We start from the raw sequence: 64,530 nt of genomic DNA, 5'->3' as shown, positions 1-64,530 counted from the left end.
AGGCTGTGTCGTATGTGTCATTCAATGCCATTTTCAGCTGAATCTAGCTGAGGTCAAGTCACTTTCAGGTCAGAAAAGGTCAACTTTTGAAGTTTAAGTTTTCATTTAAAAAAATGTGTCTATCAGATGCCGTTTTAGCTGAGGAACACGATGGTGCTATTCATTCTGTGGTACGATATTTTCGAAAAGTCAAAAACGTATAGTACAAAGGTTTAATAATATAATTTTTTATTTTTGATGCTATCAGTTTTCTAAAGTTTATTTTTTTATATTAAATATGAGATGTTAGTTTAAGAGTCCTGTGTATTTTGAGTTCTCCAATGCAAAAAAAGGATCCAGCTTTAAAACTGAGCTCATAACCCTCGCCGGCACAGGCCATTTGGCGTCCTTCGACGGCACAGGGGGGGGGGGCTACGACCCCCCTCGCGTTTGACCCCTGATCGAGCTAGAGCTTCGCGGAAAAGACAAGCGTGTTGCCCGTGACGAGAGGAAGCCGATGATACCCGATTTCAAGGTCCTAGGTCATCGGTTGACCTTCCAGGTCAGGTCAATGACCCAAAAGTCGGGAAAATCGGGACCTGTTAGAACGTCGTTAAGTGTGGCTGCTATGGGGTCTTTCGGGGTGCTGTTCACGAATATCATATTAGTTTTGATCACAGGCGATACCTTTATGCATTTAGACCAGGTTGGGTCAGGTCAGGTCAGGTCAACCGGTAGGGGTCCTGCCGGGTATTCGTAGTACGTGTCAACCGCCTCTGACAGCTTCGTACGAAGGCACCAAAACTACTTCGTAAATGTTCAGATGGTTGCTAAATTCGAATTCAGCTCCAAAAACTACCCTGGAAACATGTACCTAAAACTCAAAAAGAGAACCGAGGTCATCAAAGGTCAATGACCTGACCTGACCTTCAAGTGACCTTGACACCCACCATAATGCATACGACCAGCATCATATCACAAGTTGGAACGCTTGAAACCATGAAAAGACTGCAAACGCGAGCCGACATACGCCGAATCGCGACTCCGGCCAAACATGGTCTCGAGAAACAGGTCATAGGTGAAAGGTCGTTTGGGTCAGGGTCATGAAATTTTTAGGGTAGATGTAAGGTTGATTGACTCGAGAGTACTGAAAGTTTCGTTGCGATCGGTCGACTTTTACGCGAGTTATTTGCGAAAAACCGAGGGGAGGGGGTCTGTTCGACCCCCTCCCCCCTATAGGGGGAGGGTTAAGTGCTGTGGTCACAACGCACTCGTCAACTGTACAGTGCATTTAAATACAATTTCCTGGTGATAAAAAGCCCGAAAGTTCAATAAATCATAGAATGGGCGCGCTCCGTTTTTGCCATATTTATGCAACATTTCATGCAGCCCATGCACATTGCAAAAGCTTATGACATGGCCAAGTTGATCCGTCCACGTTCTCTAATGAATTTGCTACAGATTGGTGTGTCATTTGTAGGCGTAGGTCGCCTAGATTCAAATCTATGAGGACTGAAAGGTGGTGAGAGGCTAGACCCACTGAAACGCCCACTGTGCGCCGGTTGCTGTTGGCAGAGTCCGGGGAGCGCCGGCGGACGGCGCGGCCAGGTGTGCCAGGTGTGTGTTCTGCCGGCCGCTGTCGTCGCTGCGCGCCGCTGCCGACCGGTGACCGGGCCATGCCGCTGCGCCTAGTGCTGCGCTACCTGGCCAGTGATCGCGTGGTGGAGCGGCTGAGCCACTGGTGGCCGGTACGCTGGGCGGCGCGGCGCGTCGCCGACGGCCTGGTCCGCTCTGTGCGCGCCGCAGAACAGGTGGCGCGCTCCGAGGCCGCCCAAAGCGCCCGGCGCAGGTCGGCCAGCTTCCGGGCCACGTTCAGTGAGGAGCTGCGCAGGGGTTTCGAAGAGATGAACAGGCGGAATAAGACATAGTGCTCGCGATTGAGGACAGAATGTATGTTGTGTCCGGCGATAGAGCTGCCTATATTTTTGGCTGCGCAGTATAGACTCGCCGCAGAATAGCCTCGCCGCAGTATAGCCTCGCCGCAGTATAGACTCACCGCAGTATAGACTCTCCGCTGTCGAGACTCGCTGGTGGTGTGAACTAGGTCGGCAACGTGTTTCCTGTGGTAAACTTCCCTACAGGTATTGCCAATGAAAGTGAGGGTAGCTCAAACCCCTGAGTCATTCAGGGGTTTAGATGTTAAACACTATAAAAGATAGAAAGATTGATCGGCCCATGGTCAGTGGAGCGATTGTTGACCTGCTGCTGCCTCCGTCAGGCCTGCTGTGCGTCTGCTGGCTGCAAGTGTATAGTGACCGTATGGAATAAAATTGAGGAATGTTGACGCGGCTCTCGTACCGTCAGCACCATCGTCCTCCCCCTCGGATATAAATATCGCCCACGGGCTGCCAGTATCCTCCGAGACTGTCAGTACGGCCCCTCGGGACTGTCAGTCCCCCGGACTGCTAGTTTCTCCTCCCCGAGCTGACAGTATCTTCCCCCCGGAGTGTCGGTACCGCCCCGAGCCGTCAGTATCCCCTTAGGCTTATTGTCATTATCGTCCCTAACGGTCAGCATCCCTCCCAGGATACTGACATAATCGCAACTCGGGAATGTCGGCATCACCTCCTCCCGGCACTGTCACTTGTCAGTTGCTTCCCCGTACCGTCAGTGCTTCCGCGGCCTGTCGGTATCGCCCTGGGTCTCCGGGTCGCCCTGGGTTAAATCGCCTCCTGGGCTTATTGGCTCCCCGGGGCCTGTCAGTATCGACCCACCTGAGTCGCCCCCTGGGATTCTGTATCGACCCCAGATTGTCAGTATCGCCCCTCGACGGTCAGTATTTTTCCTCGTACTATCGGTATCGTCCCTCGGCACTGTTAGTACCCCCCCCCCCCCCCGGACTGTAAGCTTGGCCTCCTGGACCGGCAGTGTCGCCGCTCACCCGCGCCCCGTAGGGCTACCGGCGGACCCTACCCTCCGTAGGGGAGGCGTTTGTCCCCCCCCCCCCTAAGATCTGGGAAAGTTACTGGCTGATTTTCAAAATTCAAACGGTGTTCGATAGCCTCACCGGGGAACTACCTTGCGACCCAATTTCATTGACCTCGGTCCAACTGATGACGTCACAGGTCTGGTCAAAGGTCGCATTATCACCGTTTACAGGCATTTCAAGAAATGTGTTTTAAAATTCGAGGAAAAAGGCATGTTATTGAATATCACCGTTGAAAAATGGTTCTTCAAACACATATTTTGCTATATGAGACTGTAAAGTCATATTTAAACTCAGGTTTATTAATGTTGCGACGTTAATATTAATATTGACATGGCCTCCGACTCTACTGCCAAGCGGAGATACTGTCAGCTGATGGATGCCTTCGCCCTGCGGCAGCATATCACCGGACCCACCTTCCGCAGCTCTGGCTCCACCATCGACGTCATCTGCAGCAACGGCACGCTGCAGCGGCAGGGCACGCTGCACTGTGACTACAGCGATCACAACTGGGCCCGCGCTACATTCAGTCTGACCGGACTCCGACCTAAACCGACCGTGGTGACAGCTCGCAGCTGGCGCCGTACTAACGCCGAGGAGCTGAACCGGCGGCTACAGACCATTGACTGGAGCCCGGTATTCCACAGCACGGATCCCGCCCAGCAGTGGGAGTACTTCCTCGGCGTGACACGGCCCGTGCTGGACGAGTTGGCACCCCTGAAACGGACCAAAGTGCGCAACCCGACCGCCCCGCCCGTGACCGAGGCCACCAAACAGCTGATGGCGGAGCGGCGCGCGGCGCTGCGGGATGGTGACCGCGACCACTACCGGCAGCTGAACCGGCGCTTGCAGGCTGCCATACGGCGGGACACCAGGGACGCTGTGCAGCGGCACATTCAAGAGCGCGGACGGGCCTCCCTGTGGAGGGGAGTGCAGCCTGTCATAGCTTCTAAGAGCGCTGGGAAGCCGCCCATCACAGCCGAGCAGGTGGACGCCGACGCACTGAATCGGTATTTTGTCAATATCGGTGTGAACACGGCACGCACGGTAGACGACTCCGGACCCGATCTGCCGGTTCGCCTGCCCCGAGTGTCGACTGGCTCGTTTACGGTTGCACCCATCACGCCTGAGTACCTGTTCTCCATTGTCGGGCGGATGAACGGTTCGTCTGCCTGCGGCGCCGATGGCTTGTGCATTCGTTTTATTAAAATGTGCCTTTTCTCACTGTACCATGTCTTGACTCACATTGTGAACACTAGCCTGGCTTCACATACTGTACCTGACTCGTGGAAACTTACGCTGGTCCATCCTATTCCCAAGGCATCAAAATCCGACGACTTTAGCAGCTACCGGCCTATCTCCATTCTCACCACTATTGGTAAAATCACCGAGCGCGTCGTCTCTGAACAGCTTTATTCCTATTTCTCTTCTCATCACCTGTTTTCTCCAAACCAGCACGGCTTCAGAACCAACCACTCCACGGACACTGCTCTACTCACCCTGACCGATCATGTTTTCCGGAGCATGGACCAGCGTGAAGTCACCGTTCTCTGTCTGTTGGACTGCTCGCGCTGCTTCGACTGCATCCCACACAGCTCGCTTCTGCGTAAGCTCGAGCTCTACGGTGTAGATACCCGCTGGTTCCGGAGTTACCTTGCCAATCATTATCAGCGTGTGCAGCTTCACTCTACCGGACCGTCTCGTGCTCACACGCTCTCACAGCCGCTACTAAACCCTATCGGTACCTACCAGGGTTCATCGCTCGGGCCATTGTTGCACAATGTGTATGCTAATGACCTGCCGCTCTACACCGACAACTCCACCGGCATCATCGCCTACGCGGACGACGCACAGTGGGCCAGGCGCTTCAAAAAAGCGGAATTAAATCATTGAGCACAGCTGCGGTGCCAAAAACGATTCGTTACAGGGTAAAATATCATGCTAAAGCCGATTCCGATATCCATTTTCAATTTTGATTGGTTACGCTAGGTCACTGACCTATGACGTCATTATTTAATTTCTGCGCTGCACATATGCCTGGGACAGGCGGACACTATGCCGCATTGGCCGCGCGTTTGCAGTCTTTTCGTGGTTTCAAGCCTTCAAACATGTGATATGATGTTGGTCCCATGCATTAGGGTGGATGTCAAGGTCACCTGAAGGTCAGGTCAGGTCATTGACCTTCGATGACCTCGGCTCACTTTTTCGAGTTTTACATGTTTCTGGGCTAGTTTTTGGAGCTGAATTCGAATTTAGGAACCATTTGAACATTTACGAAGTAGTTTTGGTGCCTTCGTAACATGTTACGAAGCTGTCAGAGGCGGGTTTACACCTACTACGAATACCCGGCAGGACCCATACTGGTTGACCTGACCTGAGCTGACCCGACCTGGCCTAAATGCATGAAGACATCATCTGTGATCAAAACTAACATGATATTCGTGATCAGCATCCCGAAAACCCCCTTAGCAGCCACACTATACGACGTTCTAATAGGTTCCGACTTTCGGCCATTGACCTGACCTCAGAGGTCACCATTTAACATATGACCTTAAAACCGGGTACCGTTGGCTTCGTCTCGTGACGACCTACACGATGGTTTTTTCCGCGAGGCTCTAGCTCAATTAGGGGCCAAACGCGAGGAGGGTCGCATCCCCCTGTGCCGTCGAGGGATGCAAAACGGCCTATGCCGGCGAGGGTTAAACCCTTATTTGTCCATTTCGCGCAAAAATGCGCAAAATATTTGCATTGGGCAGCAAGCTATACACCTTGAGGAAAGTCAGGCAGCAAATATTTTCGTGTTGTTCGGTGACGTTTTCTTTATATCCTTATATAAATTCATTGCGTCGTTGCACTACCACGGTTCCGAACAGGCACTGTAAACCCCACCGCTACTAGTAAGCATGAAATAGTTCCGGGGAACTTGAGTACGAGAAACATGCGCAGAAATACCGGCTGTTTTTTTAAAGCTATTTTGTACGGAATAACTTTAATGATTTTACGCTGAGAGCTTTTGAATCAGGGGAACGGAATATGGTACACAGCAGTCATTTCCATCTCCAGTCGGTAAGTCCTACTTTGCGACGTTATAGCATTATCTGCCTTGACATTGGGGAAAGGAAACTTGCTTATTCGGAAACTTTGGACATTTTTACAATACTCTATCCCATAATTACAGGAATTTCACCGAAGTTGATTTTCGACTTAATTCCGCTTTTTTGATGCGCCTGGCCCACTGTGCGACGTCCAACTGTACATTTCCGGACAGCCGAGAGACATCGTTCAGCTGAAACGGTCACTGGAAGGCAGTCTATCAGTTCTGTCGAACTGGTATGGCGAGAACGGCCTCAAGTTAAACGCTGCCAAAACTCAGCTGATCGTCCTTGGCACGCCGGAGATGACTCGTCGTCTGCCTCCCATTACCATCAACTTCTGCGGCTCCACCATCACCAGCTCTGACACTGTCAAGAACCTGGGAGTATGGTTTGACAGTGACATGTCGTTTGTGACGCATACCAGTGACGTGGTGCGGCGGTGCACCGGTACCTTGTGTGGCCTGAGTCACAGTAGACACAGTCTCCCAGCGACAGTCATGGTAACGTTGGTGCAGGGGCTCGTCTTGTCGATTATTAGGTATTGTCTGTCCGTTTACGGTGCCAGCAATGTAACCCAGCGCAAACGACTTCAAAAGCTGGTTAGGTTTGCTGCACGAGTCGTCTCAGGCCGTAGGAAGTATGATCGGGTGAGCGATGTTATTAACGAACTCGGCTGGCTTAACACCGAGAGCTTGTTCAGGTACCAATCCATCGTGCTGGTGAACAAAATGCTGGCCACGTCAGAGCCGCAGCAGTTCGCCACCTGTCTAGTCACCCGGCAGAGTGTACACGGGCGGGATACCAGGTACAATGACATGCTTGTGACCCCCACTGTCAGGTCAGAGTCCGGACGTCGCCGTTTTCTGTACTCTGCGGTGTCAGGGTACAACGAGCTGCCGGCGGACCTGCGCGCTCTCAGTCAGGCTCGATTCAAGCCGGCACTGAGGGAGCATTTGTTTGACCGCGAGCGAGCCACTTAGCTGTCCTAGTTAGCACACGTGATGAGGATGAATGTGTGAATGATTGCGGTGACTGTTGTCATATCCCATTCGATTTGAATATGCACAACGACTTGGACATAGAATAGCCGTGTTTCCACGGACATGTCTGTAGTGTGAAATAAATAAATAAATAAATAAATGATAATAAATCGTTTAGCGGACTGATTCTGGGTGTAAAGAAGCTATTTTTCCCCTGTACTTCGACCATTATTGACGGGTCTTCAAAGGGGCAATGATTGCCCTTCTCCCATCTCATTGCCCATCTCATTGCCCCTTTGAAGACCTGTCAATAAAGGTCGAAGTACAGGGAAAAATAGCTTCTTTACACCCAAAGTCAGTCCGCTAAACGATTTATCACATATTTTGCTATTTGAGGTCACTGATACCAGGCCAGGTCACAGAGGTCAAGTCACTGAGGGTCACAATATGAAAGTGTCGTGTGATACAGGGTGACACAAAAAAACGGTCATCACCAAAATTCGAATAACTTCGGAAGTTTTATTCAGATCATCACCAAACTTCGGCCACTTTAGGTCACACCTATGTAGCAGACATCCACCAAGTTTCAAGTCTTCACTACGAATACTTTTAGTACAGTGTGTGTTTTACGGACGCTCCACAATGTGCTCCAGGTGAGCGCCACGGCGCTGCAGGGCGTAGGCACACCTGCATCCGGCGGGCAAAGTTGTCGATAACCCGCTAAGAATAACGTTTCAGGGGTAGCACACCCCCTGAGCACTGTCTCCAGAGGCCATTGCACTCTGTAAAGTGCACAGCCATCGGGTTATCGACAACTTTGCCCGCCGGATGCAAGTGTGCCTACGCCCTGCAGCGCCGTGGCGCTCACCTGGAGCACATTGTGGAGCGTCAGTAAAACACACACTGTGCTAAAAGTATTCGTAGTGAAGACTTGAAACTTGGTGGATGTATGCTACATAGGTGTGACCTTAAGTGGCCGAAGTTTGGTGATGATCTGAATACAACTTCCGAAGTTATTCGAAATTTGGTGATGACCGTTTTTTTGTGTCACCCTGTACATGTTTTACGGTCCATTTTACATGACAATGCGATTATGTGGGTCAGGCAGCCTTTGGTCAGATTAACTAAGTTATGGTCTGTTGAAGTTCAGGTGAAATTAGGTCAAATTTCGGAAGTTTATATTTTCCAAGAATGGGTGTAGATTCGATGCAGCTCGTCACGGGCAGTCTAATGGTGGTCTTTGTTTTGCTCTACGTACCTAATCTAGAATTGCTACATATTGAGTGTAAAAATTTGACGTCATCAATTTTAAAGTTCTTCGCTATAGCTTGGGCAAAGAAGAGATATCTGTAAAAGCACGGAACAAAAATGATAGACGAACGCGTTTACCTATGGTCAGGCCAGTGGCGTGACCTTTCCATTGTAAGTCAATGGGAAAAAATGAAAATGCCTCTAGATCCGTGTGTACGCATAGGAACAGTCCAAATATTTCAGAATCACTATGATTTGGACCACCCGTGACGACCAAGGTGTCTTTTTTGCTGATAGCCTTTAGAGAGGTCATCCGAGGTCATTTGCGGCTACAAGCAGATTTTTACCAATAACTCTCGATTGGAAAGAGATAGAACGCTGGGGATGGCTTCATTGTGTTTGTCTTGTCAAGACGCATCGAATGATATGCAACATGACTTATTTGGGTCACCACGTGACCTTGACCTGAGGTCAAAGTTTGGCCCTTACCTTTCCAGGTAAAAAATATATGATTAATATATGATCCCAGTGATTTCCGATAAAGTTTTATATCTACAAACATAAACCTGGGAAAAAATATGACTCTAAAACAAAAAATATATTTTTCGAAGCGACTGAAGGAGAGAAACACGACAGTGCCAGTGCCAATTATTCGTCTTTGCATGTTCAAAAGTCATTCGTGAAAAAAGTTTTATCCAAAAACAGCTATTTTCACAATGTTTGACGACCTATGGAGGCTAAACCGTTGACCTGAGGTCAGTCAGTTTTGATGACTTATCAAAAGAAGAGTTCAAAAGATATCGATTACTTTTCCATGCATTTTTCTAGCTATCATAGTTCCTGAGATAACGGCATGTTTTCTGAAAAATATGCCAATTTTGACTTTTGATGACCTCTGGTGACCCCAAGATGAAAAATGACCGAAATATTTTCAACCGTACGCATTGAGAGCTGGGGCATTCCACGATAGATCGTACCAGGCCCGTCACCCTCATCTCTCAGATTTTAATGAAAATCGGTCGTAGGGGTAATCATACGCCTCAAAGACGCCGGGCAAAATATCTGACTTCTCAGATCAAAACTTTTTGAATTATATTGCATTACATTTGTTTTAAACTTCGGTTTGTAACGGTGAGTTTGATGGCCTATAACTCAAGAACGGGTTAGGCAACCAACAAATGGTAAACAACACTAAGCTTGCGATGAAGCAAAAATTAATATTAGGTACTTTTTAAAACTTCCAAAGAAAAATTTTCATTGTTGAACAAAACCCTAATCTTTTTTCATTTGCCTCTAATGACTTTTGGGACCAAATCTTTTTCACATTTTTATTTTTCAAAATAAACTTCAAGTCATTGCAAATCGACATGCAAAAAATTAGAAAGGTGTTCTTTCTATAAGTTCTTTATTTTCCCGCAAACAAAATGGGTTTCGGAGGGGTTGATACGACCCCAGCACGCGTTTCGCTTCTAATAGAACTAGAGCCTCGCGAAAAAAACGTATGTGCCGTTACAAGTCGCAGCGATTGGTACCCGATTTTAAGGTCTCAGGTTAACCGGTAGCGTCTGAGGTCAGGTCAAAAGACTGAGTTACGAGTTCGGTTTTAAGTCAATAACTTCGCAAAAAAATAACCGCAGAGCCGCGATTTTGGCATCATTTTGTTCGCCTAGCTCAGGTGCGTCGAATGGTAGGTATACTTTTTGTTAGGGTGAGGTCAACTTAAGTAGTTGACCTCGGGTCAAGGTCAGGTCAGAGCCCATCAGGTCACGAAGCTGGGCAAAGGGTATCATATGGTATATCATTCGATTCGGAAGGTCTTCCCGTGTCCATTGGTGGCTTTCCCGACTCTCTAGCTCAATTTGATCGGGAGTTATTGACGAAAAACGCGTATCACCCTAATGACGTCTTAAATGACGTCACGCAAGGTTAATTAACAATGCAAAAGTGAAGCATTGGACTTTGCAAGGAGTGCATGAAATCACGATACCATGTACGTGAGATAGTTTTAGATCATTCTCGGCGCCAAAATAACAGTATTTACATTTCCCAATTGACTTATAACAGTGATGTCACGGGACCGACCTGACCTCATGTGACCTTAAAAAATTCCCAGATATACAAGTTGCAAGACCTCTGGAGGACACCATGTATGCGTCCTGTAACTTTCATCTTGGACAGCTATGGTCATTGGCGTCCAAAACAATGTCAGAACCAAACAGCCTTTTTCACTCTCGCGCTTATAGGAAAGAGGGTTGGATGAACCCTCTTTTCATGTTTTCAGATGACTCAATTGAAATTTCAGTAACCCGTGATGTCACTAGGCAGCTTTACCACGCCATTTGTAAGCTCCCCCTCCCGAAATCACTATTCGAAACCGTTATCGTGACGTATTATAGATTCATTTATAGAAAGAACACCTTCCTACTTTTTTGCATACTTCTTAACAATGAGCCAAATATTTTTTAAAGAAATAAAAATTCAAAAAAAAATTGGTGCCAAGGTCCAAAAATACAAATGAAAGAAAACTCGATATGTCTTATATAAAAAATAGCGTATTTTTCGAAATTTCAAAAGTACATATTAGTTTCTGTTTCATTGCAAGCTCAATGTTATATAACATTTGGCATTTTAATAATACGTCTTAGAGTTATAGCCCGCCAAACTGCGCTGCAAAGCAAGATCCAAAAATGTTATACACCATAGGATCCAAAAATGTTATACACCATAGTTAAAAAAAATACTTATCTGATAAGCCTGAAATTGTTACAGGTGGATTCAGAGCCCCTGATTGCCCCTGAGACCAATTCTCGTCAAATTCCGAGAGATGAGGGTGTCAAATTGGAAAAAGTGGTACGATCTATCATGGAATGCCCCAGCTATCGACTGCTTTTTACCGTGTCTTTCTAGCCCTCTTAGTTTTTAAGCTACAGGTGGGTGGTAACATATGCCCCCCCCCCCCTATGGCGAAGTTGGGTGAGACCGCCACTGGGGCGCGGGTTAACCCGCGCCCTGCTGGGGGGGGTGTTTGAACACCCCCCCTTGTGGTTTTTCGCGAATATCTCAAAAACGGCGGCGCGGAGCGCCGCCGTTTTTGGTATACCTTATCATGCATCAATTCTACACATGTTGTGAAAATTTCAGACCAAGGTCATTCAAGGTCAGGTCACCAGGTCACTTGAAGTGACCTCACCTCATAAAAAGTTTCAATGTCTGTCATAGCTACACCGAGTGACCGATCGCTTTGAAACTTTCAGCGATTGCTAAGAGCAATAGCATGTACAAAATGTATATCTCAGAATTTTGATATCGATGACCTAAGGTCAGGTCAATTTTGCGACCTCCCCATTATAAGTCAATGGGAGAAAATTGAAATGCGCCTCTTTTGGACGAAAGACATTATAAACACTCCCAAACACTGAATTACAAGTGGTTTAGACACACTGAACATGAAAATGGTGTCCGTGACCCCTGTTTATGCCCTGAGGTCATCTTAGGTCACGAATGGCATCTAACAGTTTTTCGCAAATAACTTTTGATAGAGGCATGCTAGAGCGATGAAAACGCCTTAGATGTGTTCAGCTCGACGATACGGATCGACTGATATGCAACATGACCCTTTCCGGTCAGGTCATGATCTTGACCTGAGGTCAAATTTTCAAGTTGACCTTTCAAGGTCAAGTTATAGTTCATTCGATGCGTCTTGACGAGAGGAACACGATGCCGGTAAAAGTAAGCTCGTACAAGGCTTGGGTCAAAAGTTATTGCAGAAAAACGGTTTCCGAAAAAATCGGCTATTTTTGCAGTTTTTGCCCCCTGCAGGCAAAACCGTTGACGTTAGGTCAAATCTGAGAGAATTACTCAGAAAGGGCGCTAATAGGGCTATCGAATGCGCTTTTCCGCGGCGCTGTAGCTCTATTGGTTCCCGAGTTATGCGTTGGCTTCTTGGAAATTGTCGACATTCGACCTGGAAATCGGCGAAATTTTGCCTTCAATGACCTCTGGTGACCTGACCTTTGACCTGACCCAAAAATTGACCGAAGTGATTTCCTCATTATTTTTTACGCTCTTTCGAACGCCGCCTTCCGCGTATCGCTACGTGGCCCAGAAGCCGAGTTAGAAGGGGGGGGGTGTTCAAACACCCCCCCCCCCCCAGCAGGGCGTGGAAATCCAGGACCCCCAGCCGGGCGCGGGTTAATGTCTAAAACATTTTTATGTATCTTTTAAGCTGGCGGATCTGGATTTAAGCTAAGGAGGCGGATCACTTGGACGTATTCGGGAGCCGAAAACGTTGTTTACCTCGTTGCCAATACCTCGGAGACCCTATCCGCCCAATGCGAGTTTTAACCCTCGCCCATGTAGGGGGGGGGGTTAGTGCAACCCCCCCCCCCCTGAGGTTTTTCTTAGCTACACGCCGAACCGTTTCAGATAGCCTGCTCAAATTTTCAGTACCCTTTGGGGCATCCTTTGCGCAACTTTTGGTAAATTTTTTTTGTCAAGGTCATGTCAGGTCACGGAGTTATGACGTCGTAAAGGGAACAGCCTCCGGCCAGATTTACGCTAAATTGGAGATTGCTTCACACTGGTATAAATGCCGACTGACCTGACACACTGATGGATTGTTTTAGAATCACAACTGGCTGATTTGACATTGGCACAATGTCCGTTGACATTTTGAAGGTTACTAAAGGTCAAGGTAAGGTCAGTGACCTCGGTTGACCTGTAATGACTTCTTGCACTTGTATGCCTTTTCGGGGTATTTTGATGCCCTGAATTCGAATTTGCTATCCATTTCAGGCATCGTCGGTTGTTTCTTGTAGTTCATTTTGGGTCAGGGTCAGGTCAGTGACGTCACACGCCTGACGTGACCCAATGCACAAATGACCTTGCAGACTTCCGATGCTCCCAACGCATCATTTTTAGAGTTACGACATCGAAATATACACCAAACGATAGAGAATTGATCAAGGATCACGATAGTGAAGGTTTCAAGTCGATATCTCTTACCGTTTTGGCGCAATCGGCGCGGAAATCTGAAAAAGTTAGATTTTTCCGAAAATTTGACCTTTGACCGGTCATAAGTAGGTCAAATGTTGACCTAGGACCAAAAAATATACCACCAATCGCGAGATCTCGTTGAGAGCAATCCGTTGGTCTTTTCCGCTAAGCTCTACAACGCTCCGTTTTCAAACGCCAGGGGGGGGGGTCGCACCAACCCCGCCCCCTGCATGGGCGAAGGTGGCAAAACACCGTTTACGGGCGAGGGTTAAGAGTACATGCCCAAATTAACGTTGAGGTCGGTTTTCTTCGACCATTTGGCGAAATCGCCTGATTTATTCGACCAGGGTGGACTAATTCGCTCAACTAGGCATAAGGCGTTGAGAATTATTCAAGGAATAGGGCTGTGCAAAAATATTTCTTGTATTGTTACATTACAACTGTATCCGCCCTTGAACGATAAATATTGTTGACTCATCAGAAACACATCCCGTGGAATGCGTTGGGACTTGGCTGGATCTAATGTTAGCGAGTATCTGCTAATGCAGCTTCTTGGCTTGCACAGTATGCACACAAACATACATGCTTCCTGTCCTTGGATTATTCCTCACTTGAATAAAATTTTGCTATAATAACTATTCCAAGCAGTTGACAGGTTTTAGTGCCCTGCAAAGTCGAAACCGTCCCGCGCCGGTGGTCTCCCAGGCGGTGCGTAACGGCCGCCGCGCCGCCGCTCTCGCAGGGTGTTTGACTTTATACCCCTGTTGTTAGAAAAGTTGTGGACCGATTTACTTGATTCTTGCATGACAAGATCCGCCATTCAATTCTTAGCAGGTACCGAAAATTTGACGTCAATCGCACGATCCGCCGCCCATATTGCGGTACTGCCATCTATTGACAAGGCTGGAGAACCAAGGCCGTTCGGCTATTTCCACTTCTGACACACCATGGAAATGAGCGAGTGCCCAGTGCACCGCTTCGTCTCGTTGCGGTGGACGCCGTCCGGTTGGGGGCTCGGTGCCGGCTGCAGCCTTCGGCGCTGGCCCGACCCAGCCCGGCGTCGGGTGCGCTCCGTATAACCCGCTGACCGGCGACCCGCCCACAGGTCAGCGATGCCCGGGCAGGGCCCCTCAGCGCCGACGGCGGCGGCGGCGGCGGCGGCGGCTCGCGGCGACCAACCGGCCGCCGCACAGAACAAGCCAGCCAAGTGCAAGGCGTGCTGCGCCTGTCCGGAGACCAAGCGCGCCCGGGACGAGTGTATCGTGCTGAACGGCGAGGAACACTGCCGGCCACTGATCGAGGCGCACAAACAGTGCATGCGCGACATGGGCTTCAACATCTAGACGGGAGGCGGCGGCGGTGTCGTACCACCCGGGCGGCGGTGTCGCGCCACCCGGGCGGCGGTGTCGCGCCACCCGGGCGGCGGTGTCGCGCCACCCGGGCGGCGGTGTCGTGCCACCCGGGCGGCGGTGTCGCGCCACCCGGGCGGCGGTGTCGCGCCACCCGGGCGGCGGTGTCGCGCCACCCGGGCGGCGGTGTCGCGCCACCCGGGCGGCGGTGTCGCGCCACCCGGACGGCGTGGATCGGTGGTCGGGGTACAGGGAGCGCAATGGACGAGTTTTGCCTGTGCGATAAAGACACAAATAGTACATAGGTATGTATTGATTGTTGTGCTGTTCATATGGTTAACACGATAAAAAACGACCCCAAGATGTCTTCGACGACGCAGAAGCACCGCAACTTCGTGGCGGAGCCGATGGGCGACAAGCCGGTCACTGCTCTGGCTGGCATCGCCGAAGTCAACGGCTAAAAGCTGGTGGCCAACGATTCGACAAGGCCTACATCGTGCTGGGCCAGTTCCTCGTGCTGAAGAAGGACAAGGAGCTGTTCGTGGAGTGGCTGCAGGACCTGATTGGGTGCAACGTCAAACAGGCCACCGACTGCTGGCAGTGTCTGGACGACTGGTGCGCAGAGCTGTTGTAGCACGTTGGAAAAATTAGAAGTGTCTGTTCGTAATTGGCATACGTGTCAACGCTCCGAATGATATCTTAGGAGCATTCGGGCCTGTGCGCTCTCTTCCATCCCCGTCAAGTTGTGCGACACGTGTGCGCCTTCAGTGGATAACATTTAACAATGCAATCGAGGTATTGATTCTTTCGTTAGCGCGTTCATGCGCCGATGCGTTAGTGCCATCGTGTTACTGGTGAATGGTGATGCTGCGAATCGCCCGAGACGCGGCGCTACAGTGCTCTCGCATACCATCGCTATGATGCCCTCCCTCCGACCTCTGGCAGGCCTGGGGAGCGCCAGGGGCGCCCCTCCCCTCCCGATAGCTGTTGCAAGCCCGAGGAGCGGCGCGTCGCCGCGCCTTCCGGCAGACGGTGGGCCGGCCAGCGGCTGTGGCCTTCAGGGATTGGCCGACGCGGCGGTGATACGATCGCGTCGCGCACTCTTTGTTGCGGTGTTTACGAAAATGGTTTGAATAAATGTGTTGCATGGATGAAAACAGTAGCCTTTGGGCGACAACAGCGAACGGGCAGGGGAGACTGGGGCAAAGTGGCCACCCTTAACACGCGCACCGACGGGGGGGGGGGGCGGATATCCGCCCCCCCTGAGGTTTTTCGCGAATAGCGGGAAAACCGCGGCGCGTACGCGAAATTTGGTACGACTATTCGCTCATCAATTTTACACATGGTGTGCAAGTTCGAACCTCCTAACTTTTAAGGTCAGGTCACCAGGTCACTTTGAATGACCCAACCTCAAGTTACTTTTTTGCAACTTTGTCACCGTGCCAGAGCTACAATAGATGTCGGAGGCCTTCGAAAGTCGCAGGATGTTATAAGGTCATTAGTAGCTACAATTTGTATATCTCGGAATTTTTATATCGATGACCTAAGGTCAGGTCAATTTCTCGACCTCCCCATTATAAGTCAATGGGGGAAAAATCAACTCCCTGTTTTTACCACTAAAACGGGTCGGAACGGCCCCATAAACCATACGTGACCTCATATACGAGCAACCTTCACTACATTGAGGTCTGTTTTGCTGTTGGGCAGCTGTAAGGTCATGTGACATCAAAAGGTCACCAGCGGTTTTTTTTTTACAATAACTCCGTACAGGAACAAGATACAGCCGCGCGGATGGTCTCATTGTGTTCAGCTCGTCAAGGCGCATCGAATGATATACATGATGACCTCGAGGTCACGTGACCTGAGGTCAACCTATGACCTTGACCTTTCGAGGTCAACATATACATCATTCGATGCGGATTGACGAGAGGATCACGATGATGCCCTTAGTTTGTTCTTATGTTGACTAGTTCGAAAGTTATTCGAGAAAAACTCCCTATACCTAGCGTCGCCATTTTGACTTTTTTGACCCCTGTGACGTCATCTTTGACCTGACCTGAAAATGACCTTAGTAAAAATTGTAGACCTTGTCCGTGCGTATCCCTTGCCGTTTACCGCTTGTCGCTATCTCGCTTCGTTCTCGAGATCTCAGGGGGGGGGCGGTCATCCGCCCCCCCCCGTCGGTACGAAGTTGGCGCAGACCCCCGTCGGTGCGCGGGTTAAGGTCTAGCTACACTATGCGGGATCCTACGTCCGTGATCTGAGAGTTTGCGGGTTTTGCAGAAAATCGGTACGCAGGTCAAGTTCAGCTGATAAAAATTACACAGGGTCGGCTACACTGGGGTCACGCAGATTCAGTCAAGGAAATCCCGGACGTTCAGTATAGGAAATGCCGGATAGTCAGGACGGTCAGAATGTTCCGTACCGATATAAAGTTCAGAGCTACGAACTTTTTTGCAGAATCTGCGAGATTGCGTGATATGAGACAGTTGTTGGCGCACTTGGTGGCGCACCGTATGAATCCAAGTGACGTAATTAATTATTATTTCTTTACTTTTAATGTGTTATTGATGTTTTATTAAAGGTAGACTGCCACCTTTTTTCCACAAAACGGTTTTCACTAGAGCTGAGCCACCTATGTCCCAGACTGAAGTCGGTTTTCCGAAATTCGAACCCGTTTGCGAGAAATCGGAGACCAAAGTTTAGTTTGATGCCATTTTTTTAGTCCAAGAAAACCGACATCTCTACTGTTTATCGATAACTTTGAAACATGAATTTTCTTATCTTTTGGTAAATATATGTCAAAACTTTGATTGTTTCGAGATCAGAGAAGAATTTTGAAGTGTCAAAATAAAAGTTAAACTTATATATTCAGTAGTTCATTTTTTCCAAAAAAGTGTGGGAAATGGGGTTTAACATGGGCCAGACCCATTCCAAATGAGCCATGATTTTTAAATGTTTTACGAACTTAAATGCAAAATAAATTAAACATGGCCAATTTCTTATGAAATCATATATTAGTAAATCATAAAATACCTTACTTTTTCAAATAAAATGTAATAATCTTATGACCTTGAAGTCTAGTGATGTGTAAACATTGTCGCTAGACATTAACCGATTGATAATTGTATGATAATCGACATTTTTTTTCGCGATTCACGTGATGATACTTTGTCAGGTGAATTCTAAAATTTTGTTTTGTCCAGGGAATAAATCATAGGCCGATCTGAGAAAACTTTTTGAAGGTGGCAGTCTTCCTTTAACAAAATAAACAATTTATCGATACAATAGTATAGAAGATAGCAAACTTTAGCGTTTGTTGCGAAACCATTTATTAGTTATTATAACGTCAGCATACAATAATTCACGGAAATTCTGGAAAAACGCAGAAACCGATGTCAAGGGAGTCTCGCAATCACCTAATTTCATTGACCTCGAGGTCACCGATGACGTCACAGGTCACGTCAAAGTAAAAATTATTAGCATTTTGGCTTGTTCACGTTTTGGGCTCTGGCCGCCGCGCCGTCTTACAAGTCAGATCAGGCTCATTTTTGGTTCACACTCGTGAACAGATGCTCTAGATACCCTGAGGGTACCAAACTTGTACTTTGATTTTCAGGTCAAGGTCAAGTCATCACAGGTCACGAAAATATTATATCATGCGTCGGTCACGTGACACATGTTCTATGGTCCATTTAGGCCAAATATTTCGAATTTGATGTCTGTGTCATTCGAGGTCATTTTGAGTCGAATTTAGCTTAGGTCAGGTCACTTTCAGGTCAAAAAAGGTCAAATTTTGAAGTAAGAATTTTTCAACAAAAAAGGTGTCTATTGGATGCAGTTTGAGCTCAGGAACATGATGGTGCTATTTATATTGGCGTACGATGTTGAATACGTGCTGAAAAATTGATTTGAAAAATTAATAATTGTGATTTTTTTTGCAATAGTGCGTATAACTTGGCCATTTTTGAAGATGTTTAGCAAAAACTTGCTAGAGTTGGTCAAAATAATGCGTTCTATCATATTTTTTCCGTTTTTACGAAAAGTCAAAAACTTTTTGAAAAAATGTAAAAATATAAATTTTGAATTTTATTATATTAAATTTTCGAAATTTTCAAAATTTCGAAAATCCGAGATAGCAGTTTGATAGCGCAGTCTATTCTGAGCCCTTTTATGCAAATAAATTGGATCTAGCTTAAAAAACTGAGCTCTTGGGAGCGATTGCCGTGGTTCAATGTATTGCGTCGAAATCGGACTAACATGACGTCACTCTGACGTCATTTCCGGCCGACCTATGGTAGCTACGAACTACGAAGTTCATATTTTGACACAAGGTGTCAAATTGATGCAGCCGAAGGTACCTACTGAAATTTGGCGTCGATACGTCAAGCCGTTTAGAAGTTATTGCAGAAAAACGGGAGGGGCCTTAATAGCTCTCCCTCCCCCCCCCCCCAGTGGGGCGCGGGTTAATAACGATCGATGAACATTTTTCTAGTTAAATCTACCTCCACTCTTATAATTAAAGTTCATTTTATTGGAACAAATTACGGTTTTCCTGACCCCTGCAAAATGTTCATTTAGGCACAGCATGCCCTAATTGCGCCACGTGAAATTATGCATTAAAGAACCATGCAAAGTTAGCCCTTTTACTGGCAAGGGCGATAATGTTCCCCTGAATGTCTTTATTGGTCAGTACGGGCCCCTCAGACCTTCTGGGGTCAAACTCCGGCTTCTAACACCAATTTTTGAAAGACCACTTTTATAACATTATACGATAACATTGAAAGCCTCGACGTCTTGACATAGCCCTAAATGCGCCCTTGCCATGGCGCATTTTGTGTGGGCGCAATTCGGAATGTGTCATATGGTGTGACGTCACACATGTGACACCCCTGTCTCCTTCAACGACTTTACCATTTTAGGCAGCGAGCCATCACATTCTCTCAGGATCTTGGAATCACTTTTCATCCATCAACTGAAGCCAAGGCTTAATGGCACAACATCGGCATATCCCCTGTCTGTTGTCAGGTAACCTTGCTTACATTGGATAGCTCTTCATGTTATTGACCTTTTATCGATCGCGCCCTGTAGGACCACATGTATGTTTAGCGTGTGCACCAACTGTATATGTGTAGACGGGTCTCGCCTCGCCACCCCGGCTCCGACACGCAAGCTTCACAAGAGAGCTTATATTGCACCACCACCGCACCGCTCGTGCCGGCCGCCAGGACTCCCCGACACAAGAGCGACAACAAACCGAAGAGACATCGGAAACTTAGGTACTAGGGCTGCAACTAAACAGAAACTAAAGTAACAGCCCCGTAGATAATTATGACAATATCAAATAAATACTTAACCCGCGCACCGACGGGGGGGCGGATGTCCGCCCCCCCTGAGGTTTTTCGCGAATAGCGGGAAAACCGCGGCGCGTAGCGCCGCGAAATTTGGTATGACTATAACCTCATCAATTTTACACATGGTGTGCAAGTTTGAACTTCCTACCTTTTAAGGTCAGGTCACCAGGTCACTTTGAATGACCCAACCTCAAGTCACTTTTTTGCAACTTTGTCACCGTGCCAGAGCTACAGTAGATGTCGGAGGCCTTTGAAAGTCGCAGAATATTATTAGGTCATTAGTAGCTACAATTTGTTTATCTCGGAATTTTGATATCGGTGACCTAAGGTCAGGTCAATTTCGCGACCTCCCCATTATAAGTCAATGGGGGAAAAATCAACTCCCTGTTTTTACCACTAAAACGGGTCGGAATGGCCCATATACCATACATGACTTCATATACGATCAACCTTCACTACCTTGAGGTCTGTTTTGCTGTTGGGCAGCTGTGAGGTCATGTGACGTCATCAAAGGTCACCAAAGGTTTTTGGCCAATAACTCCGTACAGGAACAAGATAAAGACGCGTGGATGGTCTCATTGTGTTCAGCTCGTCAAGACGCATCGAATGATATACATGATGACCTCGAGGTCACGTGACCTGAGGTCAACCTTTGACCTTGACCTTTCGAGGTCAACATATATATCATTCGATGCGGATTGACGAGAGGATCACGATGAAGCCCTTACTTTGTTCCTATCTTGACTAATTCGAAAGTTATTCGAGAAAAACTCTCTCCATATCTAGCGCCGCCATTTTGACTTTTTCGACCCCTGTGACGTCATCTTTGACCTGACCTGAAAATGACCTTAGTAAAAATTGTAGATCTTGGCCGTGCGTATCCGATGCCGTTTACCGCTTGTCGCTATCTTGCTTCGTTCTCGAGATCTCAGGGGGGGGCGGTCATCCCCCCCCCGTCGGTGCGAAGTTGGCGCAGACCCCCGTCGGTGCGCGGGTTAAGTGACGTGAATTAATCAGATATAAAATCGGACAAGAGACAACGCAGGAAACAATAAGACACAGAAGAGAAGCCGGTACGAAATTAAACGGCGCGAATAAATGGACCGACTACATATGTGTGTATTTATTGTTGTGCTGTTTGTCCGTTACCACTGACACTTGTGAAGTGTACGTACCTACCACTGATGATGTTTCTTGTATGAAACGAAACCGGTTTGGAATGAACGAACATTTACGATATAATAGTTTATGACAAACTCAGTAACTTACTTACTTGTGAGTTTTATACTGCTCTTAAGGTTGACAAGGATATCGTCCAAGTAGGTAGTTGAAAACACAATCTAAATCTCTAAACAGACTATCCATGAATCTCTGGAAACTCGCGCCGCTATTGCGGAGACCCATCGGCATATAGAGCTAGAGCCACTCATATTTGCCGAAGGGAGTTGTCAGTTGTCACGGCGGTTTTCTGAATGTCGTCCTGGTTCATGGGTATTTGATGATGGGTACGCGCGGAGCAAATCTATCTTTGAAAATCTGCCCTTACCGTGTAGGTTAGAGAAGGTCTGAATGTGTGGTAACGGGTACCTACCTGTCAGGTTTCGTCAAAGAATTAAGAGCTCGGTAATCGCCTGTCACACGCCATGTAGTTCACACGCGAATCGGCCCAGCGGTTGCTGAGATATCAGCCTCTCAAAATAATGATTAAAAATCCGTCATTAAAAATAAGAGTGGAATGGAATCCAAGAAGTTCTTTAAAGGTAGTGTGCCACCTTTGAAAGATTTCCCATTTTATTTTTCCTAGGATAAGAAGCTTTTGTTTTTACCTAATATCGCAAAAAAAAATCAAAAATGGGCCTGGAATAGTGCCTTTTTCGCCTAAAAGTTTTTCGGTTTTTAGATATGTATAACAACTGTAGTGGGCTCACCTGCAAACAGGCGTCGGGCAACAATCGCGAATGCGGCGCACTTGTGACAATAAGCAAAGGTCATTATAGTGTTACGACCATACGACGTACGGGAATGAGTTATCAGCTGTCTAATCGTAGACAACACAATGTCGAGCCTTAAACTGTAAGCCCGTATTGGTATTGTTTCTTTCATTTGGCTGTCGAACATTATTTATGGTTTGAAATATGATTTTATGTAAAATAATTGATATAAAAAAGCCGTCTTATAAGTTATGACCCCATTTCACCACAAGCAAGTGGCAGAAACACGGACGTATAAATAAACTGGACCCGCAACCACCTCCATTCAGGTGAAGCCGACAAGGCGCCATTTTACGTTGCCAAAAAACCGTGCTCTGGAAGGTCATCGAGCCAATACAATTAGAATTGCGTCCAAACGGATGATTGGATCGAGATGCTGGTGGTACCGTTTGACGGGTAGTTCCTTGAGGCAGGTGATGATGGATGTCACATATCACCCGGTGTCACATGGCGCGTGCCACGTGCCGACAAACTTAAAAAGGGCAAAAACCTTTAAGCGACGCTTCAAATCAAACGAAGGGCGGCACAGGTGCCGAACTCACAGGTCACATGTCCCAGTGTTGGACCACTAACATATGGTATGCTCGGCATCAGGGGGTGCGGAATGCACGCGCTAGTGGCGAAAAACATGTTTCGAGGAGGCATCCTCCGATTCCGGAAAACCTTGACCTAGGCACACCAAATTTGGCACACTGACACTACTGGACACGCGCTTTAAGGTGCTGTACAAATAGGCGTGCTGGGGTACACGCTGCACGTGCTGTGCACGTGCAAACCTTTTGATGTTGCACTCCAGGTGTCACATATGCGGGTAGGGCGGGTAGCGCTGGCAAGCTCAAAGTGCCAAATTTACACAGGCCACCCAGAACGCATTCCAGCATAGTTATTGAGCATATCCATCTCCTGGTGGCCCCCAATGGTGCGCTCTGCACGTGCAAAAAATTATCCGCGCAGGGCGGTGGGTATGCTTGGACACCCCATGTGGATTTATGTAAATATCTCGAAAACGGCGTTGTGTAGCGCCGCCGTTTTTGGCACACCTTTTCATACATCTTTTTCACACATGCTGCGTAACTTTCAGACTTAGGTCACTCAAGGTTAGGTCATCAGGTTACGTCCAAGTGACCTTACCATAGGAAAAGTTATAGTGCCCGTCATCAGCTACACAGACTGAACAATCGGTTTAAAACGTGCAGCGATTGATAAGAGCAACAGCATATACGTAGAGTACCTCTACCTCGGAATTTCAATCAGTGGCGGCGGAACACCTTCAATTAAAGGGGGGCACTGCCGACATTTGGTCCCATTCTTTCCATGCAACTCCCATAGGGCGTTGCATGGAAAGGGCTATGCTAAAATGCCAAAATCAAGGGGAGCACGGTGCCCCGGTGCCCCCCTCGTTCCGTCGCCTATGACTTCAATATCACTTGCTTGCTTAATGCTCATTGCTCAGCTCGTATTGTAAGAGCACTGCGGCACAGCATAGATGCAGGCGCTTTGCTACTGCCATCTATGGGTGAAAGATGAAGATAATGGTTATTGCGGTACAGTATTACTGCAGGCGCAAACAACGTAGATAACAAAGATGCCTATGCTGCGCTGGCCGGCGATTGAGGCGTAAATATGCGTTGCTGGGTAGCAAAAAGTTTAGGAGCCCGAATTTGACAAAATAAATGATTTGCCGTGCTGGTGGTCTGAGGTCGCAAAATCAACAGAACCCTAGGTCAGTGATATTGAAATTTCGAGGTAGAGGTAGGTACTCCACGTATATACTGTTGATCTTCTCAATTGCTGCACGTTTTAAGTCGATTGTATAGTCTGTGTAGCTAACACGGGCATTATAATTTTTCCTAAGGTAAGGCCACTTGGACGTAACCTGGTGACCTAACCTTGAGTGACCTAAGTCTGAAAGCTACGCAGCATGTGTGAAAAAGATGTATGAAAGGGTGTGCCAAAAACGGCGGCGCTACACAACGCCGTTTTCGAGATATTTACATAAATCCACATAGGGTGTCCACAGTCCAAGCATCCCCACCGCCCGGCGCGGATAATTTTTTGCACGTGCAGAGCGCACCTTTGGGGGCCACCAGGAGATGGATATGCTCAATAACTATGCTGGAATGCATTCTGGGTGGCCTGTGTAAATTTGGCACTTTGAGCTTGCCAGCGCTACCCGCCCTACCCGCATATGTGACACCTGGAGTGCAACATCAAAAGGTTTGCACGTGCACAGCACGTGCACCGTGTACCTCAGCACATCTATTTGCACAACATCTTAAAGCGCTCGTCCAGTAGTGTCAGGGTGCCAAATTTGGTGTGCCTAGGTCAAGGTTTTCCGGAATCGGAGGATGCATCCTCAAAACATGTTTTTCGCCCCTGGCGCGTGCATTCCGCACCCCCTGCTGCCGAGCATACCATATGTTAATGGTCAAACACCGGGACATGTGACCTGTGAATTTCGCACCTGTGCCGCGCACCGTTTAATTTGGAGCGTCGCTTAAAGGTTTTTACCCTTCCAGACTTTGTCGGCACGTGGCACGCGCCACGTGACACCGAATGACCTGCGACATGCATCATCACCTGCCTCAAAGCATTACCCATCGAACGGTACCACCAGCATCTCGATCCGATCATCCGTTTAGACGCAATTCCAATTGTAATGGTTCGGTGACCTTTCAGAGCACGGGTTTTTGGCAACGTAAAATGGCGCCTTGTCGGCTTCACTATCTTCCATTGGGATCGTCAGTCCAGTTTATCCCATTTATGCCCAGGAATATTGACCATCATGAAAATCGATGAAATCAAGATATGTTACGCTTCTACCAGGGCCTTGCATGGAATCGAAAATAATTTTTGCCGGCAGCAAAAGTTTTCGAGAAAAACGTAAAAAACGTGCGTTGCGAAATCGCAACGAAGGGCACACCGGGCGCCATCAGCGTTGCGAAAACGCAACGACGGGCACATCAGACGGACATAAAGTACACTAAACCGCCGTATATGCTTGTTTGTTTTAACATATAATTCACCAACTGTTGACAAATATTGCTGGATAATGCGGAACCCACATCCCTCATGCTTTATTACCCGCCTAAGAGCCTGAATGAGGAAGCATAACTTAAGGGTTCGCGAACGGGGAGATGGCAACAAACGGTCATTATCAACAACAATTGTCCATTTAAAGTACCTAGTGGTTGGCATGTACCCTGGGCGGTGCTTTCTTTTTGGAAGCTAGACAGAGCCGAGCCATTAGCCCATTACCCTCTCATATGAGAACCCCAAACAGAAAACAATTTAACCGAGGATTGGGAGTAAACCTGTGCTTCGCCTAAGCGCCTATCCGCAATACCATTGTTAACCACCCTCCTAGGAGTAAAGTTAAATTCAAATGCAGGGTAGTCATGCCTACTCTTAGCAAAAAAAAGAACCTATCCGGCTTTCACAAATTACCCGCGTAAGGCGTAGCGCGTCATAACAACTCGGCTTAAAGCAGGCGCGGATACAAGGGGGGGGGCATGGGGGCCATGGCCCCCCCTTGGCCGATTTTTTTCAAAAATAAAATAAAAAGTTAAAAAGTTAAAAAGCTGAAAAGGGGGCCTCCTGAAAATAAAGTGGCGGAAATCCGATGAGTTTTTTTTTTAACCTACCCACTTAGTTATTTCTTAGAAGACTAGCTGAGAAGACTTCTTTGTTAGAAGATTGGTAAGGCTTTTCATAACTTGGAGGTCTCTTATACTCACAGAGATGACCACTTTTACAGGGCCTCCTAACCTGCACAGAGGGCCTCCAAGCCTGCACAGATGTTGAGATGTTGCCTGAACAGCTAGATAAGCTCAATAGACGCAGTTTTTTTTTTTGGGGGGGGCCAACAAGTGGGAAGATGGGGCCTCCAACAGGTGGGATTATGGGGGGGCCTCCTGGTTTCTAATGGCCCCTCCCTTGGAGATTTTCTGGATCCGCCCCTGGCTTAAAGTGTCTCCCAGGACCCATTTTATCACTTTTAGACCTAATACAAAATTGTCATTGTCCCACTCTAAGCGACCTTCACTTGTAACCTCTCTCTCGAGACAATGCCAGGGCAGACCAGTGATTCGACGCAGTTCACACTTTCCAAGTGTTCCGTTAATCCGTCCTTTCCATCTCCAGGATAGTAGAATCCTTCTCCTCCATGCCTCAACCCCTGTTTCGAGCTGGACGGGCAACTATATCGCATTCGAGCAGGTCCCATAGGAGCACAGGTCTGTAGCCGGATGCAGTAAGTGCTTGGGAAGGGGGGGGGGGGGGGGTGGGTGGGGCTGGTTCATGGGTGGCCTGGGTGGATGGGCTCAGCCTCGACGATTCACCATGCCCGCTCAGACCAATGTTTTCCCTAATTCCAATAATGCTTCTAGCTCTAAAATGGTCTGATTAGACAGGCCTACCCTCAGTAAACAAACAAGCAATGCTTCACATCAACCACCTTATCAATCCGTGCAAACCATGAATTCTAAAAATAAACTATTATTTTCCCAGACGCCCTCATCACCCCTGCCGAAGGGGTCTGTTGCCCCCCCCCCCGAGGGGGCATATCCCACATTTGCCGACTCTGGGAGTTATCTTTTCTAAAGTAAGGACTAAGGGTCAGCGGATTGTATCCAGAGAATGACAATATCTGTCGTCTGATACCAGACTACGTCCCCATTATTTAGTACATAGTAGATCCAATTTTCAAAGTACCTCGCTATCTCTCAGCTCCGTTAGCATCGCCGACCATTTGATGCAGGTCCTTTTCCTACCATACGATTTTCAGATGCTCGAAAACCCATTGCAGTTAGTGAACAGCCCGATAATCTGCGAGAGAAAAAGAAATGAGTGTTTGATAGCTGTTTAAGTGAGCTAATGTGAAACGTGTCGCAACATTCACGTGCAAATGCACCTTGCACTTTACATACCTACACGTCCCTCACGACTACAAAACGAGAGAGAGAGAGAGAGAGAGAGAGAGAGAGAGAGAGAGAGAGAGAGAGAGAGAGAGAGAGAGAGAGAGAGAGAGAGAGAGAGGGAGGGGGGAGGGAAGGAGAGAGAGTTGGGGAAGCGTGGAAGAGAGGGAGGAAGATTGGGGAGAGAAGGAAAGGACCCACAGCGTACCACAAGTGAAGTCTATTTGATGTTCCTATACTTCCGCTGCACTGCCAATTTGCCCCTCGTTGCGTTTTCGCAACACCCCTGTCTTTCCGATGTGCCCAACGTTGCGTTACCGCAACACGACTGTAGTCATATTTGAAAATAGTCACAAACCCTATTTGCAGCATAATTTGTTAATAAAATGCATATTCTAGCTATTGTAGGGACTCTGCAGAATATGTTCACACATTATTCATTACGATATAATTAATCACTTAATCTACTTATTTTGGTTTTCGTGACGTCATCACTGACGGGACCTTCGACTTCCCTCTGGGAGCTCTGGACGGTAAGTTACCGGCCGCACAAACTTGTAACTGCGTAGCATCATGCGCACAACCATGCTAAACGCGCTGAAACTTGTCTCATCGGTGAGACGCCATTACACACTTCTCAAGATTTGATCATGTCGACGCTTGCTTGTGTTGCGAAAACGCAACGAAGGGCGTAAATGGGTTATTTATACGTCCGTGGGCAGAAATGACAATGATCAGCTGACGCATTTTTCTTGGCCGAAGTCAGAGCGCGCGGCCCGACGCACCACGCGTATTTGGAAATTCCGACCTCGACGAGCATCAGAAGCCACCTAACAGGCGTGTTCGAAACCGCAGGAGATGATGATGAACGGGTTTATCGAAACTTGATTGGATGAGCATATCGGTAATAGCGATTTCAGTGTGTGCATTTATTGTTCATAGTGGTGTGAAATGTGGTTGGGGTACGACCGACAACCCGTCGGGGCGAATTTCGCACTGGGGTACTCAAAATTTGAAGAATATAAGACGTTTCCATGAGTTTTGAAGGTAGGGGAGAGCGGGGCCAGTTGAAACACGGGGTCAGATGAAACATGGCTTTATTTTCAACAGTATGCAACATATGGCGTTGCCGACACCACTGCGCATTCGCGCTCGACCACTTCCTTTGTCAACGGCGTTTGGGCGGCAAACGGACGGTAATTTTGATTTGACACTTGCTTTTGTGTTTTTGAGGGGCGTTTGGGAGAAATCGTTCTTATGAATATTTTGTGATATCTCATATACATTTGTTTGCTGAAAGAAGAACTCCTGGCTCCGGAATAACACCTTATTTGGCCCTTCATTCAGCATGATGCCGTCCCTCCAGCTCGTTTGACATGTGCTTTACGGCGCGTGCGAGATGGCGGGAGCGGATGGGGTCAATTGAAACGCTTCTCTGAGGGTCAGTTGAAACAGGGCCACAGGCCGTTTCAATGGACCCCGGTGACCTTTGCAATGGTTATTGTTCAGGGGCTGTAAACATTAAAGGAAATATTCCACCTTTGAAATGAGCTTTTAAACTGAAATAATTGTTTAATACAACTCAATTTTTGACCCCTTTTTCTCCAGCCTTTTGCTTCAAAGCACACTATAGCCTGAGATATTTCTCATTTTTCTCATCCGCCCATTTTACCATAGTCTATGTACTTTATGTCACCTATTATGAGGAACTTTGCACTTTTAGCTTTCCAACGACCTATTGAATGTAGCATTTGGAAAAGTAAACCGGACAAAATATCTCCTTAAGAAAGTGGCCTTAAAGAGGAAAACATCCCATTGTTAAGGATAGGTGCAATTGACCCCATGGGCTGGTTCAATTGACCCTCGCATCGGGGTCATTTGAAACGGGCGTAGAGCTGTTTTATAAGCATGCGTTTGGCAGCAAAATATGTTTAAAACATAATTTTACATGTCTTAAAATAAAGCCAAAAGAGCATATTTTTTCATGGCATTGTGCATTTTTCGATATCACAACTAGATCTCGCTGTGCATGTCAATATATAAAAAGTGGTTCAACTGGCCCCGCTCTCCCCTATGGATAAGTTCTAAAAATCCGGTTCTCCTCATCTGGGCCATTAACTCCATACGGTCCAAGAAAGCTGGCACACTACCTTTAATGAGGTTAGTGCTTGTGCGAGGAACATGTTTATAAATAGTAGAAAATGTAAAAACATGACCTTTTTTCCTCGATAATTATCATAACTAATGCTGTACAAATACTAACTTTTCTAGTTTGAAACTGTTTGATAAAGACCTGTGGTCTAAATATTACATTCTTTCAAATTAAGTATATATTTGTACAGCATTAGTTTTGATAATTATTATCGAGGAAAAAAGGTCATGTTTTTACATTTTCTACTATTGGAATCCAAGAAGGTTTAAACTGAAGAAGGTCCAGCCCCAAAATATATTTTGGATTTGCTTTTCAGGGGTCGGCAAATGGTGGGGCATGCCCCCTTTGGGGGTAATGGTGCCCTTCGGCGGGGGGTAATGAGGGCCTCTGAAAAAGCCTCATCTTTTTTAAGAATTAATGGCTCCCTTGATGCATAGACCCGGGAACAGGGGGGGCAGCGGGGGCGCTTGCCCCCCCAACTTGAGAGCCGAGGGGGCGGCGCCCCCTCAACATTGAGGCAGCGTGAAAGGATCTTTCCTCCCTTTTCCGGACTTATTTCCTTATTGTTTCCTTAAAGTATACATCTAAACATCAACACACGGCCCTTTCCTAGCCATCTGAATGGTTTCTGCTGATACAGTATCGATTTGACAACATCTGCTATTGTCATCCCGCTTTGATTTGGGCCTGGCCTTGGCCATAAGTTTAGCATGCCAAATTTTATACTGGACCATTCTGAGTCAACTTTGAAAAATACATAACGTACAACGGTGGTAAAATCGTTGCTATAGGTATAACACAGTTTACTCGCTCGGGTGTGAGGGAGGGATGTGGGACAATGAGTGCACTGACGTAGCGCCCTCGGAAGGCCGGTATGGGATTAAAGCTCATCGACACATAAGGGCTTGTGTGGTATCTTCGGTTATCGATAACACCCTCAGAATCACCGGCGTAGGGCCCTCAGAGCCGCCGGTAAGGGACCTTTAGAGGCACTGGTGTGGGGCCGTCATGCAGGTGCCGGTGTGGGCGCTCAGAGATGCTAGTGTGATTCTCTCAGCTAGGCGCCGGTGAGGGTCCTTACAGGCGTTGCTGTGGGCCCTCATAGACGCTGGTGTGGACGCAGACGGGTGTGGGGTATTTTGAGCTGCTGACGCGAACCCTCTACAAGCCGGCAGGGGGTTCTCAGTGACCGGCAAGGGGCCCTTAGGCCGGCAGAAGAAGTCTTGTGGGGTCCTTAGAGACCGGCATGGTACTGTCAGACGCTGGTGGGGCCCTCAGGGCTCAGAGTCACCGGTGTGGGGCCCTCAAAAGTCACCAGTGGGTGGCCTTTAGATGCGCAGGTGTTGGCTGTTGGGTCCTCAGAGCCGCCGATATAGGGCTTTAATAGGCACTGGTGTAGACACTCAGAGTTGGGGGGGGGGGGGGGGTGTGAAACGCTCAGAGGCACCGGTGTGGGCCCTCGTAGGCGCCAATGAGGGCCCCCACAGTTGCCGTTATGGGGCCCTCAGAAAAATAAGTGTGTGACCATCACAGGCGGGAAATGCCCCTACAACTGGCCCCTCATAGGCCGGTAAGAACTCTCAGAGGCCAGTAACGGGCCTTTGGAGACCACCGAGGGGCCCTTAAAGTCTGCAAAAGGCCCTCAGAAGCCGGCGTGGGCTCTTATGGAGATCTTAAGTGTGGTTATTTAGGACCCATGAGGTGCTCTAACGAGCCCCATGGGGCCCTTCTGAGTCAAAATATGGCCATCGTTAACCCGATCAGCGGTCAAATGGCGCCGCACGGCCTCTCGGACCCGAAGGTTCCTTTGAACCCCATAGGGGGGGGGGGGTACCTACGTGTCCCCTTAGACCCCTGGCTACGCCACTGCTTCATATGCATCATGTCAGGTATTTTAGGCTCGCCCCCCCAACTTGAAAATCGTTCCCGGGCCCCTGCCTTGATGGGACAAACATCGCAACTGTTGTGCCCCAGGATTCAAAGATTAGTCGAGGTCAAACGCACAAAGCATGAACTGATTAGCTGGCGCATGCCAAATTTCATGTAGCTGCTCACCATTCCGTACAGTCGTGGAAAGTAACTGCCATGTACTAGCCGGCGCTCGTCTATTGGCGTTTTCACAGTCACTAACGCAAGGGAGAAGAGTCGTCCATTGCACCCTGACCTGAGCATCTCGGTCTCTGAGCTGGAGCTTTGCAGAAAAATTTAGCGTGTTGCCCGTGAAGATAAGCAGCCGCTGCTACCCAATTTAAAGGTCGTTTGTCATTGGGTGACCTTCCATAGGTCAATAACAACTGCCGAGTTAATCGGGTCCTGCTGTAACTTCTTGAAGTGAGATTTTGTGGCCTGCCATGATCTCAAGAAAGATCTCACAAATCAACGGTCATTCGGGTTAAGGTCATGCCATTTTCAGGACAGATAAAAATGATCGGCTCGATGGTACAGTTTTTTTCGTGATCCGACCCTTTTAACGTGATCTATTCTCGAAAAATACCCGCTACCCCTATACGTATGGGGGTTAACCCGCGCCCCCGCTGCAGGGCTCCTGGATTTCCACGCCCTGCTGGAGATGGAGGTTGAACACCCCCTATTAACTTGGGTCCTGGGTCACTAGCGAAACGCCGTAGTCGGCGATCGAAAGAGCGTAAGAAATGATGAAAAACTATGGTCACCTTTTAGGTCAAATCAAAGGTCAGGTCACCAGAGTTCATCGAACGTAAAATTTCGCCAATTTCCAGGTCAACCTTTGACAATTTTCGACAAACTGGCCTATAGCTCAGGAAAGGATAGAGCTACAGCGCTGCGGAAAAACGCATTCGATAGCTCTCTTAACGTTTTTTCTGATGCCTGCCCTCAGATTCAGCCGAAGATGGTTTAGCCTGCAGGAGACAAAAACTGCCAAAATGTACGTTGCTTGCTGATAGTTTTTCTTAAAACTTTTCGCTCAAAACTTGCAAGAGCTCACTTTTATCAGCATCGTGATCCTCCCGTCGAGAAGCATCGAAGGTTTTGTTGCACATCAGTCGATCCGTATCGTCGAGCTGAACACATCTAAGGCATTTTCATCGCTCTGAGATGCCTTTATCAAAAGTTATTAGCGAATAGCTGTTAGATACCATTCATGACCTGAAATGACCTCAGGGACATACAGTGGGGTTACGGGTGCAATTTTCCGGTTCAGCGGTCATGTTACTTGTAAATAAGAGTGTCACAGTGTTAGGAATGACACTGGTCCAAAAGAGGCGCCTTTCAATTTTCTACCATTGACTTTGCGCCCTCTCCCATTGATAATGGGAGAGGGCGTGAAATTGACCTGAACTTTGGTCACCGACATCAAATCTCCGAGATACAAATTTTGTACATGTTGTTGCCTTTATCAATTCCTGAAAGTTTGAAAGAGATCTGTCACTCAATGCAGCTAAAGCAGGCGTTGCAGTCTTTACTGAGGTGAGGTCACTTGACGTGATCTGGTGACCTGACCTTGAGTGACTCTGGTCTGAAATATTCACAACATGTGCAGAAACGATGCATGATAAAATGTTCCAAAATGGTGTCGCTCCGTGCCAACGTTTTTGAGATATCTGCGAGAAACCGCAGGGGAGGGGGCCTGCGGTTTCTCGCAGATATGGTACCCAAAGAGTCACGGAAAAGTATGGAATTTCAGTAACCTTGGTTGTATCACCAATGGGGTCTGGTAGGTGGGGGTAATGGCCCTGCCTGGCGCCAAAAAAAGGGGGCACGACCCCGGAGGACCTGCCGACCACTGTGCTTTTGGCTTAAGGCCGCCCTAAACTGGACCTCGCATGCGGGTTGCGAGTTTGCGGGTTTTGAGTTTGCGAGCATAATACTAATTCATAGAGTGATTAGACCGTTCCCTTGGGGTAACTTTATGAATGCAATGAAGCCGGTGCACCTTCAGAAAATTACGTAGAGTCGCAATACCAGCGCAACGAACCAAAATTCGACTCCAACGAAAAACCCGCAAACCTCGCAGCGAGGAAAATCGAAAGTTGACTCAAAATCAACTTTTGGAATGCGATGCAAGGTCGCTCGCAAGCTAAAAACATGCAGACTCGGTTGTTAGATGGTAGTGTGGGTCACTCAGCTTAGATTGTATCATTCGATTTTGAAAAAAAAAAACAGAAAACCCGAAACTCGCAACCCGCATGCGAGTTCCAGTGTGGGGCGGCCTTTACTTTAGTTATGAGCAAAATGACTTGGTTGCTTTGCAATTCAATGTATTGGGCATTCAGGAGCTTTGGAATCTCTGTGTACTGCAAGATAATATAGGGGAGAGCGGGGAGAGTTGTATCATGTCCAAGTTGTATCAGGGCGAATTGTGCCAAACTTATCCAATAGATGGAGCTCGTGACACGACCAGCCGACGACGTTTTCCGGGCGCAATCTTTCCCTGTTCTGTCGTGTGGCTGGGTGGACGCGTCTCGAGGTGGGAGCCGATTTTATGTTTTTTTTTTAATGTCATTCTAAAAAAATAAGTTGCAAGAAAATGTGTGATTTGGGCATTTACATGTGCACGAATTTGAAAGATCTCCGTAGCGGTGGTGAGGGTAGGTTCTAAGGCTGCGTGAGTGAAAATGGATTTCTCCAGCTGTCCGCTGTTTTTGAGCACGAGGATGTTTTTTCCAAGATGGCGGCGAGGTACATGTTGTATCAGAGCCGGGTGGGGTATGTTGTAACATGTATGTATGTATGTATGTATGTATGTATGGGTATGTTGCTTTTGATCGCGAAAGCTAAGCCCTGGCTCGCGTTTGTAGATAGCTAGTCAATACTCGTTCCATTTCGGCACAATGTGTTGGCTTCTTTGCTCTTAACGGGTCACTTTTGCGTCTAACTAGTCTGTTGATGTTTCGTTCGTTTGACGTTTCGATGTTTCGTTCGGATTGCATTGACCTAAGTTTGGTCTAATAAAAGTGAAGCCTTTGAGCATATGCTTTGTATTAACCCCATTTAATGTTGTTGTTATGTTCAAAGCCAGTAGCAAGCACACACCCTGAAACGTGACATACCTAGTGATACAAATTTTACCCCACCATGTAATACAACTCACCCAAGCCATGGGGCAAGTTGTATCAAAAACATTGTTCTATTCGGCAGACCGCAGAAGAAAAACTGGTAGAGGTAACGGAAAAGTTACTTGGCACGAAAAAGCAGAAGAATCAAGGAAGGAGATAGTATGGAAATAATGAGTTTATCACGGATAGTTACCAGGTTATGGGTCTCGGAGTAAAAACTGATACAACCCACCCCACTCTCCCCTATCCGTAATGATAGGAATTTATTCAGTTTCATTTTATTCAACTTGACAGTCGGACATTGTAGGTTTGACGACTTTTGGACCCACCAACTTACCTGGAAAACTCCACCAATGGCTGTAAGCGTGCTAGTTCAGCAAGCCTTCTTAACCCTATTCCTGGCGGGGGGGGGCCTCAGGAGCCCCCCCCTGAGGTTTTTTGGTTATATCTCCCAAACGCGTTGAGCTAGGAAGCTCAAATTTTCTGACTTTTCCTAAAAGGCTTCTACGCAACATGTCTGAAAATTTTGAGTTGATCTGACCTAAGGTCAGGTCACCAGAGGCGGTTTGGTGACGCTACCTCAGAAAAGTTTGCAATCACGCCAGAGCTAGAGTTTTTGACCGATCAATTTCTTCTCTTCAGGGTTTAGTAAGGGTACCAGTATGTGCAATTTGTATATCTCGGAATTTTGATATCGGTGACCTAAGGTCAGGTCAATTTCGCGACCTTCCCATTATAAGTCAATGGGGGAAAAATCAACTCCCTGTTTTTACCACTAAAACGGGTCGGAATGGCCCCATATACCATACATGACTTCATATACGATCAACCTTCACTACCTTGAGGTCTGTTTTGCTGTTGGGCAGCTGTGAGGTCATGTGACGTCATCAAAGGTCACCAAAGGTTTTTGGCCAATAACTCCGTACAGGAACAAGATACAGACGCGTGGATGGTCTCATTGTGTTCAGCTCGTCAAGACGCATCGAATGATATACATGATGACCTCGAGGTCACGTGACCTGAGGTCAACCTTTGACCTTGACCTTTCGAGGTCAACATATATATATCATTCGATGCGGATTGATGAGAGGATCACGATGATGCCCTTAGTTTGTTCCTATCTTGACTAATTCGAAAGTTATTCGAGAAAAACTCTCTCCATATCTAGTGCCGCCATTTTGACTTTTTCGACCCCTGTGACGTCATCTTTGACCTGACCTGAAAATGACCTTTGTAAAAATTGTAGATCATGGCCGTGCGTATCCGATGCCGTTTACCGCTTGTCGCTATCTTGCTTCGTTCTCGAGATCTCAGGGGGGGGGCCGAATCGGCCCCCCCCCGCCAGTTTCTTGTCCCGGCGGAGCCCGCCAGGAATAGGGTTAACTGTAGGTACAGCATATGTAAGTACAATTTAGATCATGCCTAAAAGCGTAACTGCTGGCATAATAACTCTTCCAAACTGGTCACGTAAAGATAAAACAATCGGTAACCGGACAAAAGATCGTAAAGCAGAAGATCGTATGGCAGAAGATCGTAGGCAGTTGATCGTATGCAAAATATCGTAATGGATAAAGATCGTACGACATAATGCTCGTATGGACAAAAGATCGTATTCGCTAAAGATCGTCAAGGAAAATGATGGTATGCCAAAAAGTCGTAATGGATAAAGATCGTACGACATAATGATCGTATGGACAACAGATCGTAGGTATTCGCTAAAGATCGTCAAGGAAAATGATCGTATGCCAAAAAGTCGTAATGTATAAAGATCGTACGACATAATGCTCGTATGGACAAAAGATCGTATTCGCTAAAGATCGTCAAGGAAAATGATTGTACGCCAAATGATCGTATGAGATAAAGATCGTACAGTCAAAATATGGTATTTACATGGTGCAGCCCAACTCCAGCGCATACAAAGCTTATCAATTTCTGTGTTCGCGTAGTAAGTGGCCGTCGTAAGCTCGACCATACATTGATGTTATTTCAGAGCTTAGATGGCTCAATGACACCTCAAAGCAACGCGTTGTATATGTGCCGAATAAATGAATGTATGTGCTGCCGTTTTCATGTACCTATTTGAAGTGAATACAACTAAACCCATGTTCCCCCCCCATCTCCCCCCCCCCACCGCCTGGAAGGTTAAAATGTTGCTTAAGCGGCTGAAGTAAACGGCGTTAAAAATACTTTTTCCTTCGCACTGTTACATTTTCATATTGAATCGTCATCGCTTTACGAGTCATCAACAGATGTTTATCGCGTTATCACTATCGAAGTCGCAATTCTCCTAGTTAGGTATAGGATCCTAGTTTCAATCCAATCCTAGTTAAAGGAGTGATTGTTATCGAAGGCCGGTTAAAGATGTCAATTGTCCATCATTGGTTCGAAATCGCCCCAGTAATTACCGAGTTACTGAAATGGGAACAAATTTGGCACCTCTTCTTTTTGTATTTTGCACGTGCATTGGGGGTCACTCACATAGATCAAGGGTATCCGACCTTTGGTAGAAGGGATGCAGCTACCCTATAAAAATTACCGCAAGACAATCGCTCAAGCCGCTGCTGAGATATGGGCCTCTCAAAACCATTACTTTTGCAAAACTGCTTGAACACCCTTGACTTCTCACGTGGCACGTGCCACGACGGCCACTGAGATGTATCAAAAGTAGTCAATTACGGGGAAGAAGGGATGGGGCTACCCAGAAAAAAAGACCGCAGGCCAATCGGTTCAGCGGTTGCTGAGATATAAGCCTCTCAAAAGCGTTACAGGCCGGGCCGGGCCGGGCCGCTCATACTGAGATTTTCCCGTTATATTCAAAAGACGTAACGTTACGATCCTTTGTCGAACGATCTTTTACAACATACGATCTTTATCTTACGATCATTTTCCTACGATCTTTTTTGTACGATCCATTGCTTTACGATCTTTTGCTTACGATCCTTGGTCGTACGATCTTTTACGACATACGATATTTATCTTACGATCATTTTCCTACGATCTTTTTTTCATACGATCAATTGCTTTACGATCTTTTGCTTACGATCTTTTTGTCGTACGATCTTTTACAACATACGATCTTTATCTTACGATCATTTTCGTACGATATTTTGCATACGATCAATTGCTTTACGATCTTTTGCTTACGATCTTTTTACGGTACGATCTTTTACAAAATACGATCTTTATCTTACGATCATTTTCGTACGATCTTTTTCCATACGATCTTTTGTCTTACGATCTTCTGTCACGTAATCAAACAATCGCAGAATACGAAGTTTATTTTAACATTAACTCCACCGCATGTTGCTGCATGTGAACTACATACACAAATGAGTGTCCAGAAAAAGAAGCCCGCACGTGAGCGCTGTCGGCATGTTCCAATCGACAAACAGTGCACTAAAGGAGCGACAAGCCGTCAAAGCCGAGCATTGCCCGAAACTTCATTCAACTCATCAATGAGATAGTATACCTACTACGTCGAAGTAGTTATTACACTGACGTCGCGTCCCAATTACTAAGTCCCGAGCGGCGGGCAGCACTCCCCGCCCTCCCGCTGAGCGGCGGGCAGCACTCCCCGCCCTCCCGCTGAGCGGCGGGCAGCACTCCCCGCCCTCCCGCTGAGCGGCGGGCAGCACTCCCCACCCTCCCGCTGAGCGGCGGGCAGCACTCCCCGCCCTCCCGCTGAGCGGCGGGCAGCACTCCCCAACCTCCCGCTGAGCGGCGGGCAGCACTCCCCGCCCTCCCGCTGAGCAGCGGGCAGCACTCCCCACCCTCCCGCTGAGCGGCGGGCAGCACTCCCCGCCCTCCCGAGGGACGGACCATCAGGCCGGCCATGCGGGCGCGACGTGACGACAGACGGGTGGCGATGAGCGGCCGCTGGTGGCGGGGACTGTTCAGTGCGCTGCCATTTCCATTGGGAAACACCTTGACCGGCCTTATCTCGGCTGACCACATGCAATGAAGCCAATTTAAACACGCGAAAAATATGAGAGGTTCAATACTACGCGCATGGCGATCCCTCGCTAGCCCGCCAAAAGTCGCAAAAGACAGTAGGCTCAAGGCGAGGCCGGCAGTCGGTAGCCTGGCCCGCCTGCGTCGGAGCCTATAAGAACTCTGCGCACCAGTCGTCCAGACACTGCCAGCAGTCGGTGGCCTGTTTGACGTTGCACCCAATCAGGTCCTGCAGCCACTCCACGAACAGCTCCTTGTCCTTCTTCAGCACGAGGAACTGGCCCAGCACGATGTAGGCCTTGTCGAAACCGTTCGCCACCAGCTTTTTGCCGTTGACTTCGGCGATGCCAGCCAGAGCAGTGACCGGCTTGTCGCCCATCGGCTCCGCCACGAAGTTGCGGTGCTTCTGCGTCGTCGAAGACATCTCGGCGCTATATACTTTAGCGATTCGGAAGTGTATCAGCTAGTAGAAATAAAATCTGCAATGCAAAGACGAGACATGAGAACGCAGCATCAATGTAACAGAAAAAGGAATACATCGGGAGTCAGCTGATAGGCATACCTTAGAAAAAGAGAAAAAGCAATGCGCATTTACAGTGAGTAAAATGCGCAGGCACAGCAAGGCTAACAGTGTTCCACAATTCTCTTCACATATGAATCGATATGTGACCTAACTGTATACCAGCTTAGAGCAACCTTCAATTTTTTTGCGAGGATATTGCGCTGGCAATGGGTGCAAAATTTCCCCTCCCATCAGTCTGACAAAGCCCACCCACAGACCCAATACCTAATGTACAAAAATGACCAGCCATCACTTATATCTTATGCCATAGCGACTATATGACGCAACTCCGTCACTGCATGGAAATCTTGCAGCCAAGTCACTCAATGTGATCGATGGCCCTAAGCAACACACACACGTTTCGGTGTAAGCGATTCCCGGCTACAGCCCTGTCGCATCACGCCGGACTGGTATGAACGCCCTACCTAATAATTTGTAGAATGAAATTTTCTCCAAATTTTGCTCGGCTCTCAAGCCGGCTTCCAGGCATCGGCAGCCGGGTTCGATGGACTTTGACAATAAAATGCATGGCAAGCGGCAGCAGGTGCCTCTCATCTGCGGATTGTTTATTTTGATAAACAGAGACAAATGATGGTGTTGATTATCGGTAAATAAAGACAGTTTACAGTACAGGCCGGTCGGCCAGTGGCGTGGCTGGGGTTCTGGGCGTGGCTACTCGCCTCTCAGTGAGCGCCCGGCGCCGCCGCGCCGTCCAGAGTCTGCAGCGCCTGGTACTTGGTGAGCAGCTGCCGCTTCAGACTGAGCTGCTCCCTCAGCGCCGACAGACGGTGCAGCTGCTCCGCTCGGTTATACTCGATGCCGGCAGCCTTACGAGTCTGCAACAGACCACCAGTCACGCAAACAAATGCAACATCACAACGCACCTGATTGTCAGTGTCCGTAGTTAGGGGAGAGCGGGGCAATGGCGGACGGTGGGTAATGCCGGCCACCCATCTCTAGTGAGTACTTTGTCCATCACTAATCAACTGATGTTGTTTACATTTAAGTTGAGCGCCATTCTAGCACGTGGTGCAAGTTTGTCACGGTAGCTCCATTATTTTCATTTTTATAGCATTAAATGTGTTTTTCGTATGATTTTTAATTTTGTTGCATCTATTTGCTGACTGTGAAATGTGTTAACGCATTTTCAGAAGTGCTGCTTTGCAATGACCTTCAATTAAGCCTTTCTTAGGCGACTGCTGGATGTGAGGCGTTTGCGGCGCAATGCCTTTTACTACTGCCTGCTTTCTTAAAATAAAGCTGACCTCGGGGTAATACCGGACACGTGTCCGGAATGACTCCACGCGGTTTTGTTTGCGACTTCTGTCGTTAAAGCTCAACGTTTCGGGTTGCTGTGTTTACGGCTGTGTTAGTTTGCTTCCTGTGTTTACGGTTGTGTTAGTTTGCCGCTCTGTTGGCGCCGCGCTGTTGTGTTGCAGCGAGTGCAGTGCTATGTTGCAGTGCAGTGTACTGTTAACTGCTGAATACAGTTGTCGTTTCTTAATTCTCACTTAAATTTCCATCGAAAGAACGGTTTAAGGATGAATACCAGTGACGATATTTCGACTTTTTGTGCTATTGCACTTAGTGGCCGGCATTACCCCACGCTTTTTTGCACCTCCATTTTTCACCACATTTTCGCGTAGGCTCTGAATCTGTCATCAGTGATCTGAGATACTAAAACTGGGTGTTATCTGAAAGCCTATTCCTTTGGCTATAACCACAATCAAAATCACCACAAAATAGCTTCAAATAGCTAAGTTATTGAGCAAAATGCTTATGGTGTCGCCATTGCCCCACTCTCCCTATATATTGTCAAATGAAGACAACCTTATGCAACTTTTGGTTCTTGGCAGAAGCAAAGTTCGCATAACTATTGTTACAGACAAACATGGTAAAAATAATTAGCAGTGAATACTTCAGTTAAGAGGTTGATGCAATCCTCTTAAAGGTAGACTGCCACCTTTTTTCCACAAAACGGTTTTCACTAGAGCTGAGCCACCTATGTCCCAGACTGAAGTCGGTTTTCCGAAATTCGAGCCCGTTTGCGAGAAATCGGAGACCAAAGTTCAGTTTGATGCCATTTTTTTAGTCCAAGAAAACCGACATCTCTACTGTTTATCGATAACTTTGAAACATGAATTTTCTTATCTTTTGGTAAATATATGTCAAAACTTTGATTGTTTCGAGATCAGAGAAGAATTTTGGAGTGTCAAAATAAAAGTTAAACTTATATATTCAGTAGTTCATTTTTTCCAAAAAAGTGTGGGAAATGGGGTTTAACATGGGCCAGCCAGACCCATTCCAAATGAGCCATGATTTTTAAATGTTTTACGAACTTAAATGCAAAATAAATTAAACATGGCCAATTTCTTATGAAATCATATATTAGTAAATCATAAAATACCTTACTTTTTCAAATAAAATGTAATAATCTTATGACCTTGAAGTCTAGTGATGTGTAAACATTGTCGCTAGACATTAACCGATTGATAATTGTATGATAATCGACAATTTTTTTCGCGATTCACGTGATGATACTTTGTCAGGTGAATTCTAAAATTTTGTTTTGTCCAGGGAATAAATCATAGGACGATCTGAGAAAACTTTTTGAAGGTGGCAGTCTTCCTTTAACCCGGCCGGACCCGGGGGCAATCCCAACAACGGCAGCCCGGGGAGGGCGTTTTTCGCCCCCCTTTCTAACTTCGTAAATTAGGGAGCTATGGAAACAACAGCGGTACCAAACGAAAGGTCCTTACGAGACGATTCTAAAGCACTTGATTGTTAAATCAAGTGCTAAAATTGTTGACCTAAGGTCAATTGTCAAAGGCAAAGGCAAAAACCGGCACATGTAGAGTGATCTCAAATTAAGCGTTCTAGAGGACGGCAGGATGCCTAAAACCGGCAAAATTGGGTGTCAAACGAAAGAAGAAAATATGAGGATTCTAAAAATGTGCTCAAAATTAAAGGTGAAGGTTAAGGTCATGCTCAAAATTGACCTCAAACTTCGCACATCTTAGCACATCTTGCGTGCTAAATTCCACGATATTTTGAAATGTTTTGAGGCTTACCAGGTCCCTATTTGTGGTTCATATTACGACACTAGGCTGCTCAAAGGTCAAGGTCATATAAGAGTATCCTTGCTAGAGACTATTTCACTGATTCAAGTTCGTTTGCGAAAAACTAAAACCACAGATCGGGGTCGCTGACCTGATCTCAGGTCAACAAAACTATTTTCTATTTCTCTCTAGGTCAAACGCTACACAACCGTGCTCGTAATTGTCTTTGCCTCTAAAACTTTATATTTTGCCTTAAACCGAGTTCAAAAATTTTACGCAAGAATGAGATGGATGTAGCATAAGTACCTGATGCCAACTACGCGGCGCTTCGTGGCGTAGATTTTGCTACACACGTAAAAGCTTAGCCGATCACCCTCCCCCCACCCCAAAACCCAGGTTGACGGTTAACCCTCGCCCCGTTGGGGGGGGGGGGCATTTTGCCCCCCCCCCTGTGGTTTTTCCTGAATAGCAAGAAAACGGCGGCGCGCAGCGCCGCCAACTTTCAGTACCTTCCCGGGCGTCAAGTTGACACATTCACACCGAATTTCAAGTCTTAAGTCACCTTAGGTCAGGAGTTATTGAGGTCAAACTGAGGTCATGTTCAAGCAAAAATGAGCAAAAAACATGCAATCTTGAAACGCTCACCAAATTTACAGTTACCAAGCAATTTCAAAGTTCTTTATATGGTCTAGTAGACAAAAAGCGGCGCTACAAAACTGTTATCTCGGATTTTCAAAATTTTGGGTTTTTGACCCCTAAAAATTCGAAAAATTGATTTTTTTAAGAAAAACTAAAAAAAAAAATCCAAAAGAAAATCCGAATTTCGAAAAAACCGGAATAAATATGATAGTCCCTGTGCTCTTCTATATACATACCAAATGTCAGATCGATATCTCGTTTTTTGGCCAAGTTATGGCGAACAAAACTTTTGTCAAAAATGATGACGTCAAATTGTTGAACTCAATTTTTAGCGATTCTAGACCACGTAGGGCAAAACAAAGACCACCATTGAACTCCCCGTGACGAGCTGCATCGAATCGATACCCATTTTATGCAAAAATATTAACTTTGAAATTTGACCTAATTTGACCTGACCTTGACCAAAACATGACCTAAGCTGGCCCAAAAGTCTGCCTGACCCACATAATCGCATTTGCCATGTAAAATGGACCATAAAACATGTATCACACGACACTTTCATATTGTGACGTGACCCCCCCCCCCCCCCAGTGACCTGACCTCTGTGACCTGACCTGGTATCAGTGACCTCAAATATCAAAATATGTGTTTGAAGAACATTTCCCCATCGATGATTTTCAATGAAATGCATTTTACTCGATTTTACAACGCATTTCTTGAAATGCCTGTAAACGGTGAAAATTCGACCTTTGACCTGACCTGTGACGTCATCGGTTTGACCTAGGTCAATAAAATTGGGTCACAAGGTAGTTCCCTGATAGGGCTATCCAACACCGTTTGCCGCTTGTCGCTAGGTTGCGTGGTTCTCGAGATCTTAGGGGGGGGGGGGGCAAATTGCCCCCCCCCCCAACGGAGCGCGTTGATCGGCAGAGCCCAACGGGGCGCGGTTTAACACGCGCAGTGGAAGGGTTGCGAGTACTACGCCCAGTGGAAGGGGGGGGCGGATGTCGCCCCCCCCCTAAGATCTCAGCTCCCACTGGAGCTAGAAAGACGAAATTTGGAGGGTAGGTGGGGGCCATGGGGAACTCTGTTGTGTGTGAATTTCATGACCCTAGGTCAATATCTTCAAGGTCAAATGAGGTCAAATGTGGTTAAATTTGCCATATTAGCGACTTTTTTGCGTTTACACGCCGATAACTCAAAAAGTTACCGGCCGATTTTTTAAAATCTTTCACTATACGAAAGAGCAAACATTTGTGAGTATGTATGGTGAATTTCTAGATAATCCAACAATAAATATGGCAGTTAGAAGCCTGCGAAGGGTAAGATGTCGCCGGCTGAAGCGGCATCGGCCGACGCGGGAAACGCGGCAATCACAATTTTGTGTTTACACACTCATAACTCAAGTTGTTACCGGCCGATTTTCAAAATTCTTTGACCATATGATTGCCTGTACATTTCTCAGTCTTCTCACCGAATTTGACGCAAATCTAATATAATCAGCGGTAAGGAGCGCGATGTAAAGACGGAACCGTCCCGCCCCGGCACAGTCTACAATTCAGGCGGCGCGTAACGGCTAGCGCCGGCCGCCGCGCCGCCGCGGCGGCAGGATGTTTGACTTTACACCGCTATTATTAGAAAAGTTGTGAACCGATTTTCTTACTTCTTGCACGAGAAGATCCGCAGTTCAATTCTGGACAGGTAGCCGAAATTTCACATTGATATTATGCTTGCGGCGCGAGTTATTGGCGAAAAACAGGAGGGGTGGGCGAAATCCGCCCCCCCTTCCACTGCGCGTGTTAATGTTATGACCCGGCAGTGTGACTTTGCCCCCCCCCCCCCCCTTCGCTAGCGGCTGCGACCGCCAGTGTCTAGCTTTAAGAGCGATTGCCGTAGTTGAATGTTTTGCATCGAAATCGGCCGGAAATGACGTCATTTCCGGCCTATCTATGGTAGCTACGAAATTTTGCTTTGATACAACGTGTCAAATTGATGCAGCCGAAAGTACTGAAAGCTTCGTGTTGATATGCCAAGCGATTTAGGAGATATTGCAGAAAAAGGAGAGAGGGAGGGGCTATGAATAGCCCCCCCCACCCCCCCAGCGGGGCGCGGTTTAATAAAGCATTCTGGATAACTTGTCCGACATGCACCACAAGCGCTCAGTCAACGATCGAGAAAGGCGCGATGCCAGAAGTAATACAGACCTACCTGTTCTCTCGCCTTCTCGAATTTCTTCTGCAGCTCGACTATCTTTTGAGCAACTTCTTGTGATGATTTATTCACATCAGAAGAGTCCTTTTCGATTCTGCAAAAGTTGAAATTGGTGTAAAAGTTATGCAGACACTGAGACACCATGAGCTAAACACGAGGGGCGGCCGGCCCGCACCACCGGCCGGCAGCCCCAGCCCGGTGTCGCACGTCTACACAAGGCGGCACTGCGGCGTGGACGCAGACAAGGCGAGCTCGGCGGCGAGCGGCAGCATTCACAATCCAGAGCACACGGCCTCATCTAACCCCGTCCATGCTAATCTAACCTCCACCTATTCCCAAAATAATCCTGCCAAACACCTACCTCGGACGGAGAGATAGGCTAGGTTTACCCTACCTGTAACCTTGGCTTACTTTAAACTCAATGTTATTAAAAATTACCGCATTTTTGCGTTAACACCTTAATTCTGAAGCCTTTCTATCTTTCTTATGAGTGTTTTTTGCTTAGACGTCTCTCATCTCTCATCTCATCTCATCACGTCGATTAAAAATAAGATGACCAAGTGACATTTGGGGCATTCCACGATAGATCGACCAAAGACATACACCCTCATAGGTATGTTTTTTTTTTTGTATAATTGGTGTATTGGGTTGTGATGGGCGGGGAAGCCAGCTGCAGGCGCGGATACAAGGGGGGGGGGGCATGGGGGCCATGGCCCCCCCTTGGCCGATTTTTTTCAAAAATAAAATAAAAAGTTAAAAAGTTAAAAAGCTGAAAAGGGGGCCTCCTGAAAATAAAGTGGCCGAAATCCGATGAGTTTTTTTTTAACTACCCACTTAGTTATTTCTTAGAAGACTAGCTGAGAAGACTTCTTTGTTAGAAGATTGGTAAAGCTTTTCATAACTTGGAGGTCTCTTATACTCACAGAGATGACCACTTTAACAGGGCCTCCTAACCTGCACAGAGGGCCTCCAAGCCTGCACAGATGTTGAGATGTTGCCTGAACAGCTAGATAAGCTCAATAAACGCAGTTTTTTTTTGGGGGGGGGGGCCCAACAAGTGGGAAGATGGGGCCTCCAACAGGTGGGATTATGGGGGGGGGGCCTCCTGGTTTTTAATGGCCCCTCCCTTGGAGATTTTCTGGATCCGCCCCTGGCCAGCTGTGGCAAGGAACTTTTTCTTCGAACAACGGTTTCCGAGATATAGACTCGGGCAATTTCTGGAGGTCACGCTGCAGCCCTATGTTTGGCGGTTCAGAAACTATTGGTTTTCTATGAGGACAACTTTATATCGTTCAGCTCGCAGCCAACCAACGAATATTTTGGCTATCTCGGATTTTCAATTTCTGAAAATTTTGATCACGTGACCTCTTGGCATTTTTTCGAAGAGTGACCTTGATATTTTCCCCAACGAAAGTTGCAATTTTGTCTGATGACGAATAAAGCCTTATCAATTGCTATTCATATGCGATAATAAAAAAGTGGCTTTCGGCCTGCGTTCACCTCATGTCAGGTCATTTTTGTGACCTGCCCATTATTACCAGCGGGAGTGACAGCGATATCTCGAGAACAAAGCAAGCTAGCGACAAGCGGTAAACGGCATAGGGTACACACGGACAAGTTGTTCCGTTCTTGACCAAGACTTGGTCAAGTTGCCTGCCCGTGACGAGCTGCATCGAATCGATACCCGTTTTATGCAAAAATATCAACTTTGAAATTTGACCTTATTTGACCTGAACTTAATCAGAACGTAACCTAAACTAGCCTCAAAGGTTGCCTAATCCACATAATCCCATTTGTCATGTAAAATGGACCATAAAACGTGTATCAAACGACACTTTCATATTGTGACCCCCCAGCGACCTGACCTCTGTGACCTGACCTGGTAACAGTGACCTCAGATAGCAAAATATGTGTTTGACGAACAATTTACCATCGATGCTTTTCAATAACTTACCAATTTACTGGATTTCACAACACATTTCTTGAAATGCCTGTAAACGGTGAAAATCCGATCTTTGACCTGACCTGTGACGTCATCGGTTGGACTGAGGTCAATGAAATTTGGTCACAACTCACAAGGTAGTTCCCCGATGGGGCTATCGAACGCCGTTTGAATTTTGAAAATCGGCCGGTAAATTTCCGAGATTTTAGGGGGGGGGGGGCCGAAACGGCCCCTCCCCTACCGTTGGTAGGGTTCACCGATACCCCAACGGGGAGCGGGTTAATAGAATAGTGAACACTGAACTGTAATATTTGAGCATACAATTCCATATTGTAGACTGCGTATAAAAGCCAGCTCAATCGCAGTCACATCTATGAAAGCTACAGTGCAAATGCCGGCTAGCAAACCAGAAGCAGTTGATGCCCTACTGGCACGTCACATCCGAAATTACGACGAATACATGACAATGTCATAGTCAGGTTGTTGAAGTGTAACAGCCCGAACCGTTCAACGGCGCGACGCTACAGTGCTCTACATGTATTGTGGTATGGGGTTTCCATGGAAACATCAACAAATTTGGATGCACTAACTAATATCGGAAGGCATCCAGTTTTGTTGACGTTTCCATGGAAACTAAATAGTAAATACCACGATAGCGGTAGCACGCTGTGGTGTCGTACCGTGGAACAGGGCCCCAGACTCCGGAATCATCTGTCTGGTTAATACCTAGTCTTAATTGCGAGGTGTGCACATGTGCTTAATGTAAAAGTGGCTTATTTTTGGCGCAACTAAGGGTATTAGTAGGTATACCGTAAAACAGGGTGTTAACCCGGCACCGCCTGGGCTATTTCCGTACCCACGACAGCCTGGGGGGGGGGTCGGATCCGACCCCCCCCCCCTGTTATCTCAAGAACCAATGGTCGTATCGAGCCCCGCGAGGCGGCGTTCGAAAGGTCTCTACGAGACCTTCCCAAAGCACTCTTTAAGATTTTAAGATTGAGGTCAACTTTCGGGTCAAGGTCAGGTCAAAGGTCAAATTCAGGGGTTTTGCATGAATCGGCTTACGGACAGCGGAATCGATAGCTGCTGCTCGAAACTCACCAAAAAATGATCTCAAAGGCCTAGTGAAGGTACCATGTGCGTATAGGGGTCATACTAAGTACGGGTCAAGGTCAGGTCAGGTCACGAAAGGTCACGGTTTGCACTTTCTGCTACATGGGCGTGCGACACATGTTTTATGGCTTATTTTTCACGCCGAATCCGATGGTAATGGTTATATGTGACCCCCAAGTCACTGCGCTGGTGATAAGTGTGCATTGAAAGCATAAAAAATCGTTTATACTATACATAACTAAACGAGGGCTAAGAAAAAGGTCAATTTTTCAACTTTTTATTTTTGACATAAAAATGCACTTTTCTAGTCGAGCTTTGTCCCAGGAATCTAGTGGTGCCATTTGTTTTCACATGCGATGTTCAGAAGTGCCTCTAATTCACGAAAATGCTTATGACGTCACCATGCCCTATGCATGTTGGAGCTATTTTTACAATTTGGGGGTCAAAAATCAAGATAGAAAGTTGAAATTTGGGGCATCGAATGTTCTAATAGAGCTCTATAACATATATTCCGGTTTTTTGGAAATTCCCAAAACTTTGGATTTTATTAGCTGTTTTCCAAAAAATAGTTTTTAGAATTTTTGGGGTGAAAAACGCATTTTATGGAAAATCCGAGATAGCCATTTTAAAGAACTCGTTGAGCTGCGTCTTTTCATGTCCTTAACCCGCGCACCGACGGGGGTCTGCGCCAACTTCGCACCGACGGGGGGGGGGGGCGGATGACCGCCCCCCCCCCCGAGATCTCGAGAACGAAGCAAGATAGCGACAAGCGGTAAACGGCATCGGATACGCACGGCCAAGATCTACAATTTTTACAAAGGTCATTTTCAGGTCAGGTCAAAGATGACGTCACAGGGGTCGAAAAAGTCAAAATGGCGGCGCTAGATATGGAGAGAGTTTTTCTCGAATAACTTTCGAATTAGTCAAGATAGGAACAAACTAAGGGCATCATTGTGATCCTCTCGTCAATCCGCATCGAATGATATATATGTTGACCTCGAAAGGTCAAAGTCAAAGGTTGACCTCAGGTCACGTGACCTCACGGTCATCATGTATATCATTCGATGCGTCTTGACGAGCTGAACACAATGAGACCATCCACGCGTCTGTATCTTGTTCCTGTACGGAGTTATTGGCCAAAAACCTTTGGTGACCTTTGATGACGTCACATGACCTCACAGCTGCCCAACAGCAAAAGAGACCTCAAGGTAGTGAAGGTTGATCGTATATGAAGTCATGTATGGTATATGGGGCCATTCCGACCCGTTTTAGTGGTAAAAACTGGGAGTCGATTTTTCCCCCATTGACTTATAATGGGGAGGTCGCGAAATTGACCTGACCTTAGGTCACCGATATCAAAATTCCGAGATATACAAATTGTAGCTACTAATGACCTAATAATATCCTGCGACTTTCAAAGGCCTCCGACATCTACTGTAGCTATGGCACGGTGACAAAGTTGCAAAAAAGTGCCTTGAGGTTGGGTCATTCAAAGTGGCCTGGTGACCTGACCTTAAAAGGTAGGAGGTTCAAACTTGCACACCATGTGTAAAATTAATGAGGTTATAGTCATACCAAATTTCGCGGCGCGTAGCGCCGCGGTTTTCCCGCTATTCGCGAAAAACCTCAGGGGGGGGGGGCGGATATCCGCCTCCCCCGTCGGTGCGCGGGTTAATTTGCAATTTGCTTTAAACCCTGATTTTTGGCGATTTTTTAAACATTTACCATTTTTTGACTAAAAACGCCATGTAGTTACATCACTAAAATCGATATATCTCAAAAAATTTTGAATTTTTTTTCTTAAAAATTGCACAGGAGACGTCAAATTGATGGGGGAGAAGGTATGCCAAGTTTCAAGTAGATAGCGAAAGTGGTTCATGAGTTATTCAAGAAAAACGGAGGGGGGGTCGGATCCGACCCCCCCCCCCAGGCGGTCGCGGGTTAAGGGACAGCGTGGTGCTAAGGGACAGCTGCGTGGGGAAAAACTTTGAGTGATATTAACCTTCCAGGCGGTGGGGGGCAAGATTACTTTACTAGTGGGGGGGGGGCATTTTTTTGCCCCCCTTTGTTTTTTCTCGATATATCTCCAGAACCGCTGCGCCGATCGTCGCCAAACTTTCAGTGCCCTCCCGGGAATAACTTTTACACATTGTGACCAAAATTTTTCCAAAGGCTATGATAGGTTAGCCGCTAATGACGGAGTGACGTCATTTCTGCAATTTTCGACCCAAAAAAGGTTTCGCGGAAAGAGCTGCCAGGCCTACAGCTTTAGAGACACAGAAAAATGTTTTTGACATAAAAGGTGTAAAAGCAACAGAGCTGTAAAACTGCTATCTCGGATTTTTGAAATTTCTGGATTTTGACACCTTTTTTTTGCATTTATAAAAGCAAAACAAATCCCAAAAGTTTTTTATATTAATAAAAGGAATAAATGTGATATGTAGTCCCTACCTCCTTTTAACAACATACCAAATTTGAGATCGATACCTCTTTTTTGGCTAAGTTGTAGCGGAAAAAAAAATCAAAATTGATAACGTCAAATTTTCAAACTTAATTTAGGCAATTCTAGACCACGTAGTGCAAAACAAAGACCACTGTTAGACTCGCCGTGACGAGCTGCATCGAATGAATACACATTTTATGCAAAAATATCAACTTTGAAATTTGACCTTTTTTGACCTAACATTGACCTGACCTCTATCAGAAAGTGACCTAAACCGTACCTGATGGTCTTGTAACCAGCACCTTATAACCACGAGGAAGGTGGCCGGGAGGCCCACCGCCTGCCTGGTTAAGTTTGTAATTTGATAAGGTCAAATAAAAACTTGAGTGTGGTAGTTGACATTGTTTTGTTCTTGACTGTAGGACAAAATGGCATGGTTTTCATGCAAATGATCCGTTTCAAAAATGGTTTTGAAAATTATGCTACATTTTCACAAAATTGAAACATCTCTAAAACTGTGTTTACCACAGAAATTAGTAGGTGTACAAGGAAAATGAATGCATAGGTGTATTGTCACATGTATTGCACATGTTTCATGAAAAAGTTATACAAATCCACCCATTCCTTCATCATGCTCTTCGTCTTTTCCAGATAGGTACATGCCTATTTTGAGGTGGCAGTGGCGGATCCAGGGGGGGGGGGCAAAATGGGCATTTGCCCCCCAAACGGCATGATCTTAACATTACGCCTATGGACGATGCATGGAAAGAATCGATAAATTTCTATGGTTTGCCCCCCCAAAAAAAACTCTGAGCTGGATCCGCCTCTGTGAGGTGGAAGTGGGGTTCTAAGGGACAGAAAAAAATAAAAAATATGTATCTAAATATAATTTCATATAGGTACTTTTCTTAACAGTAGGCATGGAAAATACCAAATTCCACAAAAAATGCTGGCACGTTCATGCTTTTATCTCTAACACATCTCAATCCTCAAGTTATATAGGTAACAAAATACCTCAAAACTCCCATTACACTCTGTTTTACAATGATGGGTCAATGAAGACTGATGTAGATAGGTAAATGTGATCGGTTATCATAGGAAGGCCAAAACAAAGAGGACAACATAGTGACAAGTGACTAGCTTCAAAGCGGGTTTTTGTTGACAACAGACAGGTACTTTTTGGTTCTGTTTACCTACCTACCTTATAATAGGCACATTTTCCAGATGCGTTAACTGTATTACATGTAATTGGCTAAAAAGGCCATTAGTGGTGATTGGTGAATGAATCTGACCTGTTTTGTTACAGAATATGCAAAACATTTCAATAAATGAATCGTTTGCCCTTTCACACACCAATTGTGGGAATTTGCCGACAGTTCTTGAAATAATGTATGCGTCCCTACACTCCACATTGGGGTGTTGAGGGACAGTGAAGAAAAATGATGAAAAAATATCTGCAGGCATATATGTTTAGAATTTTAATGTAGCAGGTATGTAAAGCACCAAATGCCACATAAAAAGCTAATAATTTGATGCTTCTATCTCCAACCCTTATGCTTCTATCCCCAACCCTTATTGAGTCATAAAAGGAAATGCCTCAAAACACCCCATTTTACGGTAGGTACAAAAGGTCCAAATAGGTTTTAGGTTCGTAGGTTGCAGAATAGTTGGTAAGGTAGGGTGAGGTTAGATTGTTTTTATCTTCATTCTGACTTCTACACTTTTACCCCAGACTAGAAAAATACATGTTATGCTGAATATGTCCGGCATAGTGGCAGGATTGAGCTAAAAATGTCAGTGTATGTCTGGCATAATTTCACATGCGCCAAATTCAGCGCATAGTGGGTGGTGGCCGCATAATTGTGTCAGTGCAGGGTGGCCAGCAGCCGCTGAATTGTTCTGCAAAAGGTGCTCACCAAATTTTTATGCAAGCTGGTCAATCTAGGTGCACTCACCCTGTGTGCGGCTCTGAACTCTGAAGAGGGTCAGAACTTCAGGCCCAGGCCTTGCTTTACTGCAAGATGCTACAGCAAGTGTGCCACATGTATTGTGGTATTTGGTTTTCATGGGAACATCAACTAATTCAGATGCTCAAACTGGGGAGAGCATCCAAGGCCCCGGAACACTAGGTATGTCTGGTTGATATAGCCTTGTTGATAGATCAAGATGTGCACATACCTATGCTTTATGTAAAAGTGTTTTTTTTTTGGCACATATAAGCACCCAACTTTCAGCACAAATCAGCCAGAAATTTCAACTATAAATTGCTTGCATCAAATTTCTGAGCATGAGGGTCTCAAGGGCATCCGGTGTAGGCAGTGAATGGACGTTTCCCAGTCTGGCTTTTACCCAAATAAGCATCAAACTTTCAGCAAAAATCATACGGAAATTTCAATGCAATATCACCTGTGCCAAATGTTGGAGTACGAGTCTCACAGGCCTCCAGCATAATGTATGGATGTTTTCCAATCTGGGTTGCCTTTGGAAGGCAATCAGTTTACCAAGTCATAAACATACTATCCAAGTGCTATTTTGATTTTTGTTGATTGAGTGAATAAATCTGCACCTCACCACACACCAGTTGAGTGCCTCTGCACCACAACATCTCTTCAAGATTGGCATGCTCCACAGGCTGCTTCTATGTTCAATTATACAAAGCAATACAAAGTACAAAAGGTACCATAACCTAGAAAACATTCCAGTCCAAGTCATGAATTACCTACCCTCTAATTATGTCGTAAATCACAGGAAGGAAATCAGCGTCTAATCCGTCTACTTTTCCCGATGAAGCACCACTCGACATAACCACTCAAAAGATCAAGATAACCCGAAAGTGCAATGAATGAAGTACAACATTCATGAGTTAAGTGTAGGTAGAATACGGTACAATCGGTACAATATAAGTCATCAACTGCGGCGTTTGTGGTGCGATTTACTATCCCCGCGTTCGATGTCCCTCGGACGGGGAAGATTCTACGTCGTCCGGCCAATCCCGTTCAAGGTCAGCGGGGGCTCGGCTGCGGTTATGGAATGTGATTGGCCGGACGAAGTAGAATCCTCGCCGACCGAGAGACATCGAACACGGGGTAAAAATTCAGGCGGGAAAATCGGGCTGCAGCTCGTATTTGGAAATTCCCACAGTGTATATAAATACAGTGTCGGCAAATGAGCCTGGTCACGTGACCGGCGGACTCGCTGTTTTTCGAGGGATCCGCACGTGCGGTTGTGGCGGGGGCACCACCCGGTAACTGTGGTGCCGACTCGCTCTCGGCCCCCATAGGGATACAATGGGACCTACTTTTTGATTAGCTCTCCTGACTAAACTAGGACGAATTTTTCAAAGATACAACTAGCACCACATGCAGTCGTGTGTAAGCTTTCTAACGGTACCAAAAATATATTTTTATCGGCAAAATTGAATAAGTACAGGCCCATTTTAGGTTCGATTCGCGCTTATGACGGAAGAGAAGCCACCACTAATTATAAATACAACGAACAAGTGTTGAAAACCGGAGTATAAATGCAGTTTTGAATTACATTAAAGCCATTTTCAGTCACTGCAACCGATGAGTGGAAGTGATCGGTGTATTAGGTCACCCGTTACCGTTAGGTATTACTTTTTAACTACCTACCAACAACACCCATAGGTATTGTTCTGATCTATTCCAGACAACAAACTAAGGTTTTGTGTTGAACTGTGCCAGAAAGAGCAGTTAGATCAAATATGGATACGAAGGTAAATAGGACTATACGAGCATCCATGTTGATACGTTTATGCTGGAGCTAGTAGTTGATAGGTGTTCCGTTCTATTGATGCGGGCAAACAACGAATCGGGGTTGTCATGGGCGAATCTGTAGGTATAATTGTGTCTTGTATGAAACATGCACGGTATCTGCAAATACTAGAATGCTGCTGCTAAGCTGAAAGAAGGCTCAGCCGGACTTTTATACTATGAACCGGCCATGTTTAGTTTATGCCGGGCTCGAGGGTGCAGTGTTCGTCACGGGCCAGCCAACCCACAGAACACAGCCCATCCCAAGCGGGGCCCATGGGCGCCGAACCCAGCCCAGCTCAGGCCCATTGAATTTCACACGCTTTTGAGGCTTTTATGGCGGTCGCCGGAATAGGCAAATGGTAGATCAACTCTTCAAAAATTGTTTCAATATCTACTTCGCTGGGAGGAAATGAGCTTTGATTGTCAAAAAATGCAAAACTTTGCATTTGTTACAGGCACAACATCCGAAATGCAACGTGTGCTTACAGTTGTACGCCCGTCCTTAACATGGTTGTCATGAAAGTTGGGGGAGGGGGGAGGCGGCCGCACGTTGAGGGGTCACAGTCCGGTATTTTGACGCCCCCCCCCCCTTTACCGCCTGAACGGGAACCTTCACTCCATCCCGTCCTCTGTATTAACCGCCTTTAAGCCCGCCCGATGACCCTGCCGTTTTCAAAGCCAACCTGAGCTGAGCAAGATAATTCGGTGTAAACGTCGACAACTGCAGTGAGTTGTGTGCAGTCCCGGTGTTCCGCTACAACATTATTGCACCTCTCGTTTTCGCCATCATCGACGCCGTGCACTTCCGAAACATGGATGCTCCGGGACAGTTTGAAACAAGTAGATGTCCTACACGGACGCTTTGCACATCCAGTGTCTATACATATTTCCATATTTCAAACAAATCGAGCAGAAAATATTATAACGAAACAGTGGCGTACAGCGTACAGCGTGCAGCGGGGATATCTGAACAATGCACCATACATGACGAAGAGCCAGCAGACCCTGGTGCAGCTCAAGACGGCGGTCGTTGATACCACTCTTGTGCCTGCGCCCAATGCGCGCCAACGTTGGCGGGGGGGGGGGGGGAGCAGTGAGTCATTCAATACGTTGAGCTACTTTGAACATGTTCCATAGCGGCCTGACAGTAGCAAATGTGTGTTGGCTAGCTGCGCAACTGAGTAAATTTTCACACAATTTTACTTCCTTTGATTTGCAAATCCTTTTATCTGGTAAACATGCTTTAATTAAGTAGAATGATAATGAAGTGATTCAGTTTTTGGAAACGTTTCAGAACAAAACATATTAAAACAATGTCTCATACGTATTATCAGAATAACAACAAAGACCGCCGGCCATCGGTCATGAACACCGTTCACCTGTCACTATCACTGCCAGTGGAAACGCACACACACACGCGCGCACACGGACACACACGTCAGCCGCAGTCAGTTACAGGTAAGTTCCCAGAGGCCTCTCCGACGGCGGCCGGCCGGCTCCCAGAGGCTGCTCCGACAGCGGCTGGCCGTGGCTCCCAGGGACTGCTCCGACGGCGCGGCGGCTGTCGCTACCAGGGGCTGCTCCGACGGCGCCTGGCGCGCCGCTCGCAGATCCTCCTTGGAGTTCTAGCGCGCTGATGGTGGCTGTGTGATCCGCTTTCCCTTTCTGAGCTTGGTGTAGCACAGGCGACCTGCAACCACATCACAAAAACTGAGTTTGTGAATTTGAATCAACTTTGAACTGAACCACAACTATTATGTTTTTTTATGAAGATTTACCAAACCAACAATTTCAACTTCCACACTGCGCTGACAGGTATACACATAATACACAAATAAAGGCAAAAACCGTTTTTCCACTTCTTCCACTTGTCATCAATACATTTTGCCCAAGATATGAGTGTGCAACAAGTAATACATATGACTAGCCTGCTGCATCGCTTTGATGGCTTCGTGCAAAATGTAAACCTAAAAATTTCGCTCTTTCTGATTTATGGCACATCACTTTTATGCCAATTTATTAACTTTTTGGAAGGTGGCATTGTCCCTTTAACACAGGCAAGCCCTTGCCGAGCCCGGCATATGCCCGGCCTCCTCGAGCTTAGGCCCGGCAAAAGTCCGGCGGGTCCGATTTTAAGCCCGACACCGGGGCCCTGTTTCACCGGTGATAGCAGCACGATGCTTTTACACGTGTCAAATTGGGTTTCCATGGAGACATGAACAGGCCCATTGCTCCAACACTACCACAAGTGTGACGTCAGCTCGCGCAATTTGATAGCAGCGTGGTAGCAGCGTCCCGTGAAACACCGCCCGGGCCCGTAGGCTCAAGACTTGCATCATTACTATGCATATACTGGTATGGTAAGCAACCTGGCATATGAGTTGGACTCAAACAATGAAGTTAAGTGGCTAGTGCTTACCGGAAATGAGCAATCTGGTACCCGATGTCCCGTTGTACTGGAAGAGTGTTGGGATGCAGCTGCCCTCCTCAAAATGACAGGAACAGAGCTGGGAAGTGCTCCTGGGAACTGCATCTGCACGTCTGTAAATGACAGATGCAACAAATGTAACAACTGGCATACTGTTCTTGCATGTGGACTTTTACATACAAAATGCCTTGTGTTTAGAGGTAAGATATTGACTCAGACAGCACAGCCACAGCTTCTAAACAAGATGGTATCACTGACACTGTATCATGTTATTTTGGCTCCAGAATCCAGAATCAGAAGGTTGACATCCTCACCTAGCAATCAAAATGTAGTTAATTGGCTTTATATCAATGTGAGGTGCTAAGAGTGAACAATTATGATTATTTACAATGCTTCAGAACATGGTCAAACCTTAACTAACCCAACCTACAGTGGTTCGCTAGCAACATTCGTAGCACGTCTTTTTTGTACATAGTAACTGGAATATATGCTAGGTAAGAGTACCTACATCTTTTCTCTTTTTTTTTGTTAAAGAGGTATGCATTTGGCCTGTAGCCTATAACACACCTCTTCAACCAAAAATATTTTCCTTACCCATCCCAACACATCCCTTAGAGCTGCCTGCGGCATTACACTCAACGGATTACCAGGTCAAAGCATTACCTTCATTAGGTAACTTGTGGTAAACATGATAAGCTTTTAATGGATTTCATGTTCTCTTTCCTGTAATTAGTTTTATGCAATGGATTTGATTTGTTATGCTCATTATGATCAGCACAAAAATAAAACCTTTATATAAATAATATTTTCTGTATTTTAATAAAAGAAGAACTATATTTGGTAGTAGTAAAGCAGGCGTCACACTTCTTTTTGCAACCAAGGAGAGGTGCTGTAGGTTAGGTTGTAGGTTCTAAGTTGTAGGTACCTAGGTTGTAGAGTTTAGGTTGTAGGTATGGCTAGGTCAGGTTTAGTTAGGTTTGTTTTGGCTTGGTTCAATTAGAAAGCATCTCTGGGTATAGCACCTCTCCTTCATTGCAAAAAGTAGTGTGACGCCTGCTTTACAACTACCCAATATTCTATAGAAAATATTGTTTGACGCGGAAGCTTGCATTGATTAATCATGTTGTAAAATTCAAACCCATTGGCTGTTAGCAGCATGCCAATGCTGATTAGCTGACGATGACATGGCTGCATTCCTCAGCAAATTCCTCAAGAAGGCACTTTTCAGGACGAGAAATGGAATCTTTGGTATTTATTTACTTTAGGTCCGCATAACAGAGGGGTAAATAAAAGTCATTCACACGATACTCTAAGACCTCCTGATTTCATTTCTGATACTTATTCCTTCTAGAAACCAATTAAAAAGCACCAGTACACTAATATCACCAGTATCACCACAAACGGCCCCACCTCCGACCGGACCCGGAACTGCACGCGTCAAAAGACCGTCTGCGCGACGCACCCGCTACAAATGGTCCAACCAAGGTTGAGCGAAATTACAGATGATCATAAATTGTAAGGAAAGTGACGTCAAAATAATCGTGGCGGAGCGGTGCAGTGCCGAAAGCAATGCCTTAGGAGAGATTACAGGCAATGGTAAGTCAAATATTTTTAGGTTAAGTGGTTGTGTATCTGGCTTCAGGCCGAAGGCCTGAAGCCTGATGCATAACCACTTAACCTAAAAATATTTGACTTACCATTGCTTGCAATCTATTCATGCAAGTCACTTTTTTCTTTTCCCCCGGTAGGCAAACATCAGTAGGTCAGGTTAGGTAAGGTTAGGTTATGTTCTGATCATTTTCTCATGCTCTATTACCTTTGCTAAATATTTTCTCTTTTTTTATTCATCGTTTTTCTTGTGCTTTGGTATTTTGACGTCATTTTCATAACGTCGAAAACTAATCGCATCATTTTTTTCTTTTATAGGGCAACGTTGTATGTTTCGTTTTTGTCGCGGAAGCGTGCTTTCTCTTCAGTGTGTATTGTGCGGCAGTGCTGTGAAATGTGCTGGGGTTTTAGTATCTTATTTTACATTTTTGATGCATTTAAGCATCATATCTGAATTCAGGACATCAAATAGTGTAAGAATGTGCATTTTTTCTTGTTAAAAAAATATTGCGGACCTAAAGTAAATATTTACCGAATCTTTGCCTATGGTGATCATTGGGCTGTAAAAGCTCCTGGTTTGTGCTTGTCATTACATAACATTTATTACATTTATCATTACTACATAATGTATTGCATTTATCAATACAGCTAACAAGGACACATCTGGATCTTACCAAGGACACATCTGGATCTTACCTGACAGCCCTCACCCAAGCGACCCTCATCTTCTCCTCTCTTGGAAACCTCCTAAATGTACCTACATCTTGCAGCAACACAAAACTGAATCAGAGTAAGAGCTCTGCAATCTGCAATAAAATACTAGGCAGGTCACAGCAAAATACAAGAGAAAAGATTGAAAATCTGATACAAGCTTAAAATTGTATAAGATTTGGAGCAAGCAGTTTGTTGACGCCATCAAATGTATCAACCGCGCAGTATTTGTCATCAAATTTTGGTGCCGAGTCAAGGTCAAATGTCACGTGACATTTGGCCGACAGTTGGAAATTCCGACCTAGACGAGCATCTGTGGTAGAAAACCACCACTTTGGTAGGGGAAAGTACTGCTGTCAGCTACCATTTGCACCTATAGCTGTGTGTCGCTATAGCTGCGACATCTATGCATACAGGGTGGAAAGTAATTACGCGAACATGTATTTTCTTACAATTTCGCCTGTCAGTGGAGATTTTGCATGAGCGCGGGCTGTTATGGAACATGACTGGTCGTGTTTGTTGTCGCCTCATCTAACAAAAGTGACCTTACTTTGAAAAATGACTTGGAAGGTCTACAACACCTCTCGGCTTCGAGTGGTGCTGACGCCATACGCTGCTCAAGACAAAAATGGGCAAAGAGATCAATTTGAAGTTGCCAGGGAAAGCGTTTGTGATTAGGGGAGAGTGGGGCAATGGCGACACCATAAGCATTTTGCTCAATAGCTTAGCTATTTGAAGCTATTTTATGGTGATTTTGACTGTGGTTATAGCCAAAGGAATAGGCTTTCAGATAACACCCAGTTTTAGTATCTCAGATCACTGATGACAGATTCAGAGCCTACGCGAAAATGTGGTGAAAAATAGAGGTGCAAAAAAGCGAGGGGTAATGTCGGCCACTAAGTGCAATAGCACAAAAAGTCGAAATATCGTCACTGGTAAGTGGTATTCTTCCTTAAACCGTTCTTTCGATGGAAATTTAAGTGAGAATTAAGAAACGACAACTGTATTCAGCAGTTAACAGTACACTGCACTGCAACACAACACTGCACTCGCTGCAACACAACAGCGCGGCGCCAACAGAGCAGCAAAGTAACACAACCGTAAACACAGCAAGCAAACTAACACAGCCGTAAACACAGCAACCCGAAACGTTGAGCTTTAACGACAGAAGTCGCAAACAAAACCGCGTGGAGTCATTCCGGACACGTGTCCGATATAACCCCGAGGTCAGCTTTATTTTAAGAAAGCAGGCAGCAGTCAAAGGCATTGCGTCGCAAACGCCTCACATCCAGCAGTCGCCTAAGGAAGGCTTAATTGAAGGTCATTGCAAAGCAGCACTTCTGAAAATGCGTTAACACATTTCACAGTCAGCAAATAGATGCAACAAAAATTAAAAATCAGATACGAAAAACACATTTAACGCTATAAAAATGAAAATAATGGAGCTACCGTGACAAACTTGCACCACGTGCTAGAATGGCGCTCAACTGAAATGTAAACAACATCAGCTGATTAGTGATGGACAAAGTACTCACTAGAGATGGGTGGCCGGCATTACCCACCGTCCGCCATTGCCCCGCTCTCCCCTATTTTGGCTGGATTGGTGCGGAAGGGACTCGGAACGGTCTCGGCACCAGCATTACTCAATTACACGTTTGGTTGAAGCATAATAAAACTTAAGAGGACTTAAAAAGCAAAGCCGTTGGCGGCAGTAAAACCTCGGCGAATTCAGGCGCCGAATGGGTGGTCACCATTTCCGCGACCAAACGACAACAGTCGACCCGAAAACAGGCGAAATGGTTTACTTTGGCCGGGTACCCCATCTAAGATATCACGATTCATACATAAATCCGTGAAAATTCGAAAATCAAGCCGTACAAACAATCGAGATGGCCAAAATTCATGAATTAACAGCAGGATAGTCAATTTAAGTTTTCTTAAGACCGCCAAACCTGAACAGAGGAGGACAGGCAGCTGGCTTTGTGGTTGGGTGAGACATCTTCGAAGCTATTTCATCCGTCAAACCTGCAGAACAACGCGTTGGGGGCTGCTGATGCGTCCGACGTCCCGCCCGTCCCAACCTTCAAACATCCGGCAAAGGAACACACATCAGCGTGTTATGAGCGCCCGGATGGTGTCAGAATTGCATGTAGTGACCAACAAGGCCACAAAAAATAAAGTATACAACTAGTGGAACATCCTTCCAGACGAGTCTCTTTATCTAATCCATCAATGCACCAAAAGGGGCAAAATGATTGAGCGCACTTTTGTGCCCGACGCAAAGAAACTCTTCTTCATGATTGATAAAGTCCTTCCTCTCACGGCCAAAAAGACGCAAGACTGGTGCTTTGAGAACCCGTTCTTCTTCTGGGCATATAATGGTCAATCTGGGAATAGCCCAGACCTCAATTTGATCAAAAATATCCAGGCGACTCTTCAGGAGAGCGTCTAAGAGCTGCTAGTAGCCACTAACATCGATTGCCTCACCAGACAGCTCCAGGAGGCGTGGACTAAGCTTTGGCCAACAGTGCTTGACATGCTCATGTCAATTATGCCTGAACGCCTTTGTCAGTGTATCGCACATAAATAGGAATATATGAAAAGATGAAATTTTCATGTCACCGCCGCTTTTTCCATTGCTATAAGACGAAAAAGTATGTTCGCGTAATTACTTTCCACCCTGTATACGTATAAACCGCGACATCTGTGTGCCCTGATTCTAGTTAGCGATTAGCTAGGGCACCAGGGTGGATCCCATGTGGATCCAGACTTACAGTTTGATCAGCAGGGCCGGGGTGCGGAGCCGGAGCCGGAGCATGGAGCCGCGGAGCCAGCATATTTTGCCCGGAGCCGGAGCCGAAGCCGTGAAACAATATAGCCCAAAGCCGGAGCCGGAGCCGGAGCTGTCAAAAAAGGGGACGACTCCGGCTCCTTTTTTTTTAAAGAGGAAAAAATTATTGACCTAATATATGTACCTATAGGCAATAGGCATGTCTTTTGCGGCATCATATTGGACCTTCCTTCCCCCCCCCCCCGATCAGCAACTTTGACTGCCGGGATCGGGCCGGCCATGAGTCCCCCCACACTGAAACTGAAAGTCTGGATCCACCCTGGGGCCTGGTGCCCTTGCTTAAAATCAACACACACAGATGTCGCGGTTTATATGTATCAGTACCTAATTCAGTATATGCATTGCATAGATATCGCAGCTGGGGCATTCCACGTCAAATCAAACACCGAAATCCGTCATCCCCTTCGATTTTTCTGTAAATTTGTAGGCAGACTGGGCATTGGTTCAAAACTGAGTTACGTACAATATTTTCGAAATTTGATAACGTATCGCTGAGATAGGTATAGGTCATCGAATATAGCGAAAAATGCCACACATCAATTTTTTAAATGGCTTTAACTCTGGTTCCTTTTCTGGTATCAAAATGATACCAGTCTTATAGGCAATTGATAATGCTTTGATTTTTAATTATAAAATTAAATTGAAGTGACCTTGAAATGCATTTGACCTTGAAGGTCAAATGCAAAAACAGAAAAATTTGAATAGCAAAAAACACGTCACCTTCGATTTAGGTAATTTTTACATATTATGTCCGTCACAATGTTCCTAACCATCTGTGAAAAAAATTGGAGTGGGCCATTCATAACTTTCGCGGCAAACGCCGTTTTCATGCATCAACATCACGCAACCGCGCGTGACCTTGAAAGACAGAGTCAAGACATGCTTGCTTGTGTACACTTTCTGAAATGAATGATTACCTACTGATTAGTGATATCCCAAACTCTGCGAGAATGGAAATACATAGTCATCGTAGTCAAGCATTCACGTTCCATAGTAAAAGTGTCTCAGACAAACGGTATTTTGCGGTGAATTTTGAGCCGTGTGGAAATGCATCATGAAGTAAATTCCATAGGCGTAGGAACAGGGGGGGCCAGGTGGGCAAGTGCCCACCCACTTTTCGAGGTGGGGGGGCCAACCATGTGTTTTGACCCACCCACTTTTTACTCGAGGCCCCTCGTCTCGATTTGAAAGGACGTAGTCACCTTCTAGAATAAACAAACTCGGTAAAAATAAGTTCCACGAATCCCCACGCACGGACTCCAAGGGGCCGTGATGGATCCAAGGAGGCCCTCTGTTCATACTTGTCAGTCGAAGCCCCTGAGACTGATGGCCTGAGAGGCCCTAGTGGATCTGAGGAGGCCCCAATATCCACACTGGTCTGGGGAGGCCCCTGACACTGGCGGTCTGGGAGGCCCCTCTATCCACACTAGTCAGAGGTCTGAGACTGGTGGTCTGGGAGGCCCCTCCATCCACACTAACTAGTCAGAATAGGCCCCTCAGCCCCTGACACTGGCGGTCTAGCCGAGGCCCCCTACCCTCACTAGTCAGAGGAGGCCCCTCTATCCTCAATAGTCAGAAGAGGCCCCTGAGACTGATGTTCTGGGAGGCCTATCCATCTACACTGTAATCAGAGGAGGCCCCTGAGACTGATGACCTGAGAGGCCCTTATAATGTGCTTATAATCACACCAGGCAGAAGAGGCCCATGAGACTGATGAACTGAGAGGCCCTTCTATTCATACTGGCCACAGGAGACCCCCAAAACTTTCGGTCTGGGAGGTCCCTCAATCCGGCACCAGTCAGGAGAGTCCCCAGAGACTGATGGCCTGGGAAGCCCTTATATTCGCACTAGGCAGAGGAGGCCCCTGAGACTGATGGTATGAGAGGCCCTCATATTCACACCAGTCAGAAGAGGCCCCCGAGGCTGATGGCTGTGAGGCCCTTCTGTTCATATAACTGGCCACTGGAGGCCCCTGAAACCGGTGGTCTGGGAGGGCCCTCTATCCACACTAGTCAGAAGAGGCCCCTGAGACCGATGGTATGAGAGGCTCTTATATTCATACTGGCCACAAGAGGCCCCTGAGACTCATAGTCAGAGAGGTCCACTCCTAATGAATGAATTTGAGGGGGCCCTCTATCCACATTTACACTTTTCTAGGGAGGCCCCCGAGACTGATGGTCTGAGAGGCTCTTCTATTTATGCTAACCAGAGGAGGCCCCTAGGATTGATGGTCTAACAGGCCCTTCTTTTTATACTAGCCAGAGGAGGCCCATGAGACTGATGGTCTGAGAGGTCCTTCTATTTAAACTAGGCAGATGAGGCCCCTAAGAATGATAGTCCGAAGAGCCATGCGGCGGCAACTGGCCGTGGCCATATTTCGGCTCAGTAGGGGCAGGGCCCCACAGAGCTCATGAGAGCACCTCAAGGGCTCCTAAGTAGACACGCTTTTCCCCATAAGGGTGCCGCGCCGGCTTCTGAAGGCTCCTTGTAGGCATCTAAGGGCCCTTTCCGGCCTCTAACGGCTCCACCCGCCTGTGATGGCTCCACAACAGTGTTTATGAGCGCCACACAGCGGCGCCTTTGAGGGTCATACGTGTCTCTTAGGGCCCTATATCGGTGGCTCTGGGGGCCCCACACCGGCGCCTCTGTGGGCCACCACACCTGTGCATCTCAAGGCTCTATAAGTACATCTAAAGGACCCCCACCGACACCTCTGAGGGCCCCACACCAGTATCTCGGAGCTCTGAAGGCCCCACACCGGTGACTCTGGGACTCACCGGCTCCTGAGAGCACCATGTTGATATCTAACGGCTCCACAAGGCCACTGAAGGCACCACACAAGCTCTCACTGAGCTCTAATGTCCATGTACCGGCCTCTGAGGGATTTAAGCCAGCGCATTCATAGCTCCACACCAGCAATTGTAAGGGCTTAACACTGAAGTATCTGAGGGTTCCACACCGGTGTCTCTAAGGGCCACATACCGGCGTCTCCGAGGGTCCACATCTGGCGGGCACCCATCAGCGACTGAAGGTCCCACACTGTCGACTCCGAGAGCCCAATCTGCGTCTGGGAGCACCATGCCGTCTCTAAGAACCTCTAAGAAGCACCTTTCTCCTCCGTACGAAAGATGGGCGTCTGCATGCCAAAGGGG

The 64,530-nt window shown here is 46.7% G+C and overlaps 3 protein-coding genes, 1 long non-coding RNA gene and 1 pseudogene across 12 annotated transcripts in view; 3 read left to right on the top strand and 2 right to left on the bottom strand.

The window, feature by feature from the left end:
- Nucleotides 1–2,321, top strand: part of LOC122388284 — a 10,342-nt gene extending 8,021 nt beyond the window's left edge. Inside the window, exons 2-3 of one of the 2 annotated variants that reach the window (XR_006257769.1) lie at nt 1,555–1,986; nt 2,035–2,321. Coding sequence is in view for 1 of the 2 variants with exons in the window: in XM_043379237.1 (XP_043235172.1) it covers nt 1,555–1,907 (353 nt within the window). In the remaining variant the exon portion in view is untranslated. Of the gene's footprint in view, nt 1–1,554 lie in introns of both variants that reach the window. The other variant, XM_043379237.1, reaches the window with a different exon arrangement.
- A 12,070-nt stretch (nt 2,322–14,391) lies between these two features.
- LOC122388286 (cytochrome c oxidase copper chaperone-like) lies at nt 14,392–15,272 on the top strand. Its single transcript, XM_043379238.1, has one exon. The coding sequence runs from the start codon at nt 14,399–14,401 to the stop codon at nt 14,627–14,629; it is 231 nt and encodes a 76-aa protein (XP_043235173.1). The 5' UTR covers nt 14,392–14,398; the 3' UTR covers nt 14,630–15,272.
- Nucleotides 14,816–15,272, top strand: LOC122388285 (annotated as a pseudogene).
- A 22,072-nt stretch (nt 15,273–37,344) lies between these two features.
- LOC122388283 (barrier-to-autointegration factor-like) lies at nt 37,345–53,120 on the bottom strand. Of its 8 annotated transcripts, none has more exons than XM_043379228.1 (4): nt 52,728–53,120; nt 44,504–44,600; nt 39,278–39,433; nt 37,345–38,514 (listed from the first exon to the last, which is right to left on the bottom strand). In XM_043379228.1, the coding sequence occupies exons 1-3, from the start codon at nt 52,805–52,807 to the stop codon at nt 39,281–39,283; spliced, it is 330 nt and encodes a 109-aa protein (XP_043235163.1). In that variant the 5' UTR covers nt 52,808–53,120; the 3' UTR covers nt 37,345–38,514; nt 39,278–39,280. The 8 variants fall into 8 exon arrangements, with proteins under 8 accessions (XP_043235163.1, XP_043235165.1, XP_043235164.1 ...); XM_043379230.1 differs by having other exon boundaries at nt 44,500–44,600; nt 52,728–52,907; XM_043379229.1 differs by having other exon boundaries at nt 52,728–52,907.
- Nucleotides 53,121–54,625: 1,505 nt separating this feature from the next.
- On the bottom strand, nt 54,626–58,817 carry LOC122388282. The gene is made up of 3 exons (XR_006257768.1): nt 58,513–58,817; nt 56,200–56,321; nt 54,626–55,470 (listed from the first exon to the last, which is right to left on the bottom strand). It is a non-coding gene; the product is annotated as an uncharacterized LOC122388282 (long non-coding RNA).
- Nucleotides 58,818–64,530: the final 5,713 nt, after the last annotated feature.

Source organism: Amphibalanus amphitrite, unplaced genomic scaffold (assembly GCF_019059575.1).
Source record: "Amphibalanus amphitrite isolate SeventyFive unplaced genomic scaffold, NRLGWU_Aamphi_draft 000316F_arrow, whole genome shotgun sequence".
NCBI lineage: Eukaryota > Metazoa > Arthropoda > Thecostraca > Balanomorpha > Balanidae > Amphibalanus > Amphibalanus amphitrite.
Note: the sequence above shows the minus strand (reverse complement) of the source record. Positions and strands in the feature narration are given on the sequence as shown.

Bases quoted from the DNA above. Each gene is read 5' to 3' on its own strand.
- LOC122388286 (XM_043379238.1), top strand. From the start codon at position 14,399: ATGCCCGGGCAGGGCCCCTCAGCGCCGACGGCGGCGGCGGCGGCGGCG.
- LOC122388283 (XM_043379228.1), bottom strand. From the start codon at position 52,807: ATGTCGAGTGGTGCTTCATCGGGAAAAGTAGACGGATTAGACGCTGAT. The intron at 44,601-52,727 runs GTAGGTAATTCA...CAACTTTTGCAG, and splicing joins ATTTACGACATAATTAGAGG to AATCGAAAAGGACTCTTCTG. The intron at 39,434-44,503 runs GTAGGTCTGTAT...GGTCTGTTGCAG, and splicing joins TCGAGAAGGCGAGAGAACAG to ACTCGTAAGGCTGCCGGCAT.